The following is a 72089-nucleotide window of genomic DNA, read 5'->3' on the forward strand; positions in this document are numbered from 1 at the left end:
CAGATTTGAATGAATTAAAATATATTTTGCCTTGTGCAATTGAAGTGAGTGATTTCTCCTTCCCCAATCAAGCATTTGGCTTGATCGTGTGAGAGAATCCACGATTAGCGACGTGAGCGAGTTACGTTACCCTTGATTGAGTGAATCTCAGGTTATCTATCCCCCTCTTCTCGATACCCTCGGTTCTATCCTGCATCAATTTCAAACATCCCTACGAAATTGGGAATGAGTTGTTTGCTGATTTTAATCCGTTTTACCCGTCATAATTTTCCATACGAACTGTTTGCTAATTATGCAGTCCCATTATATAAGTTATGAGAAATTATTACGTCTGAAACTTGGATCGCTTGAAAAATACGACAACAGACAAAGAATCATGCCTCTTTTCCTCTAGTTTGTAGTCTGATTGTCAGATAACAGAATTTCTCATGAGTTAGACGACCATCTGTCGCCTAAAAGTGTTGAAGTGTTGAATTTTGGTATGCTTCGTGATGTCACGTACTTGTTTAACCAATTTGTGGAATCCACCAAGTTTTAGCATGGTGCTAAGAGTCAAATTTTGGGTTTTAGCATAACAGGTGGGAGATGGTCTTACTATTATCTACAATTTGAAATATAAATTATGGTTCGTATCAGGTGGGAGATGGTTTGTATCAAGTGAATCCTACAATGTAAACTAGAACATAAGTTCTCTAAGGAGATTCATATAATTATGAATATCTACAATTTTTGTTGAAGATTCAAGGATCAATATGGAATGGTGGTGGGATGCAACTTCATCCTATATTAACGAGAAAATCAATAAATATCAACGATATTACCGATTCATTATAGAAACTTTGCCAGAACCAAGTGCAGATTTCGAACATTTGAAATTTTGTTGAAATTTTTTTCTCTAATTTTGATTAAATCTAAATGAGTTGATATGCCCATCACATTGCACATTTCCATAATTTTCATCAAAGGCAATTGATATCAATATTTTCATAAATTTGTATATCGATTTTCCCACCTATCTATATTGATATTTTAAACACTGGTTAATACATAGTTATTCTTACCAATTACCAAAATTTTATATGGCACACCACGATACTAGTGTGAAATTCGGCTTTATAATATGCTGATTAACGACGAAAGCATAATGTTAACCTAAAAAGGGACAGACAAGGCAGTTGGTTTAGGTGTTAAAATTCCAACAAATTATAGTTTAGATACTAGTCTAAATTCAAGCACCAAAATGGAGAAAATTCAAAACTAAATTACAACGATCCTCCTAGATTTTCTCCCATAACTAAGAGGATAAATTACTTTTTTTGGAGTTCAATAAAAGGTACAGTAAATGTTGGCAAAGCCACATTGGTTGAAGTAGATGTATTTTTTTTTTTTAAGAACTCGAGTTGAATCTCACTTTTTAAAATGAATTTAAAGTATATTATCACTAATAACTTGTGGATTGGAGTACTAAATACTGGTTTGGTACTGAGGTGCTTTTATAAAAAGTGGGTATAAAAAAAAACTAAGCTAAAAAAAGGAGTTTGGTAAACACTTAAAAACAGCTTATTTTCACAGTTTTGGATGAAAAAAAAGCTGAAAACGTGAAGCAGCAAAAATGAGCTTATTCTCACAGCATAGCATAATCAGTTTTTTTTCCAAAGCACAGCAATACCAAACCAGTCCTAAGAAGTAGGAAATAGAGCATGTACATCTAGTCCTATCGGTAATTTGCTAGGCTGTCAAAAACTGTAAAAAGGGGGATTCCGAAAAAGAATGCAACGAGATAAAAATAAAAATAAAAAAAATTAAGAAAATGAGATTTATGAATAATGACGACCCGATGCATATTATTATGAAGGGAGGAGGATTCTCTCCCCTCCTATTCTCATCTCTTTCCCTCCCCTTCTTATATTGTTTTTTGTCTTATTATTTTTATAAAAAAATCAATATATGATGTTGACGTGGCTAAACCATAACCGTTCAAATAAGAGGAGAAAAATGAGAGAGAGATTAGGAAGGGAAAGAATCATTCTCCATTATGGAGTGGAGAGTGACAAAGTGTTAGGTACTCAAGCCCAAGGGAAGAGCCCAACCCAAAAGACTAGTCCAATAGGTGGGAGGACCCCAAGGACTTAAGTACCACTACACTATTTCTGATGTAGCTGATGTGGGATCATAACATTGCCCACCCCTTCAGAAGCCGACGTCCACGGTGGGCTTACTCTGGTGGCTTTCACTCTTAACGGCGGCGCACTCTGATCGTCCCATTAAGATAGGTTTAATTTATTTTTATTTTTTTTAGGGTACATAATATCAAATGTGACAAGTTTGACGTCCTTGACATGATTGATGACTAATAATATCACAAAAACTCAATTTTTGCTCCTTTGCTCCACAGCCCGTGCACCATGTATGTACTTGAGTCACTTGTTTGACTATCGTTTTTTCGATATCGCTTGTAAAAAAAAATAAAACACATAAACCTACCAATGCTGGATTATAGTTTGTAATATGGTTTTTTTTTTTTTTTTTTTTTTTTTTTTTTTTTGAGTTTAATGTAGGAGTAGGACATGCATGGAATGGCATTCTTGTGCAAGGTTTAGTATCAGATTAACACAGCCATCTAGAAGAGAGAGGACTTCATCAAACCAAACTTCATATTCTTACTTATTATTGTTATTATTATTTCAATTTTTTTTAACAAATGGTATCTACACTAAGGGGGAAGAAAAGAGGCTTAACCTCATAATGGGCTAGCAATAATGTGGTTCAAATTCACTTTTGGCGAGAATCGAACCTACAACATTTCACTTAATAGTGAAGATGAATACCACCAATGGTGTAATCAGGATTTTCAAATAATTGGGTCATAATATTTATAAAAAAAAAGCTTCATTGAGCCATTTCGTCGAGCACCTAGTAGGCACCTGCCAATTCCTGTCAACATATGCAGAAAGTTTATGCCAACATACGTCGACAACTACTATTATTTATAGAGGCTTGTCGAGGGTGAATGCAGGATATTGTGAAGTAATGTTAAAGCAACTAAGGTATTTCATACAAGAAGAGATAAAAGGAAAACAAATATTATATAAGAAAATAGAAGAAGTAGGAGGAGGATATTGTAATTTAGTGGGCCTTATATACAAACAAATATACATGGAGTTTCTGAAGTTGTTAAGGTCAAAAACAACCAATGACCCCATACTGGCTCCACCATTGAATACCACTAAACTATGGTAATAAGTGACATTATTTTGTCTTATTAAGTAATAAGGTAAATTACATAAAACAAAGCAAACCACAATTTCATACCTCATGTTTTAAACATTACAATGTCATACCTCCATTAAATTTTCTGTTAATTTGGCTATTAAATGATGACGTAGCAAGAGCAGAGCCCACTTCTTCACCAACTGAAATTAAAAAAAAAAATTTATTAATATAATTAATTTTTTGTTTAATAATTACAATTAATTAAAAAATAACTCTCTCCCTAAATGTCGATCCTATATTTCCCCTTTGTCTTCACCTTTCTCCCTTCTCCGTCCAAACCATCTTCCCCATCCATCTCTCCCACTCCACCCATTCCACTCCCACAGTAATCAACCCAACCATTAGAACCTTGTCCGTATCTCCTTTACTGCTCCCACCGCTATCTCCCTCTCTGTTGGCTTGCCGCCGCAACAAGCTTTCCTGGCTCTGCTTTTAAAAAACCCTCAACTCCAACTTTGTTTTTTAACCCACTCACATCCAAGTCCTATTGCGCAATCCCTTACTCCTCCTCCGTCTACCGGACCTGGACTTGTGACTTCCCCACGCCTATTTCTCGTGACCTGAAAAAGCTCTACCAAGCTAATCTCCTGTGCCGACTCTTCCTTCATCGAAGGCAACTCTCACCTTGAAAGCCAAAGAAGACACCTACACAACTAGGTTAATGGGCATGAACCGCAGACGATCTGTCACATCCCGGGCTCGACTCCACCGTAGCACGATATTATCCGCTTTGGGCCCTGACCACACCCTCACGATTTTGTTTTTGGGAACTCACACGAGAACTTCCCAGTGGGTCACCCATCCTAGGATTGCTCTTTTGCGAACTTGCTTAACTTCGGAGTTCCTACGGAACTTGAAACCATTGAGCTCCCAAAAGGCCTTGTGCTAGGTAGAGATGGGAATATACATATAAGGCTTATAGGATCCACTCCCCTGGGCGATGTGGGATGTTACAATCTACCCCCCTTAGGGGCCCGACGTCCTCGTCAGCACACATCTGGCAAAGGATTGGCTCTGATACAAAATTGTCACATCCCGGCTCGAGCCCCCACCACATCCCGAGCTCGACTCCACCGTAGCACGATATTGTCCGCTTTGGGCCCCAACCACGCCCTCACGGTTTTGTTTTTGGGAACTCACACGAGAACTTTCTAGTGGGTCATCGATCTTGGAATTGCTCTCGTGCGAACTCACTTAACTTCGGAGTTCCTACGGAACCTGAAGCCAGTGAGCTCCCAAAAGCCTCGTGCTAGGTAGAGATGTAAATATACATATAAGGCTTATAGCATCCACTCCCCTGGACGATGTGGGATGTTACACGAACGGTGGGTGGTGATTCGCTGGCAAGGTGGGGGATCAAATGAATCTTAGGGCATGATCAAATCTTGGGTCCAAACTTGAACTTGAATAGATTGGATACATGTGTAGCACTAGTAGGACAATGTGGCATGGAAACCATATGAAGGTATCAGAAACCTTAGAAATTGAAGAGAACTTCGAAGATGGATGGGAAAGATGGATAGGAAAGATGGCAGTGGGCGCGGCGGGGGATATGTGGACGAGGTTCTAATGGTTGGGTTAATTGCAGTGGGAGCGGAGGGGGTGGAGTGGGAGCGGAGGGGGTGGAGTGGGAGAGATGGACAGGAAGATGGTTTGGATAGAGAAGGGAGAAAGGTGAGGGCGACATGGAAATAGGACCCGCATTCGAGGAGAAAGTTATTTTTGAATTAATTTTAATTATTATATAAAAATAATAATTTATTATTAATTAATTAATTTTTTATTCCAGATGACGAAGGAGTGGGCTTTGCTTCTATCACGTTATCATTTAACAATCAAATTGATAGAAAATTTAACAGAGGTATGACATTGCAATGAATTTATAAGTTGATGTATGACATTACAATGTTTATAACATGAGGTATGAAATTATGGTTCGACTCATAATTGAGATAGTTTGTGTAATTTACCTTAAGTAATAATGTTGTTGTAGATTTGTTTATACCGTACCCGCTGGAAAGTTCTTTTCATGGAATCTCGTCAAGTCAAGGTTTATCCTAAACCTAATTAATCAACTTTATTTATAGCGCATTTACGGACTCTACAGCTTAATCAACATATACCACTCTTATTTAATAATTTAAATTGTGATTCTTTAACAATGACAGAATAATTAATATATACTTTACAACTTAGAAAAATAAGTGCAAAAGAACCAAAAGCTGTAGGCCTAAAAGTGATGATGACTTGTTCTTCCAAAAAAAAATAAATAAATAAATAAAGAAAAAGTGATGATGACTTTCTTTAAGGGCCATATATAGCTTAGATCCAACACCGATGACAATGAGACAAAATCCGTGCTATACACAATGGTGACGATATATATTATCTGCTGTTGTGTGGTACGCACTTCAATATTTAGTATTAGTATTTAATCATTATCAATTGCGAACTTCTTATCTTTTAATTAGGAAGGGTATCCACACTTTTTCGTTTTAAAATTCCTTCTATTCTTATCCTTTGTTTTTAATTTTTAATTTTTTTTAATTTTTTTTTTCTTTGTGAATGCTTTCATATTTTTCATTCCTTTAGCAACTCAATGTAAGTCTAGAGCTTATTTTACCTTTTCGCACTAAATCTATTATTATTATTATTACTACATATTTTTTAAGATCCTTTTCGACCATTGTAAATTATTATTATAGGATTTGGATCCTCTCCTGAGCCCAAGGAGAGGATCCTCCTAACCAAAGCACTTGGGCCGTTGGATGAAAATTCAACGGCTATAATTATTATAACTTTAAGGGGACCCCTCTGTTTGTAGTCGTTGGATTTTCAATCAAAGGCCCAAGTGCTTTGGTTAGGAGGATCCTCTCCTTGGGCTCAGGAGAGGATCCAAGTCCATTATTATATATCTCTACTACTTAATAAAATACTTATTGGCAATCAAAATCCTATGAAGTTACTAGTTTAACCCTCTAATTAAAACAGAACATGAATAAGAAATATGGGGCAAAAATGTAATTTCACACAACCAAATTTTGTTTTTTTGTTTTTCAAAGCATCACCTACATGTAATCCTAACATATCTCTAATTAAAAAAAAAAAAAAAAAAAAAACTTCACATTCCCACATTCTCTATCACTCTCTTCCTCTCCTTCTATTTCAAAAATAAAAATAAAAAAAATTTCTCACATACACTTTGTGTGTACCCATATGTTAGTATTTTTTAAGATCCTCATCCACGTTTTACAATTAGACAAACTTGTAAGTTAAAATTCAATTAAAAAGTGAGTGGGGATGGAAAAAGCATCACCCATATTGTTTTGTTTCCTTGCTCCACCTGCAACGTATCCAAACAAAGTTGTCATTGACTATGGAAGTTCCCACAACTTCAATGATTTATCTTTGGTTAGGAAATTAAGTGGGCATTTTGGATACTACACATATTTTTAAAAGAAAATTAATGAAAAGGATTTGAAAACTTTTAATTTTAACGATAAAAATTAAATAAAAGATAAAATGAATAGTAACAAATTTAATTTTTTAATGTAAAAATATAATTTTTTATTAAAATAAACAATAAAAATATATCGGGGTTTCGTTAAAACCCCTTATTTTTAATGTCAAGGTTGCAGATGAGGACACAGTAACAACTAAATGCAAACCAAACCAATTGCAATACCACGGATCGCCATCCCATTATCAAACCATCCAACAAGTTGACGTGGACCTACTATACCCTTCAGACTGCATCATCATCATCACCGTCCAAAAACCTACGTGCACCTTTTCAAAACAAAAGCGGATTGACACTTGGTTAAGCATAAGCCATGCAAACCCATTAGCATGATTAGGATATGCCATGATTAAAATCCATGGAAACTCTGTCGGTTCTTTGTTTGCATTAGCATGATTAGGATATGCCATGATTAAAATCCATGGAAACTCTGTCGGTTCTTTGAAAACAACGTGCCAGATGACTCCAATTCGGAAAGATATCATCTTCATATCTCTTCTTCTAAAGTTCGTAGATTAAGTGATCTGGGCTCTTAAAATTTAATCCTACAACAAAAACTTATTATAACTTTTAGGGTCCCAGATTTTAAGGACTATTGGATTAAATTTCAAGAGTTCGGATCACTTGATTCGTGGGCTTTGGAGGAAGAGATTCGAAGAGGATCTCTTTCTCCAATTCAATTTAATTTCTACATGGTCATAAATATTTTCAACATATAATTATTGCAAAAATTCAATAGTAATATCTAAAAAAAATATAAAATTTAATGACCTCTCTAAATACGCCGATAGTGCAAATTTGGGTACAAACACTTTAGTTAGAGGACCATTAGATACTACTCATACTTTTAATGTCTAGATAGCAGAGGGGGGCAGAGCGACAGATGCAGGCACTCTTGGGAAACTACCTCTTAAAATCCAAGATTACCAATGTGTCACAAACAACAAAATATTAAAATGATCCTAAACAATTCAAAAAGTCTAAAACATCCACTTATGGGATATGCTAGCATCAAATAACCTTTTTAACCTATGAATTCTCAATCCTCCAATCATTTTTGTTAATTAAATGTCACCTCCTTCATTTTATTTTCCCTTGCCTAAATTGACACCAATTTTGTCCAATTTAGCCGACTCAGAGCCTAAAGCAAGTTCCATGTTCTATTCATTTTTAAAACGGCCCAATCAAGTCCGGCATTGTGATCGGATTGGGAAGGCCGACAACCCTAAAAATAGAGCCGAACTCGAGTCACCCCCCAACGGTCCTTGGCCATTTTTTTAGCTTTTCAAGGATCGACTTAAGGTCATTTTCAATAAAGAGGGTTAAAGGTCAAAAAACCAAAACAAATAATCTGATTTGTCTAAAAATTCATCTTCAACCTATAGTTGTGCTATAATTCTATGGAGCCCACCAGACAATTATTTTGCCAAAGGGCATCTGGATGGCTGAACGTAGCAGCCTTTTAGCCTCTTTTTTGGGGCCTAGCTCATTTGTTGCAATAATTGATTCAAATTCAACGGCTAGATTTGAAAACATCTAAAAGTAATTTAATTGAAATAACCAATAGATTTATAGTATAAATTTAAAACTAATAAATTATTAAGGAGGCTATATTTAGCCCTTTTGGTTGGAGATAATTTATGAGTATGGCTTGATACTATTTATGTAAGAAATTTTTTTGCAAGGCAATAATTAATATCCTTGATGAAAAGGTGTTTTGCTTCAGCGGGTGTGGCCAATGAAAAATTACAAGTCATAAACCCACTTATATTGAATTCGACCTGGCTTGGCCCATCTTGTGCAACAAAGATTTGGCAAGCTAAGGCTTTTTGTTCATTCATACAGGTACGAAGAATTGCCGATGCGTCCAAATTTTGTAGTCTCCGAATGAGCCCGATACTGCAATTTGGGTTGTAGTTGTAGCCCAAATGGTAATTGGATCAACTGAGTTTGTTTTTAAATAAGTGTGAAGATGCAGAGTGCTGTCTTTTGTTAAAAATTTAGGAGATATTGCACTTGCTTATAAGAGTTGAGTTAAGCTACTCCTCCTATCGCCAATTGATTTTGAAATGTAATATCAACTTCTTTGTGTTTTCAAGATTTTTAGTTGATAACTTTTTTTTTCTTCTTTTAATTTTATATAAACACAAATTAGACAATATATTAGGCTGTCTCCGATGGAAGGGTGGGAAACAAAATAAACCCAAAATTTGGGTCCAAAACCTCTCCAAGGCATGTATTTTGGAGTGGGAAAAATGGGATTTTGGGATTAGGGGTGGGAATTTGGGATGACTTCCCACCCCACATGGATAAGTTTGCAAGTGGGCCAAGGGACCCGCGCCATGTGAGACTAGCAGCAGAGCCAGCCCACGTGAATGAGAGATTTTTCAGTGTGACTGATATACGGACTGGTACACCACGTGTCATTATATAAATTATGGGATATGTGTGATAAGAAGTTAATAACTTAAAAAATAAAATTTCTCACCACTCCTATTAAAACATGTGGTGTACCACTTATGTTCCCGTCACAACTAAAACTTTCTCCATGTGAAGACCATCAATGCACGAATAAGCAGACAAGGGGAGGGATCGATTGCAGGAGAGTGCACCAGCATCACACTTTCTACGACCTAGATTGGCGTGTTGTTGCCATCTAATGGTAGTAGTGCCTCCTGGATTTTGATACAGTGTGGCGCGTTCAGCTACATCTCTTTTAAATTCAACAACTCAAATTCAATTTTAACTGTAATAAAAAAGATCTAATGACTCAAATTTAATTCCAACGGTCAAAATGCTATTGTTAATTAATCCAAATTAGACCTGACACCAAAACTCCTCCACAAATCTATAAATACACATACATTTGTTCACTAATCCATAAAAATAAAAAATATCAATTTTCTCAACGATTTTTTCTTTGAAATTTGAATATTTTACATCAAAATGTTCGGAAAATAAAACAAGTACAAAAATTATTAGCAAAAAAACAAAAAAACAAAAGTTTTAACAAAATTATAAAATTAGGGGTAAGAATTATAGGTCCCTTAGTTGAAGAAAAAAAAAATACTTAACTTCATATGTATAGATAAATAGTTAAAAATACGTGACTAAATTTTAAAATTTTAACGTCTAATCTAGATTAGGAATAGCTTTACAGTCTGAAACTCCTATCTATCCAACAGAATCCTCTTCGGATCCTTTTGGTGAGGATCCTGGGGATTCGTAAATCGTATTTGTTCATCGTACATCGTGCAGTTAGTTTTTGTCAAGTATTGTTTGTATTTAATTTTAAATAAAAATATTTAAAATAATTTATAACCGCACAATATACGATGAACAAACAGATTAACAAATTTTCAAAATCCGCACAAAAAGAATCCAATGAGGATCCGGATTTCTTACCTATCACCACCTTCCAACGTCATGAACAAACTTCCAATGTTGTCAACATGCTGAGAATTGTACTAGATAGTAAATACAAATAAAGCAACCTAGGATTTTTATTGTGCCTGTACCTGTCAACCCCACTCTTTTTAATACCCTTTTCTCTCTCTAATAATACTCAACTCCTTGGAGTTTTTGTACAGGACAAGGCATCTCATAAAGCATGCTTGTTCAATAAGTACTCATGCACTTTCATTTTTATGACCATTAACAACCCCACCCCGAAACCCCGAAACCTTCCTTGAGGGCAGGTATCACATATTTATCAAATTATATATGGCCCGAGACAATGAATATATGTTGAATTTTTCAAGTCAGGGGTTGAAGGCCTCGGTGTTAGTTAGATGTGAGACTGCTGACTTCCAACACTCCCTTACACGTAAGATCCCATTTTTATGGGTCACACGTGGAGGGAGATCCACACATCAGCAATCATGTGGAGCCATGTCGGGGCTCACCTATCACGCGGGGCCAAATGGGGACCCACCTAATCATGTGGCAGTACGGGCTCGTCCCCTGGCTCTGATATCATGTTGAATTTTTCAAGTCGACGGGCCGATGGCCCACTCCAACAACACCGATACTGTCCCCATTTTACCACCTGCCTAATCTGTTAGATGTAGAGTTTTATCATAGAAGACCTCGGTGTTAGTTAGAATGTGGTAATCTATTTAAAGTACTCTTCTTTTCTCCCTCTCTCTGATGTGGGACTGCTAACTCCCAACATCAATATATATGCCTAGTGGGAGCGTTTTAACAATACATCGATGTTTATTATTCTAGTGACAACGAGATAATGATATATCAATGTATACAACTAATTAATGATAAAAACAATCTTTTTTTTTTTTATTATTTGAACAAACGATATTATTTACACTGAGGGAGGGAGTGGGCTAAGTCTCACAATGAGCTATCAATAATGTGGTTCAAATTCTCTTTTGGCGAGAATCAAACACAAGACTTCTCACTTACAAGTGAAGAGCAATAACACTAAATTGTAGTACTAAGTGACAAAGAGTTCGTTTCGGACTCAATTTTAGATGAGTAGTACTAAATGGATAAAAAAAATGTAATTCTAAAATTCCATATGTTTAAGGATCAAATGGTTTATTCTTCTCTTTAGTAGAGAAAATATATGGGTATTCACTAAAACGTAAGAACTATTACAATTTTTAAAATGACACATTTAAATTAGTGTATAGAGATCACTCAAGAGATAATACTTTGTTAACCGATGAGCCACGCATTATGTATTCAATAGATATAGTTAAGGCGAGAATTATGAGTAAATTGAGTGTCACTTTTAAATTAGATTAAAATATTGTAAATAATTACCAATTTTGCTTCAATATGAGTCTGACAATCTAACCCTTAAGATGTAATCTGGCTGGCCTAATCCTCTATGACACAGATCGAGTTTTATTCGTTTCGGTTTTAATCATTTTCATCAAATACTACCCATTTTACCTAGTACATCCAAACACCATCAAACACCCATCAAACCAACAGGCCTGCATTCATCAAAACTAAAAAAATGAATACCACCAAATTATATACATTTTTTTGTGTCGTTTACATAAACAATTTAGCCTTTCGGTGCAACCTTCTGCTTGTCACTTGACTGTTGAGCTCTCGAATGCCAAAATGCCACACCGACTTTGCCCTCACTTCCAATCATAATTTGCCACTCCAAACTCCAATCATGAAGGGTTTATAACAAAAATACTACTATTTGCCCAACTCTATAAATACCAAAGTTTTAGCATGTACTAGGCGTTAGTTGGATGGCGAGCAGAAGCCTAGCGTATAGATGGAGCTCAGGCGGAGGCTTAAGTAAGATGTTTTATGTTCGATTCTCACGAAAAATGAATTTGAAACATATTATTACTAATCCATTATGGGTTTAAAGCCATCACCATCCGCTTAATATAATATCATTTGTTCCAAAACCAAAAAAAAAAATCTTTATGTCATATTCAACAAGTGGCAGATAAAACCACATGCCAAAATAAGTATGTTTGGTTCCGATTAAAATTGTGAACATATTTTCCTTGAATTGGACAAATACTCAAATAGTGACTGCTTTTGCCAGGTCGTCTCCGTAAATTTGATCACAATTCAAGGGCATTTCCGTCTTCGCACACCCTTCCACTTCACTTTCACTGTGACTTCACAGCTGACGTTGCCGCGGCCAAACAAAAAACCGCCACCTTGTCTCTCTCTTTACTCCATCTTCCATTTCTAGAGAGAGAAACTTCGATTACAGTTGTAGGCTGAAAGAGAGAAGGAAGGTATATATTTGAGAGTGCTAGAGAGAGAGAGAGAGAGAGAGAGGGGGGACCGGTCGCCATGCCAGCTCTAGAAGCAGACCGGCACCGGGTCAGGGCTCGACCGGCGGTCAGAACCCGAATCCCACTCCGGCAGCTCCTCCGAGTGGCATCGGTCGCGTGTGGAATCCAATTCGGGTGGGCCCTACAGCTCTCGCTCTTGACTCCGTACGTCCAAGAGCTCGGAATCCCTCACGCTTGGGCCAGCATCATATGGCTCTGTGGACCGTTATCGGGCCTTGTGGTCCAGCCCCTTGTGGGACACATGAGCGACCGCTGCACAAGCCGATACGGTCGCCGGCGCCCCTTCATCGTCGTCGGAGCGGCCTGTATCGCCGTTTCCGTTCTAATAATCGGTTTCTCTGCCGATATCGGGTGGTTGCTCGGTGACAGAGGAGGCGGCATCAGGCCCAGAGCCATCGCCGTATTCGTGTTCGGGTTTTGGATTCTGGACGTGGCCAATAATGTGACTCAGGGTCCTTGTAGAGCTCTCCTCGCTGATCTCACTGGTATGAACCTTCCATTTATTAAATTTGCCAACTTTCCTTTTTTTGATAAAACAATATATTTACACTGTGTGCGGGAATAAATTGGTATCGAGGTTTAAATTGCTCAGGGATACCGTTAGACTGTAGTAAGAGACTATTCAATCCATTGACTTTAGTCAAATTTTAGTCAATTTTGGAATTATTTTTTAAGAATTTTGCGGTTGTTTATAACTTTAACTTCAAATATGTATTTATATTCTGTGAAAAAATGCTGTTGAAAACTCATCATAAATTAGGTCTCTTATGATCTGCTGGAGGCTGAAACTGTAAACATTTTCCTAATTTTGGAACTTTGGTATTGATAATCCACCCATTTTAGCCACTTTATATGCTGTGGTAATAAACGAGAAGCAGTCGTGTGTAATTTTTGATGCACGGCACGGATCATCTTATCCGTTTATGGCTCTACTTATTTGCTAATTATGTGTTTGATTGTTGGATGGCCTAGTTTCAAACCGGTTCCTAAACCTGAGAGTTTAGAACTCGAACTCGAGATCCTTGTTAAGTTTGGGGTTGGTACTTTGTATGCATATTTGAATGCAATACAGAATAATGGCTACTATTGTAGCAAGAAAGCTATTTATATTTTCCTATATGCGAGATGGACATTGAACAGACCTCCTGCACAAATATCGTGTAGAGACTATGTCTGCAAGTGCTAGAATTTTAATTTGTTGCAGTCTTGCAGAGGTTTCTAACAAAACCTAGAAATTATTGATGCATGGAGTGTGGTTGGTTCTTTTGAGGAACATCACTTAGCTGCCAATCTGCCGGATAATATCAAATGTGCTTGATGTTCAAAGTTTCAAAATAAAAACCAGTAACACTTTATTTTCCTTCTTAATTTCTCTCTTGTTAGAAAAGGATTATCGAAGAACTCGAGTGGCAAACGCTTATTTCTCTCTGTTTATGGCGGTTGGCAATGTTCTTGGCTATGCAATTGGATCACTCAGTTACTTGTTCAAGGTTTTTCCATTTTCAATTACCCCAGCATGCAATGTTAACTGTGCAAACCTCAAGTCTGCTTTCTTCATCGACACTGCCTTCATTGCAATTACTACGTGTATAAGCATATCAGCAGCTCAGGAAATACCTCTGGGTTCAAGTAACAGAACTACACCCTTTGCTGATGAAGGGCCAGGACAGTCAAGTCATATTGAAGAAGCTTTTCTCTGGGAGCTGTTTGGGGCTTTTAAATATTTCCCCGGGTCTGTATGGTTAATCCTACTTGTTATTGCTCTAAACTGGATTGGGTGGTTTCCATTTCTTCTTTTTGATACTGATTGGATGGGTCGAGAGATTTATGGTGGCAAGCCAAATGAAGGGATAAATTATAGTACGGGTGTTAGAATGGGCGCTCTTGGTCTGATGTTGAATTCGGTTGTTCTTGGTATAACCTCTGTGCTGATGGAGAAGCTTTGCAGGAAATGGGGGGCTGGTTTTGTGTGGGGGATTTCAAGCATTCTCATGACTCTTTGCTTTCTTGCGATGCTTGTTATTACATTTGTGAACAAAAGTATTGGCGTTGTGGGCCATGATTCACCTCCAGATGGCATTGTGATAGCTGCACTGGCTATTTTTGCAATTCTTGGTGTTCCATTGGCGGTAAGCTTATATCCCTGGTTGAGTGCAATGGATGCCTTCTATTTGGCAATGTATGTTTCACTGTTAGAAGGCAAACAGGGCTAAATTTTGTGAGCAGAGTGCTTACGATCAATCTTTTGCTTTTGGTAACCAATGATTGATCAAGCATACTATAATGGCAATTTTAGATCAAAAGAATATAAAAATTTGCTTCAGAATAAAATATGCTGCTGTCAGATGGGAGTGGGTGTCAAGTTGGGATCTTCTCTGTAAGAATTTGACCTATCTAGTAATAATTTTTCATTCAAAGAAAAGTCACTTCACTTTTCTCTTTTGTTTTTGAAACATTTTGGGTGGATTTGAAAGTGTTATTTATCACTCTCTCTTTTGTTTTTTTGAAAATTTTGTGTGGATTTGAAAGTTATCTATTGTTTTTGGACGTCTTTCACTGCACAATTATTATTGGATGGCTATGCTTTGTGCGTGAACTTGGTCTACGAATCGAATTTAAATTACCAGAATTTTTGTTGCAGATCACATACAGTGTTCCGTATGCTTTGGTTTCATCTCGAATTGAGTCTTTGGGACTTGGCCAAGGTGGGAATTTCTTTTACAGAAGGTGGTGTGGGTAAAAAGTTTTCGTTGGAGTTATAGCTGTAGGACTTCTTACATTGATGTTTGGTTCTTGTAGGTTTATCAATGGGCGTACTGAATCTGGCAATAGTAATCCCGCAGGTAAGAACACTCATTTTCCTTTTAGTAATGCATGTGTGCGCTTCTGTGTAGAAACTAAATTAACATGAAATGCGTTACTGGTATAAGGTTATATTTACACTTCTACAATCAGCAACCAAACGTGAAGCGATACATGCACATATGTTTCACCTGCACCTTGTCCCAACTTTGGGGTTGTCTATATGCATCCTAATTCTTTGTCATAACCTATCATTGGTTAAATTTTCATTTTAAGTCATATGTTTTGATATATTTCCTAATTACCACTAGCTAAGTTGTTGTTTGGTCTTCCTCTTCCCGTAGCACTACCTTCTATGTATTCTGTGTATACACACACGTATGAGTTTGCTTCTTCAAGCCTATTAGCTCTGAAAATAAGCACCACCTTTTCATGTTGAGCATCTCCTCACCTGGGACTTGCAGTCGCTAACCAATTGATTGATTACGAAAAATCGATTTTAAGCTCTGTACCTTTCCATTGTTATATTATGTGAAACATAGTCAGAATTGTTTTCTACTATCACATTTTTGGACGAATTAGTGACGCAACCCAAGAAGCAATACCCTGTTTCACAAAACCCCTTAAAACTGCTACTAGGATGTGATGGTTCAGCTGTTCAGGTATGGGTTGGTCCCTTATGCAAAGCATCGATGCTTGAGTTGAAGAGTATGCTTTGAAAAAAAATCGTATTTATTTTTTCTCTTATTATAACAATTACTCGATAATTGCAAGTGGGAGATTGCATTGTTGGTTAGGGCCTTCCTCTTCAACCCATTGCGTCTCGGGTTCAAACCCTCCTCCCTCCCCTTAGTATGGTAGATTAGTGTATAATATCACTTGTAATCATCTTTGTTATATTGATTGAGCTCCCATGAACTTCTCTGTGAATGACAGTTATCATCTTTGTTATATTGGTTTTGATCATGAATATTTGTTTTTTGAGAACAGGTGGTCGTATCACTAGGAAGTGGACCATGGGATCAGCTATTTGGTGGTGGAAACGCTCCAGCCTTTGCCGTGGCAGGAGTTGCATCCTTAGCGAGCGGCCTGGTGGCCATCTTGGCTATTCCACGTTCTACTGCTCAAAAGCCCAGAGCTGTCACATGAGGTATTCTGTTGTACCTACTTTTCACTCTACTTTTTTTCGTCACCGAGATGGTAAAATCTCAAATAGTTGGGGAAAATTTGAACATAGCTCAATTAGTTGAAGTTCCTTTTGCTCTGGAAATTTGCTGCTTTCCATTTTTCTCTCTTAGATATTCAAATAATTTAAAGGCCCGCCAGCGAATATATGGATATTGAACTCAATTACCATGTGAAGTGCTTCGGTTCAGCAAAATATACATCTGAGTTTCTACAATTTATTCAATTCCTGTTTAAAATTTATGATCATCTTCTGCTGGGCTCTTGGTGAAATCCCTATGTTAGAATCACACTAGCGATGAAGCCCGCGCGATGCTGTGGGTTTTTAAACCATATAAAACATGTCAAAAGTTCCATGTATATATACGATTTGCAATATTTACATACATGTGATTCATGTCTTCTTAACCATTAACAGAACAAACTGAAAAAATGAAAGGCAAAAGGAATAGGGCTTTACATTCCTTTTCAATTTCTTTACCAAAATAATTGCAAATGCATATTAAATATTCAGCGGTATTTAAATCACAAGTGTATACGTAATTCTAATGATCATAACAATACATCTTTGACCAAAACAATACATCATTTCGTTTCAGAAAAACAATACATTATTGATCATAACAAAGGTTCTAAATTCTAATGAAAACTTATATCAAAATTCGAATTAAACAGTGTATTAAACAATAACGATAGCACAGCAGTACGAAAATGCTCTCATAAATGAATTAAAGAATTATAGATGTTGTGATGCCTAGCTTAGGGTAAGGGATTGGCGTTAAGACTAATCAACAAAACAAATGATCAATGTTTAGAGGCGCTTACAGGGATCTCACATCACAAAAGTTAGAGCATGCACCAAAATACAGAGTCACAAAAATTAGAGAATGCCCCAAAATTTGAGGCCCAATTCTCTATTTCACAGAGGAGAAAAACTAAAAATAAGGGTAACAAAATCACAATTCTTTGATAATAAAAATTCAAAAATACAGTAACAAAATTACTGTAACTGAATATACCTCAAAAAGCCAACGGCCCAATTGCTCCCTCCAACGATCCAAATTTCTGAAATTCACAAACAAAGCAAATCCATAGCAATTTGACATGCTTAGTACAATCAAAATTCACAGGAACAAACAAAGGATTGAACAAACAAACTTTGCGAGCTAATTAAATATCCACACACACTGATTAGACACACTGAACAACATTCACACACACTGATTAGCTGCATAACATGGTTCTCTCTTTTTAAAGTACTTTGTATTAGTTCTTTTGTGGACAGTTCCTCAATAGCATCTGTCAATACTTAAAACAAAGAAAAAGTCACTCCATTTATCCTTCTAGATTGCATTTCAAGTTATACACTATACCTGAATGAATTTTCTAGATTGCATTTTCTATATGAATTCTCTGTTGGATGTAATCAATTGATCAAAGTGGCCAAGCAAATCTTCATTTTCACTCCCTAAGGGTTGGGCTTATATCAAGAAATGAACTAAGCCCACCGCACAAAATGTGACCGGCCCAAACCCCAACCCAGCCTTAATGTGATGGTAGTGCTGTGAATAAAGCAAAATCAAGGGTCAAACCTGTGACTGTAGCAGTTCTCAACTTTAGAATAGATCATGGGAAATCCATATAGAATGGGTGATGTTAATTAAAAAAAATTAAAAGATTTTAAAATCCATTCAAATTTAAATGTATTAAAAAAATTAAAATTTTGGAGGATTTCAATAAGTTGTGGATTTTGTGGGATTTGAGAGCTATAACCAAGACTAAAAAGAATCCAACCTCATCCTTTTAGGATTTCAAATCTTTCCACCACAATCCATTCAAATTCTTTAAAATCCATATGAATTTTGTTGGAGTCTTTAATCCTCTTTAATCTTATAGAATCTATCATTTTTAAAATCCTTTAAAATCTTAGTTTGACTACACTCTCCTTAGAACAGGTGAAGTTAGACATTGCTGTTTTTAGAAGTGTCGTGGGAAACAAGTTTGTCACAAAGCGATAGTTGTTCGGAGGTGGATTGTCTGCCCTCCCATTTCCATACTCTCCCCATGCCCTTCTGTTTATGTGGTCACGGTTAAGACACGTCAACATTTTATATTCGTATTACCTTTTGTCTTATTATTTCTATAAAAAATTAATATAAAATGTTGATATGGCTTAACCGCGACCACACAAGCATAAGGAAAGTATGGTGATGGGAGGGCAAACAATCCACCTCCTAGTTGTTCTAGTTGTTCGCGGACGCTGGCTGCGAAAATATGTTGATGTAATAGCTGATGTAATAGATGTCGATTCGTGCCCGGCGAGATAAGTTGTCTACAATTAGTGGAGAATTTCTTGAACGAAAATCAGTCCCATCTGCGGGATTGTGGCAAATTGCCATGGAAAAGTAGGTACAGCCTCTCTCAGCCGTAGATTCCGAAATTAATCCAACGCTAATTTGCTGCCAACCAAAGAAACATGTTTCGGCTGTTTAAGAATTATTCGTCACGAAAATATCATATTTTACTTTCGGTCGAAGCTTCGATTGGGCGACGGTGGTCCGATTACAAGGTATTGGAATCTCATGCGTTTTGTGCATGGACTTTGTTGTATGAATATGGGTAAAATGAAATGTACTGATTCAAACCTTGATGGAGACAATGCCTTTTTATTCTCTCTGATTTTATTTTATTTTATTTTTGTTGGAAGTTTTCTTTCTTGTGATGGGTTTGCTGTTTATTCTCTTTTTTCCTGTTCTTTTTGTTTAAATTCATTAATATTATTAATTAAATTAAAACTTATTTTCTTCTTTGTATCTGGACCTTGGAATAAATTCTTGCCTTCATTGCTTTTATCACTCTGTCTGCTTTTAATCATCCGGTGCATTGTTTGCTAGACAGGACAGGCTTTTACAAGTATTAGAAAGAAAAGAAAGAGGGAAAAAGTAAAGTAAATCTCTCGGGTGCCATCCATTTCACTATTGAAGAATATTTGGATTAGTTGCTCAGGCGTGAGTGTGTCAAACAGCCGGGAATCGCCCACTCGCGCGCTGACGACAAAATCCGTTCAGTTTTAGATGTAAGTGTTGTTATGGTCCAAAATGAAGGTAGATTAATGAGTGCAGAGTGGTATGGGGAACACAGTGGCTTCTGGAAATAAAAGATTTAAGCATGCAGAACACAAGGCCTTTACAGTATAGTGGTACATTGTTTTTGAGAGAGATTTAAGCGTGTCAGATTTTCCAGGAAAGGCAAGGGAAAAGCTCTCTTGAGAGGAGAATCTGTGAATTTGTTGGTGGTTTTTTTTAAGAGGAATATAATCTTTTTATTTCTAGTGTCAAATCCCAAGAAGTCCTATCATTGCATAAATCCTCTCCCCAAAAACTTGCATTGGAATTTGTATATTTATTTTGTTATGATATGGGTGAAGCAGAGTCATTTTTTTTTTATTTTTTTGTGATCACTAATCTTTTTATTTAATATTATAATGATGCGTTTGACAATTAGTATTACGTTCTAATAGTATTCTTCTTCATATTTAACGTCAAATCTATAACTACGAGTGAGTGACCATACATTTCTAGTCACTAAGTAACCAAAAGCGCACTTATGTGGTTGATGCCCCACCAAAATTTTGAAATTCCTTTTTTTTTTTTTTTTTTTTTTGTTGGTAACAAAAATTCTGAAATTCTTGATTGAGTGTAAGTATACAAGTATAAAACCCCACTATAACAACAACTTGGGTTGATACAAACTGGTGGAATTTGTATTTTGGGTGAGAGTGAATGAGACCACACTTCCCAATTAAGATGCTAAATTCGAAATGGGTTTGTTTTTTGCCAATTGGAAGGAAAACCATTTTTGTGTTTAAATTACCGTTCGTACATGAATAATACACCTAAAAAATGACCCGTGAATCCTTTACACTTTTCATATCAAAGATTACAAAATGTGTGACAGAAGAATGTGACAAAAATCTATATTTTGTAAGAAAAAAAATACACACACACAGATATATATATATATATATATATATATATATATATAATATTTGTATGCATGATTGATCGGTAAAGTTGCAGTTGAGCAACTCTATGCATACCTTTTGGATTTTAATTTGCAGTTTTTACTCATTTTGGTCCATTGGATTTGTTGCTTTTGACACGCACCTCTCAATTCTCATCCTTCTCTACAGGAAAAAAAAAAAAAAAAACTCATTGAGCTCGATACACATGGAGAATCTGACATGGGCGGGGGTTATGGGTTTCTGGGATGCAATAAAATCTCTACAATGCAAGCCAACAAATGAAATCTGATTCTTTCTTTCTTCAAGTTTCTCCGTCTCTTGGAGTCACTCAAAGAGGAGAGATGGACTTCCATGCGACGGAGTTGTCACTCTGTCATTGTATACACCAACACAATCATGCAATGTTAAATTAGAAAGTTAAATCGTGTGACAGTGCATAGTTAATTTGAGATACCAAAACAGTTACATTTATGTCAGTGCATGATTCCAACACAATCATGTAATGTTATATTAGAAAGTTAAATCGTGTGAACAGTGCATAGTTGATTTGAGATACCAAAATAGTTACATTTATGTCGGTGTATGATTGACTTGAGATACTGTTACGTGGCTTCTTGTTGTAAAGTAACTGTGTCTCAAAATGGGAGGTGGGAAAAAGTTTTACTTGCTCAGTATCGATCACTGCTTGTTTGGGCTGGTGGTAGCAGGCAGAGAGGCAGAGCAGGAAACAGACGCAGAGAGAGAGAGAGAGAGCCAAGGCTCTCTCCCACAGAGAGACAGACTCATCTCTGTTGTGAGAAGAGGATACAAATTAAACGGTCGTAAGTTGAGCACGTAATTGTCTCTCAGTGTTCCCTTTCTCCCATCTGCCTGCCTCTTCTCCAAACCCACACACAGAGCGATCTCTCTCTCTCTCTCTCTCTCTCTCTCTCTCTCTCTGTCTCTCATCCATTACAATCCATTTCAGTGGTCCATTCCATTCCATCACACAACACCAACCTCCAACATACCCATCAACATATATGATATATCCGCCTACATAATTATCCATCTATTTATTTGTTACATATAAAAATATAATGAAAAAGGTGCAACAGAAGATGAGTTTAGATTTGCCACACATTCTCCTCACTTGGACAAAACCCTTCCCCAAAACAAAAACCAAAATCCCGCTTGTTTAGTTAAATTAGGTTATGCCCCAATTTACCGGCAAACTAAGCAAATCTTGATGCTCAGTCTTTCTGGTGGTTGATACCTTTTATCCCGTCTCAAGTCTCTATTTCTTGTTTTCGTCCTAAACCAGCAACCTCATCTATGTGGCTTGAGTTTGAGTGCATGAAAAAAGTTCGAGCAACATCTCTCAATAGAGTGATAGCAAGGGCCCGTAAAGGCCCTACTCATCCAGGTCTTGTCTGGGAAGTGAAACTTAACCGCACATGATCAACTGAATAATTGTGTTGTCTCATGCTTGATGAACTTAACAATGATGAGACTAAGCTCCTTAAACGACATAATAGAGAAAACAAGTACACTTTATAAATGTGAGAATTTAAGGGACATAACTGTACTAGATACCAATCCTCGCACCAAACGAAGCCCTAATTAGCGTTGCACCAAAGAAGGACGACGATTTATCTTTTTTACCAAAGTGATTACTACTTTTCATATGCGATTGGGATCTTAAAAAATGGATCATGAAATCAAAGCCACTTTGAAGGGAAACAAACTCTACCACAAGTTATAATATTTGATTGACTTCAAAACCCATGTCTTTAAATCCTCCTGAGTGGGGTGGGAGGGCCTAGAACAGGTTTTGCATACAAGCTTTGGCACCTCTCAACTTGAGCTAACTAGTCAGAAGCTAGTTAGTCATGTGTCGATGTGTTCTAATCAAATAGTTGAAGACAGCAAAGAGTTTTGCTGATAATGGGTGTTGCTACATGTGTTTTGTTCCAATATGCAAAACATGCATGGCTAAAAGTTCAAACATGCAAACATGTTTGCTGCCCACAAGTTAGCTAGCAGTTGCAGTTGTTGCCCATATTCTCAAAGACAACAATACACAACCAACTTATAGGCTCTTGTCATTTCTCAAGCAAGCAACCAATAAATTAAAGGGAATTTTTTGCTACCAATCCCACTTGGCAATGGCATCCTAATTAAAGATAAACTTGTTTACTTTATTGGTAGAGAAAACCAGATCCCAATTCAAGTTAAAGATTGGGGGGAGGGGTTTAAAAAAGATTATCCACTTAAGCAAAAAGTTTAACCGTGTATGCATCAACACCAAGTTAATCCCACTATTGACAAAGTGCCAAAATGGGGGTACAATTATCATCAAAACTAAACAGAATATGTGTATGCATGGCGGTCAAAAGCAACCAATTACCTTTTCTGGGTTTTCACTTGCCTTATTTCTTTAAGTTTCTCCACCCAAACTTTTTCAAACTTCCATACAATAGCAAAACAAAATGAAGTGACTAACCTAATATTTTTAGAGAGAGAGAGAGAGAGAGGGAGGAGGGCTAAAAATTAGGGAAGAATGGAAATTCGGCCCCCACACAACCTCCCCATGAGCAATTTTCTTTCGATTTTTATCTTTTTTCCATTTTATCTTTTTGGCTGAATGAATCCTTTCAAAGCATTTTTGGGAGGACACTTTTTCCCTCTGCGTGTTCTCCTTGGATATATTGACACGTTCATGAAAGAAAAAATTGTGGCCAACTCCTTCCATGTGTATATAAAACCTCCTCCCCTACTTCCCCTTCTCACATTCAAATCCCTCCAACCAAAAACAAAATACAGGGTCCTTAGTACTATTTCTTCCCACACTTGCTCATTAAAATATTATCCAAAACATCATTAGCTTTATCTTAGCAAATTAAGGTAATCAATCATGTGCAACCCAAAGCCTTCTTCTTCCTCCCCACTTCTTTCTCCCAACAGAACCAATTTCATCGAAACCTCCAACAAAACCATCGACGACCTTCACTGTTCTGATGTTTTTGTTGAAGACGACGATAAAGCGCTCCGCAGATGGCCTACTCTCTCAGAGGTACATACAAACAAAAACCCTACAATCATTTTCATCGTACAACAAAACCAAAAACATTTAAAAGCAGTAACAATCATACAAAAAAAAGTTTATCTATACAGCTCTTGTTTTAAATTAATTAATAATGTTTGGACCTGCGCCAGCCTGACGGCGATTAGAGATAAAACAATTAATTAACATGTGTTAGTTCTTGCTTTCTTTCTTTTTGTTCATTTTTTCAGGCTGTACAAGAAATCAAGGCAATAGGGAAGATCTCAGGTCCATCAACCATGACAGGCCTACTTCTCTACTCAAGAGCCATGATCTCCATGCTTTTTCTAGGATATCTCGGTGAGCTTGAGCTCGCCGGCGGCTCTCTCTCAATTGGGTTTGCCAACATCACCGGCTACTCTGTCATCTCCGGCCTCGCCATGGGAATGGAACCCATCTGCGGGCAAGCTTACGGGGCCAAACAGATGAAGCTCCTTGGCCTAACCCTTCAGAGAACCGTCCTCCTTCTTCTCTCTACCTCCCTCCCCATCTCCTTGATGTGGTTCAACATGAAAAGAGTTCTCCTCTGGTTTGGCCAGGACGAAGAGATTTCCTCCGTCGCCCACACTTTCATCCTCTTTTCCACTCCTGACCTCTTCTTTCTCTCTCTTCTCCACCCCCTCAGAATTTATCTCCGCACCCAAAACATCACATTGCCAGTGACCTACTGCTCCGCCATCTCTGTCCTCCTCCACATCCCTCTAAACTTCCTCCTAGTCGTTAAATTCCAAATGGGGATTTCCGGAGTGGCCATAGCCATGGTTTGGACTAATCTCAACCTCTTCATCCTGCTCTTCTCCTTCACGTACTTCTCCAATGTTTATAAGGACTCGTGGGTTTGTCCCAGCGCTGATTGCCTCCGCGGCTGGTCATATTTGCTTGCGCTCGCTATCCCGACCTGCATCTCCGTTTGCCTCGAATGGTGGTGGTATGAGTTCATGATAATGCTGTGCGGACTGTTAGCCAACCCGAAAGCCACCATTTCTTCAATGGGAATACTTATCCAGACCACCTCTCTTGTCTACGTGTTCCCTTCGTCGCTTAGCCTCGGCGTCTCCACGAGAGTTGGGAATGAGTTGGGCGCTAATCGACCCTCACGAGCGCGCATTTCCATGATCGTCTCGCTCGGTTGTTCAGTGGCTTTAGGCCTTTTAGCCATGCTGTTCACAACATTGATGAGGCACCAATGGGGGAGATTCTTCACTAATGACGCCGAGATACTCAAGCTCACGGCGACTGCATTGCCGATAGCAGGGCTGTGCGAGCTCGGAAACTGCCCGCAAACCACCGGCTGCGGTGTTCTGAGGGGAAGTGCGAGACCTACGATTGGAGCCAACATAAACTTGGGGTCATTTTACTTGGTGGGAATGCCGGTGGCGATGCTGATGGGGTTCGTGATGAAAATGGGGTTTGCAGGGCTGTGGCTTGGATTGCTTGCAGCTCAAGGCTCTTGTGCTTTGCTCATGTTTTATGTCCTTTGCACAACAGATTGGAATCTTCAGGTCAAAAGAGCAAATGATCTCACCCAAGCTTCTTCTGCTTCTACAACTTCTTCAATATTACCAATATCATCACCACGGCCATCACCAAGTTCAGATCACCAGGATCCCAACTTGGAAGATGATGAGGTTGTCAAGTCATCAGAAGCGCTTGAAACAGACCCTCTTATTGTATGATCATCATATCATATCACCAGCTACTACAAAATTAACACTAGTAATGTGAGTTAGTAATATATAATTAATCATCAAAGTTAATTTAGTTTCACCCTAGCTAGTTAGCTTCCCATTTTTTATTTCCCTTCTTGAGCAACTTTATGTGAAAACTTATGTATCAGAGTTCCCCCCAACATGAGCTACTGTATAAGAATCTTCTTTTATATTTTCTCTCTTGAATATAATGTCCATTTTTTTTTTTTGTATTTTACTTCTCCGAGTTGTATTAATCAAACATTGTATGATAGACTGAAACTACTTTAAATTATTAATCAGTTTTCCATGTGTTGATCTTGTGGATGCGTGTGTTGAGAGAGAGAGAGAGAGAGAGAGAGAGAGAGAGTAGTCCGGTTGTCGGTTGATTTTGAGCCGTGGTAAAGAGGATATGTGCCTACCTTTCTTCTTGGTCTATTCCAAATTAGGCGACAACCTTGCTGTCTAAAAAGGAAAATTAGACATTATTATTTATAATTTTATGCAAGATGCCATACCTTTTACAAAGATATATTCAGAAAGATGTAATTAAATAGGTAGATGACGCTGCATAAAGTAATAATGTATATACATTGTGGTGTGGATTTGATCCTTACTAATCTTTATTTATTTATTTTTTTTAACATTTAACAATTTAACCTACTTTGTTAAAAAAAAAAACAATTCAACCTACTAACGCTATTGTTTGTAAGGAAAAAAAAAATCTTTTACAAAGATATATTCAGAAAGATGTAATTAAATAGGTAGATGACGCTGCATAAAGTAATAATGTATATACATTGTGGTGTGGATTTGATCCTTACTTATCTTTATTTATTTATTTTTTTTAACATTTAACAATTTAACCTACTTTGTTAAAAAAAAACAATTCAACCTACTAACGCTATTGTTTGTAAGGAAAAAAAAAATAGAATAGACAGATTGTTTGGTTCATAAATATAAGGGACACTTTGAATGCAGTCCCTAACTACTAATGTTCTTTGACTAAAATCTTAGTGGTTTTTAGTTTTTTATCGAAGTCTCTGACATTAATGTAATAATGTCTTTCTATATAGGGATTAAATTAAAGATGAAATTTGTAGTTATTTATATAATGAGATTTTAAATAAAACCCATAATTTATGGGATTAAAATTTAAAGATGAAATACTCTCTAATATATTGTGTGTGTGTGTGTAAACACACACACGGGTACATTCATCTAACCTAACCAAAAAATTATTGTACCAAAACATGGGTACATTCTTCAAAAACAATAATAAAAAAAAGAAGATATTAGGCTTAATAACATTATTAAATTTCTTCTGTTAAACTTGACATGCATACATTCTGAAATAAACGAAATAGAATGTACCCATATAAGTTTAAAAATAGATAAGAGAAAAGATTGAATGAGTTTTATATAAAAAAAAAATGGGTACATTTTATATTAAAAAAAGGGTACATTTTTCATATAACAAATTGGTATATTTAAGAATGGATACATATAAGATTGAAAATTTGAAAATTTGAAAATTTAATTTAATGGGTTCAAAACTTATTATAATTTATTTTTTATATTTTGAAAAATGTTTGAATTGAAAATTAATTAGGAGTTTAATAAGGGTGTTAGTATTAAAACTCTAAATCAATTACTAATTTTTATTATAAAAATTATGTAACTTACATGTAATTTATTAATATATTAATGCTAGGGACTTTGATCAAAATCTAAAAACTGATAAGATCTTAGTCAATAAATATTAGAACCTAGTGACCGGATACTAATTTTTCCAAAATATAACTATCTGCTCCTTCTTCTATACCTAATTTCAAATTCACCTTCTTGCATATAAAAAAAGAATACACATACATTCATAATGTGAGTTAAACTAGTTGTCCATAATAATATACTCGTTCATTTGCAGCCTAGTTCGAATTCTCGTCTTGGGATACAAAATTCCTCTTGTTATAGTGCTTGGAGTTTCAAGCATGCAAAAATCTTTCTCACATGCATGCATCTGGTTTGTTTGATATTATTTTATGTGCTTATGACAAGCTTCTTTTGTTGATTTTTTGAAAGGGTTTCACTTTGAAATTCTCCATATATAATAAGTGATTGTCCTTCTAGGATTCAACTCAGCACACTTTGCTAGCATCGTGAAGCAATTATACCAAGTTGAAAAGTAAACAAAAGCCAAACCTAAAAACACAGAAGTTAACACCATGAGAGAGAGAGAGAGAGAGAGAGAGAGTAAAATGATGACAGTAACTGGCGGTAGAGAAGTATCCATAGAAGGAGAGACTTTCAATGTGCCCAAACCCGAAACAATGAGCGGTATGACATATGTTTATTATATAAGTGGAAATAATTTTTTTGACAAGTGTTTCTCTCTCTTTGTATGATAATATATAACATACGTATCTGTGTTCTAAATACACTAAAAAAATCTCTTCCTAATACATTGGATGGGGTGTGAGTGGCCCCAGATTCTAATTGAAGAAAAAGAATACATCTATTATTGCTTCTGTACTTCCATGGAGTAATGCTAGGGAAACTAAATTTGTAAATTAAATTTTGTAAACTAAATGAAATGGAAGTTGGTGATTGGATTATTACTTAATCGTTGATAAACGTGCTCATTTTCTATTGGTGACACCTCATTTGATTTGCTAATTTAATCTACAAATGACAAAAATTGCAGCAGTGGCTCTGCGACGAGAGATTTTTCAGTGTGACCGGTACACGGGATGATACATCACGTGTCACTAAACAAATGGTGGGATATGTGTGCAAAAAGGTTAATAACTTAAAAAATAAAATTTCCCACAATTTCTATTAATTAAAACACGTAGTGTACCACTTTTATTCCCGTCACAACTAAAAATTTCTCCTCTACGGCAGTTTCCACTCCCCACAACCTATCTTAACCCTGCCTAGCAACTTCCCTCCATTTTTCACATGAAAAATTTTCTCTTTCGTATATTCCATAATTTAATTCATGTCTTGTAAATATATAATGTCTTCAACTTAGAAATAATATAGGGAAAGGCCATTTCGGCATTTCCCAATTTTCTTATTATTATTTTTTATACAATAGACGACTGTTAATTGATTAATTGGAATTGGATTGAAACAAACATTTCGATGAAATCAGGGAACCATAAGATGCCAGGCAAAGGGAGCTAATATAATTAGCAACAAAATTAGTTTCACAGCAAGCACCACGAGCATATATAACATATCCAGTAGTGATCTCTTTGAGCAACTCTCTTCATTGCCACCATTTGATGCTTATTTTAAGTAGTGATATACTGTAGGAAATTTTACAGTACCCTTTAAAAAAGAGTACCGTTACCTTTTAATTAAATGTTGTCAACATATGCAATCACGTCCAAATATAATATTTTACATTTACAATGTAATGTGACTATAGTATGGTTATAATTTAAAATACAAATGATGTTGTTATTACTATAACATGTCGGTATTTGCGATTACAAGTTATCACTTAGTATTAAAGCCTAATGATATTTCTCTTCACTTATAAGGAAGAGTGTCTCAGATTCGATTTCCGTTGAGGAAGAGTGTCTCAGATTCGATTTCCGCCAACGGAAAATTCGAACCAAATTATTATGGCTAGTCCATTGTAAGGTTTAACCCGCTCTCCTATCTCTTAATGTACATAATACCGAATATATTATAAAAAATAAAAAAAAGGTTAGCAGATACGTTGTAGACGTCCTATTACATTGTCAAGGTAAATTATTATACTTAGACATGATTACTTACATTATGAACATTAATGATTACATCATAGACGTATTAATATTACAACATACTCTAAAACATGAATTATATTACGTGTTACTTTTTTTTATTTTTTTGAACAAACGATATTTCTACATTAAAGGGGTGAGGATGAGCTTAGCCTCAAAATGGGCTAGCAATAACATGGTTCAAATTTGTTTGGACGAGAATCGAACCTAAAACCTCTCACTTACAAGTGAAGAGTAATATCACTAGACAATAGTAAGTGACATATTATGTGTTACTTAAGTGTTAAATAAATGATGTCCCATATTTCCTTTTTATATTTACTCTTTTAACTTTTGCATATTCAAATTTCCAGCACGTAGCGCTTGAAACCCACTTCTCCTCTCATCAGCTTTCCTTATCTTCTTTGTGATCGGATTGATATAATAATATAGCCATCCTAGTATTACTCCATGAACACCATGCATTTGTGGCAAAGAATTACAGGTTGTATTGTGTTGCAAGCTCAAAATTATTTAATTCTGTCTTTTTCTTTATTTTAAACGCAATACGAATTTAAAAAAAGTTAAGTACATATAAATACTTTTTTTTTTTTTGTGATTTCAAATTAGTCTCAGTTTTTTAAAACATTCCAAATAACTACCTAACGTTTTAAAAATTAGACATTGAGTCAGGTCACATACGTTAAATAAGGACTTTACCAACATTAAATGATGATGTTTCTAATATTAAATGATAAGGTGGACTAAAGTTGCTCTCTATAATTCCTCAAATAGACTCCTTTTAGTCAAGTTAAGTCACAAATTTGCTTAACTAAACTGCGTTAATATGAAGATTGAAAGCACCAAAAATGACTTGAGGATAAAAAACTACTTTAATAATTGTCCCCAACATCACTTAACGCAAGTGAGCCTAACAAATGTCTATTTTTGAAAATGTTATATAAATATTTGGAATATTTTAAAAGGTTATAACCAATCTAAAATCACTCCCAAAGATTGGATAGTTCTCTGGATTTTAAAAAAATATGCCAATTAAACTTTAATTTTTGAGTTTTTTGGTGGAAGACACCTACGTAAACTTGGTAAAGTTTTTAAAAGTGTTCTATCTATATTTGGTAGCCAACAACCATGATTTTATTAAAACATTATTTTTGTAAGTATTTAAATAAAAGAGAGTAGCAACAGGTTTCGAACTCAAGTGATTAATGAAGAAACATTCACCCGATTTGCATCATCTTACTACGACTTTGTTTTCAAATAAGACAATACTTGAATATTGAAATCAATCTCAATGAATATTTCGAGCCTTTGATCTTTAATTTGGTGGGACTTGATCGTCATACGATAATTAATCTCAATAAAATATGGGGGTGTTTCGTTTTTCTTGTGCTAAGTCGAACTACGAGTACTTGAAAGTATACAAACCGAAAGTCGAATTCACGTTCATCCTTCTAATGTTAATGTTAATATATGGGATAAGATAATATAAACAAAGCATGGTCAGGATGGCCGAGTGGTCTAAGGCGCCAGACTCAAGTTCTGGTCCTCTAACGAGGGCGTGGGTTCAAATCCCACTTCTGACATTTGCTGTTTTAATTTTTTTAATTTCATTTCTTTATATCCAGATCCCAAAGACATAAATGACTAATTTGTTGATTGTGAGTTGAGGTTGTGATTTTTTTTGTTTTTTTTGTTTTAAACAAACGATATTATCTACTTTAAGGAGAGGTGATGAGCTAAATCTTATAATGGACTAGCATAATGAGATTCAAATTAATCCGTGGCAAGAGGTGAACTTAAGACCTCTCACTTAGAAGTGAAGTGGAATACTACTAGACCATAGTACTAAGTGGCAGCTGAGGTTATGATTAGTAAAACCTACACAGTACAAACCCTACTCGCTTTCCTTTTTCTTTCTCACACAGAAACTAAACCAAAATTCCTGCTCTTCGCGGCCAACTCCTCATTTTAGTTGGCTTAATGACAACTCCTTTTTTCATTACTCTTCCTCCTTTGGAGAGAATGGAGAGCTATTTATAGGGATATGGCCGACCCTATCGCACTGGAGAGCAATTAGTTTATCCTCTCGCACTGGAGAGTATGGAAATCATTGTCGTGAGTGCAGCTGAGGAAAAATGGATTGCTGGGAAAATCGAAATAATCCTTAGCATGTCATCGGTTCTTGGTAATTGGGTTGGAGTGTCCTTCTGGTACTCGTTTACCCCTGCGTGCTATTAGGCTGAGTTGCTACATTTGTTGGAACAGAAGTAGTCTTTATATTCAGCAATCTATATAAGGTAGTCTCGTCTGCTCGATCTTGTCATTGAAAGATGACTCGCTTATGTTGGTTATGTCTCATCGGAGCGCCTTGTCAATGGCTTCATTGAGTGGGAAATTGTGCAATCGCTCAGTCATGAGCCTTTCTACTTCTTCCTGAATTTGCTTTTGTTAGGGGTGGCAGAGCTTTCGGCTGCCCCCGGTCTAGGCTGCTCTTCCATGTGTTTGGCTCGTCTATTCCACAGCTGCGGTGGGTGTGGTATGTTCCTAGCAGGCAAGCGGGTAACCCCCAAGCTGCTGGTTGAACTTGAGCTGGATTGAGTGACTGCTTCTCTCTGTCCACTGTGTTGCCTACTCTGATGTGAGGTGAATAATGCTCCTTGTGGGCCTTGATGTGAATGAACACTTCGTCTGGAAGGTTGCTCATGTTGATTATCGGAGTGTGGTCTTAACCGTGAGTGTATGTTTATCCGTGGGCCTAACTAAGAGTGCACGCTCCTCCACGTGCTAAAACGAGAGTATACGCTATTTCGGGGGTCTAGTCGGGAGTGTACTCCGTTAGAAAGCTCGGTTCATGACTAGTCAAGTGGCTGCTTACCGGGACGCTGGTAGAGAGATTCATCTACCCTTATCTTTCTTCGGGACACCTCGTCCAGTGCACGTTGGATCTTGGTGTGTTGTAAGAGTTAATTCACCAAGGTTGTCTGTTGTGCAAGGGCACTCGTCAACTCTATGACTTGTCGAGACAAGTGTTGTTCGCTGTTTGGATTAGAAGAGCTTGGAAGGAATATGCCTCCTTGAGCAGTGGAAGTATGGTAGGCTCCAGGCACGAGATTTAAATTGGGAAATGTCAAATCTGTGAAGAAACATGGTGAAAATGCCCCCGACTCAATGGTTAGTCCGGATGGTTGAGATAGTCTTGGGGCGATTTGGGCTGCTTGGAATGCCGCGGGAGCAGGTTGGGCCACGGGAGCAGGCTACTCGGTTAGAGTAGGCTGGGCCACAAGAGTGGGCTGCTCGGCTGGAGCAGGATAGGCCACGGGAGTGGGCTGCTCGGCGTATGATGCACGCGGGTGCGAGGCTTGGGCTCAGCTTGGCAACGCGTTGGGCGTGGAGTGACATAGCTTGGGCCTTGGCCTTAATGCCATGAGCCGCCTTGGATGACACGACTCGAGCCATGGTGGTGACCCCATGGACCTCGTCGTGGGTGGCTACAGTGGTAGCCACCGCGGTGGTTCCCGTGGTGGTGGTGCCGCTCCACCTATTGTGACATTTAACCTCATGGATCGCCATGGTCCTATCTCTTAAGTGTTGAAATTTTCATTTGTTGAAATTTCTAAATTTCTAACCATTATACTTCTCTTTTACGTTTTATCAAAGAATTTTTGCAAATAAAAAATTCTAATAATAAGAACGTACGAGAAATCTACAAATGGACAAGAAAATAGAAAACCTTGGATGCGAGAGTCTTCTACGAGTATGAGACTCAACTCTCAATGAAAGCACCAATTTGTGGATCCAAATTTCCGCCTTCTCCTTCTTGGACAAAATTGCACCTACAAAACAAATCACATCTTTGGTCCTGGCCAAAAAGCCTCACGCGCCCACGATAAACTATAGGGGCTTTGGCTGAAGGACCTCTGATGCCAAAGTTAGAAATTTGAGGGAAGAGTGTTTGGAGAATTTTGTAGAGTTTTGCATGAGACTTGGAATCGTTTTTGGAGAGAATGGAGAACTATTTATAGGGATATGGCCGGCCCTATTAGGAGAATATGGACCGGCCATTTGTGGTATTTTTTTGGTGTAATTTGTAGTTAATTAGCCATTAATAGATTAATTAGGTAATAAATCCATTAATTAACTAATTAACATAATTTAAAAGAAATGTTTTGGGAGTTATGGAATAATTACCTTGTGGAGAATATAGGATGAGGGTGGATGAAATAGTTTTGAATTTGTTACCTATTTTAGGCACTTTTGACTTGGTTGAGGGATGATTGCCCGCTGCTCGCGCGTAGGAATCCCGGTATGCCTCAAGGGTATTTTGGCCCTCTTCTATCCAAAATTCCACATGTCGCCTTGTGATTATTTTTGGCTCCACAGATTTCGCTGATTCTTCTTTCGTGCCTCCAAACCAATACTTCCTTCTCATTCAGTACAAAACTATAAAATAGTACCTTTATAAAAACATAAAATAAAAAATAGGTATAAAGTAACATAACTCCAAAATATGTATATAATAATGTAAAATTAAAATTGTTATACTAAAATCAAAACTGAACATGGAAAAATTTCACCTAGGTACTCGTAACGTCATGTACTCCAATAATAAGTGTGCAGTACCTTCAGGTTAAGCCTAAACCATAAATAAATAACTAAATGATTAAATAAAAATACTAACGTAGATGGGCCTACTTGTCCACTTGCTTAACGAATCTGACGAATAAGTTATCGACACTACAATCTGGAGCCCGTAATATCGATAACTCACTGTTGTCCCGATAAGCGAGTAAAAAATTCCTGAGGGTGCAATATTACCATCTTGCCCCTCATTAGGAAACACATATACATCGTCTGATCAAAGCCTTGATTGTGCTCACGTATTACCCACTCAAGCGACAACGCCAATAGCATACAATTTCCTAAATTGTAATCTTAATCATTCGAACACCTGTTCGCAATACTATTATTTCAATTATATACTGTGCATAGACTCTAAACAATGTCTCAAACGGTGCCATTCCCAAAACTGAAAGTTGTAAATGTAGTTACATGCAACTCTAATAGGGATATGTGTCAGTCATAATCATGCTAAACTTACCAAACGAATAAAACACAACATGTCCACAAAAATCTAGATAGTTCGTTCAGACTGGCCATTAGTCTGAGGGTAAATGTGGTATTAGATAACAACTTAGTACCCATGGCTTTCAAGAAGACTTCCTAAGACTTGGAAGTGAAACGCGCATCACAGTGATATACGGTAGTGACATACTATTGACTCTAAAAATTACAAAACCTACGTGGCGCGCAGGCCAAGTAACTAGTAAGCTAACTACGTCATTCGATCGAATGCGGGGCGTGCCAACTGGTCGGCCGAGCTTGGCCGAGCAGTAAAATTTGTTGATGTCGCGTTGAGCGCGTTGTTGACTTCTCTATCTTGCGATTGCGACCGAGGAAGGAACACTCTTGGTCTCTGGGTTCTACAGCCTGAAGACAAGGCTACTAATTCTGCGGAGTTCACAAATCGTCGGAGCCCGATTCGGTCACTGTGATTATATTCGTAAGAGTATAAGCACGTCGAATCGAGACCAAACTATATGGGCACAGGTACTCAAACGTGATGTATGTCTTGATGGTAAATGTAGTTCGGCCGTCGGAATGCCGAACCCTGAAACTTACCTGCGAGTATCCAATCATAAAACCACTCGGCGTCCAGTACGCCGAGTAATACAATTCGTAACACCTGACTATGCCGAGGAGGCTAGTAAGGTGACCTCTGCCAACAAAGGTTCGAAAACCCTTCTCGGCCGAAACTTAGATAGATAACCGGTCGACCTCGACGCAGTGCTGTTTATCCAAACTGAAGGTGCTTCTCGGTCGGCTGATTCTGCGGCAGCATTGCTGTTTATCCAAACTGAAGATGCTCGTCGGGTGCTTCCACAGTGCTGTTTATCCAAACTGAAGGGTGTCGGCAGGAAAAGAAAAGGAAAAATCTCAAGGTGTTTAAGAGGTTTTGCGCAGGGCAATTGTATGCTGATTTGAAGGGGTTTTTTCTGTTGCATGATTTCTTGTATTTATAGCACCCCATTCCTTGAGACCAACTCTGATTTGGATTGGGAGTCATTGTCCCATTTCGACTCTAACTCGATCAAACCTACTCCCACTGGGATTCTGAATTTTCCTTCTTTTCGACGCTTTATTCCTTACCGGTCGAGAATCCTGGTCGCACCAGGACTTCCTCGACCTTTTCTATTTATCCGGACTACTTAGGATAGGATTTGGCCGACCCTGCCAACTGGCCCGGGATTTATTATTCGGCCCATATTATTTGTCATTACCTTGGGCCGAGCCCATCCTGCTGCTCGGCCCAACAATAATATTTTGGGCCCAAACATTGCCCCCTCGCTTCTGAGGTCGCCGACTGCTAACTCTTGGTCGGGCCTCGGCCTTGAAGAAGCGAAAACGCCTATTGCTTTTTTGGACTTTACTTCCTTAATGACTATTACTCCTGCACATTTATGAGACATGATTGCACTCTCTTCGTTGCCCCCAACGTATAGCCACGTGTCGATTCTCCGCCGCTCTTAAAAGCTTTCAATCATGGCCCTCGAAACCATGCACTAACTGAAGCGTCTTATCCTCATTAATGCATTAAAACTGACGCCGCACGCAATCGTGCGTCCTGGATTTTCGACTCCTCGATCCCATCTTCGCAGGTTCCCAAAATATCCGAAATGATTGGAACCTTTCCCGGTTAAATTTCCCCCCAATTTGAACCAGTGCTTTTCGAATTCTAGTGCTTTTCGAATTCCAGACATTTGATCTTCATTCTGAAAAGCCTATAAATACCCACACTTCTGTCATTCGCATCTTACGCCTTCAGAAATTCCAAAATCCCAATTTTATCATTCCTGTTCGTTCAAGCAAAAACCTTCCAGTTCTTCCTTCTACAATATCTTCTTCTTCCAAACCATATTCTCTCATCTCTACTAATGGCCTCCTTTATTTCGAAGCTTTCTGACGAGGTTAATAAGTGCAAGGATTTCATTGATCGGAGCGCCGTCAAGACGCTGCGGTTTGAAAATGACATGGCCACCACCTACCAGATTCTGGGTCCCCTCTTCAGAGACGCAGTGCCGTCGTCTGTCACTAATCTGCTCAAGGAGCAATGTTTAATACCCCTGCTGTAGGGGTTCGACTGGTCGAAGTGGATTCTGGCGCGGCCTCAGGGAGCCTGGCCCTCGACCACCACGGCCTGGGTTGACCAAATGAGCACATTCTTTGGCAAGGAATGGAAAGCTCTCGACATTTATGATGCCATTATTCTGTCGACCATGGAGATTGCCATGGATAAGGAACTACTCATGGCGGCCCTGAGTTTATGGTGTTCGGCCACCAACACCATGATCCTGCCCTTCGGCCCTCTCGGCCCCACAGTCCTCGACATCTCAGCCATCCTTGGGACTTCTCCAACCGGCCTTCTTATTGATGCCGCCCTTTCCGGATACCCTTCTCCTCTCGACCTGAAGGCACTATTTGACAAAAGGGCCGTCGAGACGCTAAGCCGAGGCGATCGGGAGCCCTCAAGGGAAGAAGTTCAGAAGCTCCACAAGAACTTCTTCAACTATAACACTCTCATCCTTCACTTCGCCGGCCGAGGCGAGGAAGGCCTTAGGAAAGGAGAGCACGGGGCATTCCTCTTCTACTGGTACAACAAATTCATCTGTTGTACCAGGTCAAACAAATGCCTGGTCGAGAACATGCCGGTGGCCCAGGCACTGGCTAATGGTCGCTCACTGGCGCTCAGTCCAACCATACTCGCCAACCTCTACCGTTGCCTGGCCGAGGCGACCATTAGCAAGATTGACCCGTACCAGAACGGACCCCTCTGGGTGTTCCAACTCTGGTTGCAGGTTTACTTCTCCACCCTTCGACCGGAGGTTCCTGCCTTCCAACGAACGGCCGCCCTTGGCCTTCAACTGGCCTCTCGACCGGCGCCACCTCACCGAGCCGACGAGGTCTTCAAACACTTCTTTAGCCTCGACGTCCTCTCGGATGACGAGTTCCTGGTATGCCGGCGGCAGGAGTACCCTTCCTCGCTCAGGCTCCCTACGGCAGCATGGGCCGAGTCCGAGGATGCGGACATCCGTCAATGCTGGGGGTCGTTCGTTCTGGCTCGCGATCTTCCTCTTGGTTGCGATGCCTGCCGAGCCAGCTGGGAGGTCTACCACCCCCATTTTGTCGCCCGGCAGCTCGGTTATCTTCAAGGCTGCCCCGTCCCCCTGCTTGCCTCTCGGTCTCTCCTGAGTCGAGGGCGTCTTTCCGGTACCTCTGAAAAGGAATGCAAGACGTCGGAGCAGGAGTTTCAAGAGAAGTGCAGGAAATTCTGGCTCCGGCCGACGGTTCCTGAATATTTGGGAACCGACACCTTCGGGGACTGGTGCGAGGGGTATACCGGCGACTTCTTCGGCGCCCCGGCCGAAGATCTGGTGAGCAAGATCTTCGGCGACCGTCCCAGGCCAGCGTCCTCGGCCCAACCTAAGGAATCGGTCCAAGGTATAGTCTTTCCGCTCATTTTTATATATATTTATTCATCGATTTTTATCTTTTCCTTGTTATTAATTACTTTGCTATTTCAGGGGGTCGTGGGTCGAGGAAGGTTGAAGTGGTCGCCGCGGTGGCGAGGGCGAAGAAGTTGGTGCCCATGAAAATGACCCTCGCCACCGAGCGGACGGTCCCTGCCAAACGCCCCCACCGAGAGGCCGAGCAAGAGGATGATGCCCCTCGCCCTTCTAAACGCGTCAAGAAATTGGCGAAGAAGGGCGATCAGGAGATTCATGTCGTCCCTAGTGACACTACAGGGACGCCTGCTTCTGCCGGCTCTCCTTCTGTACCGACTGCCCCGGCTTCTCCAAACCCGACTCCTCCAGCCGTCTCCCTTCCTTAGACCACGACCGATCCAATCGTCACATCAGCTCCAGCTTCGGAGCCGGTCGTGGCGCCTGCCATGGGGGAGTCGGCTGCACCTGTCGAGGCACCCTTTACTCCAACGGTCATTCTGGAAGAGGTATAATTCCACTTCCCCTCTTGTTTCTTTAGGTTTCTGGCCGTAATGCAAAATGTTTGTTTCTTTTTGTTTAGGATGTCGAGAGCGAGAGCGACGAAGTCCCGCTGGAACGCCGTCGTCGACCAGTCAACTATCCTCCCGTCCATCCTCCTCCGGTAGTCGAGGCGACCGCTCGACCGTGTCCTCCTGCGGCGGATCGCGGCAAGAGACCTATGGCCGAACCTGAGGCCACGGTCGAAACGCCCATCCATCCGCAGGATGAAGATCTCCCCATTCCTCCGCAGGAAGTCTCTTCGGCCTTTGTAAGTCTTGTTTCTTTTGCGTTGTTTTTCTCATGACACATGTTCTTAAAAGACTATTAAATGTCAGGTGCCCGAACGTTCATTTCACCGACAATGTTATGCGCCGACGGGCGTTGTCTATATTTCCTGGCCACCGTCGTGGCCATCAAATGTAGATGACCTCCATCGGCCGCGTGAATTGCGTAGCGGTCTAAGGCACTGGGCTCGGCCATTAAGTTCCCTGGGTTCGAGCAATGACCCAGAGGGCATGGCCGAAGTCTCTTCTAGGCAGGTCTAAAACAATCCCTTTTTTTTTTTTTTTTATGCACTATATCACGTTTTGCTTTCCTTCACAAAGTTTTCCTTTTATGTGCAGCCATCGTGGGAAATGGAGCTTGACGCTCTTCTTCAGAGCACGACCGGTGAGGCTGGCTACTCTGCTGCTCTTGCCGAACCAGCGGGAGTCATGCCCGAGGCCGAAGCCTTCGTGAAGCTGCACGAACTCCTGTCTCTTACTGCCTCCCAAGTTCTCCGATGCAAGGGCCTTGACTCCGTTGGAGAGTGTCTTAATGACCTCGCCAACGGTGGTCACCTGAGCACGGAGAGTATCTCTTTCCTCACCGACCTCCTGGAGCGGACTCGGCAACACTTTCTCATCTTCGAGGGAGCCCTACAAGCCGATGACGACTTGAAGGTGGCCAAGGTCGCGCAAGAGGCTGGCCGAGTCGAGATGGAGGCAATCAAAGCAAAGAAAGCGAAGCTGATCGAGTTTGATCGCCAGATTTCTGACCTCCAGCGTCAAATCTCTGACCTTCAACGGCGGCTGCTGCTTCCGAGCTTGAGAAGGATTTTGAGGCCAACAAGGCTCGGCTGACGGCCTTCGCTGCCGGCGCACGGCGTATCCAGCAACTGCAGTGCAACAAGAATACGAGGCAGGCTGAGATAATTTTGAGCGAAGCGAAGTGGCTGGAGCTAAAAGCTGCCCTCGAGACTTTCCTCCCCTCGACCCCCTAGGAAATTATCTTTGTATTTGTTCTTTGCTATAAATACAATGGTTCTTTTGCTATTAGTACACTGGTCGTTTTGCTATCAATACAATGGTCTTACTCTTGCATTTCCCATGTAATTGGGTAGTACTTTTTTAAAAACTTTCCATTAATTGGCAATTTGTGAACTGAACCCGCCCGATCTCTTAGATGATATGCGCCCTTGCCGAGGACTTTGTGAACGATGAATGGCCCTTCCCAATTCGGCGACCATTTACCAAATCGGGGGTCTTTAATCCCGACAGGCAACACAATTTGCCACACCAATTCTCCTTCGCCGAACATTTTTTGTCTTACACGCTGGTTATACGCTCGTTCGGCAATTTTCTTTTGTGCTATCAATAAATTACCCGCGTCGATTCGACTTTCCTCTAAGTCTTCTAATTCCTGTCGCATCGCTTGACTATATTCAACACTGAACAAATTACTCTGCTCGATCACTCGTAACGAGCTTATACTTAACTCGACCGGTAACATAGCGTGTTGTCCATAAGTTAACGCGTAAGGAGTGGTTCCAGTGGCTGACCGGGGTGAAGTTCGGTATGCCCATAATGCTTCATTTAACTTCAAATGCCACAACCCAGGTTTCTCTTTTACCATTTTTTCAAGGATGCCGATCAACACTTTATTGCTTGCCTCGGCCTGCCCATTTGCCTGTGGGTAGTACGGTGTAGATTGCTCGAGTCGGATATTCAAACTTGCCGCGTATTCCTTAAACCTATCGGCTGTGAATATAGTGCCATTATCAGTTATGATCGTTTCTGGCACGCCGAATCTGGTCACAATATTCTCCTCTACAAAATTGCATACCTCTTTGGCCGTTAATTCGGCGTATGATCTTGCCTCGACCCACTTAGTGAAATAGTCAGTTGCTACAATTATCCACGCGTGTTTCGCTGCCCCCGATGATGGCATGATTTTGCCAATTACGTCCATTGCCCAACCCCTGAACGGCCATGGTTTAGTAACCGAGTGTAGTAATTCGGCCGGGGCTCTCTGCACGGGTCCATGAATTTGGCATGGTACGCATCTCCGGGCATATTCGATGCAATCCTTTAATATCTTGGGCCAAAAATAACCGTGCCGTCGAAGCAACCAGCGCATCTTTCGTCCAGATTGGTGTGCCCCACAAATTCCTTCATGTACCTCGGTCATTGCTTGGGCGGCCTCATGTGGGCCGAGGCACAATAGTAGTAACCCGTCCTCGCCTTTGCGGTATAATTCATTTTGGTACGACACGTAATTCGTGGCGAGGACCTTCGTTCTTCGGTCGTGTTTCCCATTGGGGTTATCGAGGTACCGTAACATTGTCTTTCTCCAATCATCTGGTTCTACCTCGACGACACATACTTCTACGGGGTCTCCTCGTTCCAGTAGGGATGGAAGTGACATTACTCTTGTGCGTATTACGTGTGCGCGCTGGAGAATTTGCCGATTGATCAAGGCTGGGTACGAGCGCAGACTTGTGGCTGCAATTCGACCTAGCTTGCCCCTCGTGAGTTGTGCTCTGGAGGCGATTTGGGCGAGTTCGTCGGCGTCTGTGTTGTGGATACGTGAAATGTGTTCAAATGTGATCCGTTTGAACGACTCGGCCAGGTAGGTGGCGACCATGTGATAGGGCGCTAAAGTACAACTCATGCAACGAAACAGGCCGTTTAGTTGGTTAATCACAAGTTCGGAATCACCGAGGACGAGAACGCGGGAGGCCCGTAGATCGTGTAAAACGTGGAGGCCGATAATGAGGGCTTCATATTCGGCCTGATTATTGGTGCAGCTGAAATCCAACTTGAGAGAAAAATACCATCGGCAGTGGTCAGGCGATTGAATTGCAATACCGACACCCGCCGAGGTCGAAGTACTGGAACCATCAAAATGCATAGTCCAATGGCTATTGCGTGTGGTGACTAAACCGATGTCGACGTCGCCTCCCTCAGAACCATAAGGGGAAGGGTGTTGGGCCAAGAAATCGGCGAGAGCTTGTCCCTTAACCATTATAGCTTGGGCCTTGGCCTTAATGCCATGAGCCGCCTTGGATGACACGACTCGAGCCGTGGTGGTGACACCATGGACCTCGCCGCGGGTGTCTACAGTGGTAGCCACTGCGATGGTTCTCGTGGTGGTGGTGCCGCTCCACCTATTGTGACATTTAACCTCATGGATCGCCATGGTCCTATCTCTTAAGTGTTGAAATTTTCATTTGTTGAATTTTCTAAATTTCTAACCATTATACTTCTCTTTTACGTTTTATCAAAGAATTTTTGCAAATAAAAAATTCTAATAATAAGAACGTACAAGAAATCTACAAATGGACAAGAAAATAGAAAACCTTGGATGCGAGAGTCTTCTACGAGTATGAGACTCAACTCTCAATGAAAGCACCAATTTGTGGATGCAAATTTCCGCCTTCTCCTTCTTGGACAAAATTGCACCTACAAAACAAATCACATCTTTGGTCCTGGCCAAAAAGCCTCACGCGCCCACGATAAACTAGGGGGGCTTTGGCTGAAGGACCTCTGATGCCAAAGTTAGAATTTTGAGGGAAGAGTGTTTGGAGAATTTTGTAGAGTTTTGCATGAGACTTGGAATCGTTTTTGGAGAGAATGGAGAACTATTTATAGGGATATGGCCGGCCCTATTAGGAGAATATGGACCGGCCATTTGTGGTATTTTTTGGGTGTAATTTGTAGTTAATTAGCCATTAATAGATTAATTAGGTAATAAATCCATTAATTAACTAATTAACATAATTTAAAAGAAATGTTTTGGGAGTTATGGAATAATTACCTTGTGGAGAATATAGGATGAGGGTGGATGAAATAGTTTTGAATTTGTTACCTATTTTAGGCACTTTTGACTTGGTTGAGGGATGATTGCCCGCTGCTCGCGCGTAGGAATCCCGGTATGCCTCAAGGGTATTTTGGCCCTCTTCTATCCAAAATTCCACATGTCGCCTTGTGATTATTTTTGGCTCCACAGATTTCGCTGATTCTTCTTTCGTGCCTCCAAACCAATACTTCCTTCTCATTCAGTACAAAACTATAAAATAGTACCTTTATAAAAACATAAAATAAAAAATAGGTATAAAGTAACATAACTCCAAAATATGTATATAATAATGTAAAATTAAAATGGTTATACTAAAATCAAAACTGAACATGGAAAAATTTCACCTAGGTACTCGTAACGTCATGTACTCCAAGAATAAGTGTGCAGTACCTTCAGGTTAAGCCTAAACCATAAATAAATAACTAAATGATTAAATAAAAATACTAACGTAGATGGGCCTACTTGTCCACTTGCTTAACGAATCTGACGAATAAGTTATCGACACTACAATCTGGAGCCCGTAATATCGATAACTCACTGTTGTCCCGATAAGTGAGTAAAAAATTCCTGAGGGTGCAATATTACCATCTTACCCCTCATTAGGAAACACATATACATCGTCTGGTCAAAGCCTTGATTGCGCTCATGTATTACCCACTCAAGCGACAACGCCAATAGCATACAATTTCCTAAATTGTAATCTTAATCATTCGAACACCTGTTCGCAATACTATTATTTCAATCATATACTGTGCATAGACTCTATACAATGTCTCAAACGGTGCCATTCCCAAAACTGAAAGTTGTAAACGTAGTTACATGCAACTCTAATAGGGATATGTGTCAGTCATAATCATGCTAAACTTACCAAACGAATAAAACACAACATGTCCACAGAAATCTAGATAGTTCGTTCAGACTGGCCATTAGTCTGAGGGTAAATGTGGTATTAGATAACAACTTAGTACCCATGGCTTTCAAGAAGACTTCCTAAGACTTGGAAGTGAAACGCGCATCACAGTGAGATACGGTAGTGACATACACACCATGTAGTCGAACAATATGGTTCACATATGCCTCAACAAGCAGATCATTATGAATTTATCTCGGATTTAGCGAAAAACTATGACGAGAAGGCTAAAAAACACTCAAGAATTTGAAGGTCAAAACTAGTCCATCAAATCTAGAGTACAAGATAACTGGATTGCATTAACATCTCGTTATAACGGTAACTTTCAGAATATTCAGTCACCAACAGTAAAGATTCGTTTAGCAGAGTATTGTTAGGTGATTGAGGAATTGATGGTCTTAACTAAAATTTCAAGGTCCGAGCAATTTTCCTAGACAGTCTGTCTTCTAGGGAAATAATACAAAAAATCCAGTAAGGTAGACACGTGCCTAAAGTTGATTGGAATATCTTCCAACACAAGAGGTGAATATGGGATAACGGTCAAAGTAGATGTCGATCGAAACGCCAGAAAATCTGAAAAATTAAAGAATGAGGAATTTCACCAAATGGTCTAAAATGTAGTCCCCCTGGACCAACGGAAAGTAAGATGACTTGTCAAGTTGGTCGATAATCATTGAAACATCATCATGATCTCCACATTTACAAGGTACCTCGTACTGGGAGCTTATGGTGATATTTCCCATTTCTATTCAAATACAGTAAGTGATTATAACCACTCGAACGATTTCTTGAGGATTTGTAAGTAACATCATAATAATACTCGTGAATTCTAGCTAAAATGGGATAGGACAGGTTAAAATGTTCAATAGTAGGTATGTCTTTTGTTGCGGTAATCAGTAATTACGCTTGCACAATTGGGGTGGTACATGATGGTGCAATCATAGACGTTGATCTAGTTCTTCTATCATTGCTGTCAGAAATTTAGTTTCTTTCAAAGGAAGATGTATTTGAGAAGTTTGCAAGGTTGGTAAAGATTTTGGACTTGTTTCTCCACAGAGAAATGTCATCCGGTTTTCAAGTAAAGATGATAACTGTTGACTCTATGTCATGAGTAAGATGGTTCATTTCGTACCATTTCAACCGTTGGGAAGCATAAGCGATACTTCGTCATGCTGCATTGGTACGCAGCCAAATCATTCAAAGAAATGTCATCATGGATTTTGAAATTATCGATGTTATTGAAAAGTGTACGAACAAGGGTAGAAAATAGACAACACCTCAGTTGTCACAACTTTAATCATATTCCACGTCTCAACTAAACTGATTTTTCTTGGCCAACATGGAAGGAAAAATGCCACCGTTGAAAAGTCACTAACAAACTGCTGATAAAATCAACAAGGCCAAGAATGTCTTATATTTCACAACGATTTGTGAGAATATCTAATTTTCTACATTTGCAACCTTTTTGGAAATTGACAAGAAGGTCGTCTGCTGAGATCACGTCTCCTAAGAAGAATACCAATCTAAACAAAGCTACCATTTGAGGAATTTGGTATAAAGCTGATTGTCGATGTTTAGAAAATTTGATCTCGTTGCTCGAGTAGTTGAGAAAGTCGTCGACAAGACTACTACAAATTTGTCAGGTTATGGTAGAAACTCAGCTCTAAAAGTTGGTTAGAGAGACCATTAATTCGAAGTATGGGTTAACGGTTTTAATAGCCACCCAACTAAGTTGCTAAAATCTAGGTTTGATCCTAAGGTTCAATCTTTTGCCTTTACGGTTAGATTTGAGGTTCCCTAGATAAAGTGTTTGGTTTGGTAAATTCCTAGTCAATAAGCTTTTACAACTAGGTTCCTCAAGGTTGAAGAAGTCGTTCGATAAAATGAAAGAAGAATAGATGTGATATTAGAAAAATGAATCGATTGTGTACTTCACTTCACAATTTAGTGATATCTTAGGTAATTTTGGAAATGACGTCAGAGGTATACATCCTCGAAACATACTATACTACTTTCTTTCTCCACAACACACACTAATAAGTCACACAACTTTCTCAAAACTTAAATCGCACTAACAGTGGGAAATTTAGCTTGTGCGTCAATTCTAATGTTTGTCTATGGAAGTGATTGGTCGAAGAGGTGTTGGGTTACCTAAATGGGTGATTGGTCGAAGAGGTGTTGGGTTACCTAAGTTTCCATGATTGTGGTTCCGTTGGCCCTACTTGTTTTGATAAGTGTGTATATCGGTTGTGCCATTACCTAATGTCTCTATGGTATTCTAGTAATGTTTGTCTCCATGGAATCGTGAACCGGTGTCCTGGCAATGGTATGATACTCATATACCACATTGTATTTTTAATATAAAGAAACCATACTGCCTGGATACTAGTTCACAACTCCCAGATACAAGACAATCTTGTTCTGGTGGCAATTAACATCACCTAGGTTGGCTACTACCTAGGGCATGGTCGGAAAAGTAAGTAAGATTTCTAGGAAGGCTGCCTGTAAGGTGATTTTGTCACTTTTGGGAACACTGACTACTGCCTTTGGTATGTAATTATGGAAACTAGTGTTTGTGAAACTACCTTAAGCTCGAGAATGGGAATTATCGAAATTTGATCTTCCTCATGAAGATCCGAAATCATAACTGATATGTTTGAAAAATTGACGTTGTTGAGGACCAAATGTGGTTGTCCCCCAGATGTTCTTCCATTGAGTACAGCCCCTTCAGCACTAACATAGTCACTTAGGACAGTTTTAGAAACTTCGAGGTGAAGCAAAACCTCGAGGAAATTTTAGGAGGTGGCATGAAAAATAAAGATTGCCAAGGATGAAAGCACTTGTGGTTTCCCAACAAATAAAGGTTGGTAACGATGGTTGGATTGTAGTTGTGATTGATCGATAAATTTTCAGTGGTACACAATTATCGATACCTCTACCCTGCTTCAGGGTAAAAAAAAAACATCTTCATTTTAGGTATTTCTTTAGCAAAGAGGTTCTTCATGTAAAGTCTAGTGGTGGTCACCAAAGTGTTCTTCTAGAAGGTCAATAAGTCGTCAGAAAAATGTCAGCGATAGTCATTCCAAGTTGGCCCAAAGGCATGAAAACCTGTTACATTTCGTGTTCGATGAGCTGACATAATTATAAGGTCAGAATTCAAGAACCGAGATTGCTTACATCACATGTGTGATGATTGCGATGCTGTCTAACCTATGCTTTGATACCAAACTGACACACCCTAATCCGGAATGTCCACGTAGACACCCGAATCACGATATCCTGGCCGACACTTGGAAGGTGACGAAGCCATAAAATGTAGTGATGTGAAAAATGTGAATAAATTAAAACCTAAAAGTAACTAATTTAGAGTGGGCATGTGAGCGGGATTGAATCCATATCACACAAGTGATGTCAGAGCATAGATAAATTGCAGTAAAAGAAGAGTAAAGAGATTTATACTGAGAGAAGTCTCTTGCATAACAAATTTTACCAACAATCCTCATCGTTAAGAAACCTCTGCTACTAAAATCCTGAAGGGGCGAAAAATAAGGGGTGAGTGGACTTGAAAAAATAAAGTTTTGTTGAAACATTTTCGAAAAGTGTAACCTCTCGCGGTAAAACAAGTATATGGTTTCCCAAAAATATAATAATAATAATATGTAATAGGTACCCTGCAACACAAGTGAGCTAAAGGATGCAGGCACAACAACAAGGTATCTCAGCATCAAGTCTCAATTCATTATTATAAGAAATCAATGCTCATTAATTTATGTAGGCACACAAGTCCATTGCAGATATATTCAAACTATGGAACAAGCTGCGTGTAGGTTTTACATTCTAGTACTACATCACATGAGCCGTGCTAGTCGCATCATTTACGAGTCCAAAACATCACACAAAAAGACAGGCTGACACCTAACTCTAGATCCAAAGCGAATGTAAACGGTGCATGTGAACTACACGCGAAGCTAGTCCTTGGCCGAGGACAGTACAAATAACTAAGAGACACTGTGCAAACATGTAATAATGAGCAGATAAAACGCAAGGATGTCATGCCATAAGTTTATGCTCACAAATAATATTATATATATAAAGTATACACAAAGTTTATTTGTAAAGCTAAACATGGCATATCACATCATAATATATATAAAAGCAGTTGTTGGGAAAAATCACATATACACGCATATACTTAAAAACGAAAAGACCCACTCATAGGTACATTCGATGTCACATCCATTCAAGCTGGGAAAGCCGGAGTCTCCAATAGTAATCGCACCTAAGCATAATATTGGGACCCATTAGTAAAACTTAACTTAAATGACTAAATTTGGGAAAACGGAGTGCAAATTCGAAATAAGAGTGTTTAAATACATTAAGAGGGGTATTGGGCAATTTTTGTAAAAGGTCAACGAAAAGTAAACAGTCAACCCTAAAAAAGTCAAGCCAAACGGCCTGGCGGTCAACTACATCAAAACCTAGTAATTTCACTAAATGGATTTCAAAAACGGACTCGGGACGTTGAAATTAGCCTAGGAGGGTTTCTGAGAAAATTTCGAAAAAGTCAACAAAAGTCAACTAATAGTCACAGTTAACTTAACGAAATATTCCATTCTCATATGAAATATGAAATATTCTGTTAAAGTTAACTAGGAGGTTAACAGAATATTCCCTCCAAAATCTTAAATGGACACGGGTCGGATCCGGGTTAGGTTAAATAGGTTGTGGGCTTGGGCCAGTTCCCGGTTTGGGCTTTCTTCTCTTCTTTTTTTTCTCTATTCCGGTCGATTGGTCCCTGTCACAGGTTCAGTTGCCGAAATCTAGCAATTCCAAAGCTCCAAACGAGCTCAAAACTCAACCATTTTTCATACTTTTCCTACCAAATTAAATGAAGATAAATGAGAGTAGTTTAGGATTATACCTTTCCCTGAGTCAGCCATGGTCGGAATTGGCCTGAACAGGTCTGTAACTTGTGGCATACACCATTGGAAAAACTGGGGAAGACTCCTTGAGGTATTTCTCTATTCATATGTCACCAAAATCCTTAAGAAACACTAGAAACGTATGGTAAAATACGATCCACGAAAATTTGGGCGGTTTTCAAAACTTACCTTCATCGAAAACGATGAGGAGTTGCCGGAGGACATGACGTCGACGATGATTTCGGTGCTTTACACCATGAGCACATAGAAAGTGAGGAGGACAAAAGATTGAGATAGAGGGAGAGTGACAGAGGAGAGGGACGTGGTGGTTGGAGACAAGGACGATGGTGGTCGTGAAACAGGGCGTCAGCGATCGCCATGGCTACTTCTATGTAGTGAGCACATAGTGAGTGAAAGAGGTAAGGAGTCCAAGGGAGATGTGAGGGAATTTGATCCCTTTCAATTTGAGTTTTGAAAATGATGACAAGTAATGGCCTTAAGGTGGTGGTTCAGTGAAGCTCGCCAGAGGTGTAGTGGTGATGGCGGGTCTTTGTATTTACAGAGAGAGAATGAAAAGAGAGAAAGTACGGGAGTTAGAGTGTTGAGGCAAATGAGTGATAATGACAGAGATTGAGTGAGGGATAGTGCCTGAAAGAGAGAAGAGAATAGAAAAGATGGGGAAAGTGGAGATTAAAGAAAACAAAAGAAATGGATGTGATGGTTAAAATAACAAAAGAAATGAATATGATGATTAAAAAAACAAGAAAAGTCTGCAACATTCAGAGAGGGAAATCACAATTTGGATTTCCAATCCCATATAAAAATTAAAAGTAGGGCCCACCACTCAATTATAGCAATAGGTAGAAAAATGCAAATTTCAAATTTATTTCTTCTAAAAGGAAGTGTAACTAAGACTCTGAATTTGGTTCTACTTGAGTCCATGAGATTGTGCCGTCAAGTACTACAAAGATATGCTAAAAGAATGTTTCATACGTCTCACTATACATTACTGGTCAAAAAAGGTCAACAATCTTGCCTCTAGGGGTATTTTTGTCAATTCACTCTTTTAAAATTAATAATATCGTAAAATTAAAGATGGGTTGTTACATATTTTCTCAAAGAAAAAAAAAACTAATTTGTCATGCAAAAATAATGCTTGATGACATTTTTTGAAGAGCCGATAATTGCAGCAAGAAAGAAGTTTTTCGTTAATGTATAAAAACTACCACTTATTTTAATTTTTTTTCTAAAATAATGCTCCAAATAATTAAGCAACACTCATATTTATTGTAGACTATATATTAAAATTTTATCATTTTATCATATTCCTATTATCTCATGTTGGTTGCATTAAAGTTGTAACCTATATAATGAATAAGGAGATGCTGAGGAATCTAGTTTAAACATTTTTATTTTAGGTATAACACTGAAGTTAAAGGATGAATCCACACATTAGAAGCTACAAAAATTATATTTTATTCTAAAATTGATTTAATCCCACCTCCTTGATGCGTGAGTGTAAAAGTGAAAATTCAATATATATCCCTCCTCGTAGGATTATACAATATAAATAACAAATAAGAAGGATAACATCTTAAACGGAAAAAACTTAATCCCCTAAAAATAAAAAATTGGGGCGAAGAAAGATTAAGATTATGATGATACACAGCAATAGCATAAGAAGGACAAGAGTCCCACCAATAAAATTCAAGATGGTCCACTACAAGTTTGCCAAACAATAAACCACATGATTACCTTGGCAAAAAATATGTGTAGCTCTGATGTACATAGAAGAGAGCAAAGCTTGACAATTCAGCTAATGAACCTTCAAACGAAAAGGAACACGATAATAAGAAGCAAAAATAAATAGAACAACCAAGGATGAGTAACTCTCAATCCAAATGGAACGCAGACCCTTCTCTCGAGTTAAGTTTACCGCATAAATTATAAGTTAGCAATGGACACAACAGAAGGATTAAGTTGGTGGTTTAATAATATTTGTGCTTTCCTTAAACTATTATTTATCTTCAATGAAGCTTTTATGGTGTTCCTCAATAAAATCAACACTCGAACAAATTCATGCCACGTGTCGTCCACCGTTGCACATTTGACACGTGTGTGGCATCTGTGACTACTTTAGTTAACTTAAGTACGTCGTCCACCACCAATGGCATCACATTACGTGCCAAAAGAAGTTTTAAAAAGACTTGACAAACATGCCAAAATCAAACCGCCCCAATTGGTGAATTAGTGGTAGGGTTTTCGTTACACCAAAAGAATTAATCTAACAAAAAATAACACCAAAAAGTTGGTATAAAAAAAGATTAATTAAAGAAATATAATTCGCTTAAGTTTCCAGCCATAGAGGGCAGAAGCATGACTAAATGTGGCAAATTGGCCGATGCCATATTTTGCATCGAACCTTTTCCCTTCCCTATAAACGTCTTGTCAAAACCACACTAGCTCCCATAAACAGAAAGATAGAAGAGAGAGAGAGAGAGAGAGAGAGAGAGAGAGAGAGGGAGAGAAAAAGGGGGGGGGGGGGGGGGGGGGGGGGCGCAATGCATTGCAGTTGGTATTTGGTAATGGTGGCCCTTATCTCTTCCATGGTGACAGACGAGTGAATATATGATGCAGTTGGTGGCCACTACGTGCATTGATTCATGCCTTTGTCATAACGAGTATTGAGGAATGAAGACCTTCTGCTCTAGCCAAAGCAAGGCATGCAAAAGAATGGCTTTAATGTCTGTCAAACAACAACTCGTCATACAATATATTTGATTCCATTTTCCTCCTTTTTATGTTTTTTATATTTGTTTAACATTGAGAATAAATGACAACGATAATTCTCGAGGTATCCTATTTCCAGAGGGTCAACCTTTAACCTATATCATATTACAAAAAGGAAAATCGAAATACATAAGTGGTCATATTATGTTCTAATGAAACTCAGCCATCATCAACCGAATTTTTCTCTCGAAATTTATGTCGGGTTGAGAGTGTTGATATCTAATGACGGATTCAGGATTTGAACTTTGGAGCTCCCAATGTAAATTGTATTTTTTATTTTATTTTTTAAGAATTGAACAGAGCGCGAAGTGTGTTAGAAAAAAAAAAAGGTTTATTCACTTGGTGAGCTTGTTGTGCACAAGTCAACCGATATTGGCGTATGCTAAAGCAATCTGATGAGCGATATGGAGAAAATTTGTCAAGTGTTGTTGACACAACATGTCGAGATATGTGCCTAGCATGCATTACATCGTACATTTAACAAGCACAAAAGAGGTTTGTACCAAATATTCAGAAGATCCTCATAAGACATTCACATGCATACTTTCCGGACTCGGGTAGTCTTGGGATCACCTTGGTCCCTATTTCCATCCGTCCCTGCTGATATCTGATCCATCAAGTGCCAAGCATCATGGACAATTGATCAAACATTCCTAGGCACATTGATTGCCTTTTTTAAAACTTAAATCAAAATTTTAGTCTCCTTCAGTTTCTGCTCGTAATAATTGAAGCCTATATGCCCATATGAGCGCCTGTCGAACAATGAAAGCTTTAGCCTACAACACAGAAGTGATTACATATAGGATCAAAATATAGGGTGTGTTGTATTATGTGATCCCCATGCATCGATGAGGACGACCCACATCGACCCCGCAGTTTATGTCTCCACCCGGAAAAAACTTCCTGAAATTCATGATTTACAGAACTTTGTGTACCTATAAAAATTGTAGATGCATGCATTGCCATTGTTGTTGTCTTTTTTTGATAAGTTACTTAGCTTGTTCTCTGTGAACTAGATCAATTAACGTTTCCCTTAATCATAATAGGCAAGCACTAATTAAACCATAAGCTGGTCGGGAGCTAATATCCAGTACATGGAGAGACGGACCAACATATAGGAGCAGCTTCACTCCGTACTCTGTAAACCAAAAAAGAAAAAAGAAAAGTGGAGAATGAGTATCAAATCTCTTGCAAAGAAGATATGAAACCATGTTAGAATAGGGAATGTATATCAAACTTATAAAGAATTGGTTAATGTTTTTTATATTGGTAAATCTTAGAAAAGACTAAATTCATGAAGAAAAAAAATCTGCCAATTATCGATTCAAGTTTCCTATAAAATTCATGTACTTTGTTTGATCACGACTAAACGTCAGTACCACCACGTACTAGTTGCCAAACATCCACATGGGATCGATCGTAATAGGAACATTCAACCTTATACCTAAGATCACGAGTTTGGTTACTCCCACGCTAAAAGTAATACTAGCTAGGTAGACTAAATTTACAAACTAAATTATGTGTCACCAATAAAAAATAAGCACGTTTATCAACACTTAAGTAATAATCTGATCATCAACTTCCATGTCATTTAGTTTATAAATTTAGTCTCCTAGTGTTACCTCCTCGCTAATAGTGTTATGTAGAAAATAGTGCACGTACTATCTCATGCAGTAATTACAACACTTCCAAGTGGGAAATTAAACCCTAATAGTATCAAGCATGCTTATTAACATATAGTTAATATCAAAACAAAGGAGAAGAGAATGCTACATATTCAAATGATGATTGGTGAGAAAACTATATATATTATTCGGAGGTGATGATATATATCTCTGCAAAAGGAAATATGTTCATTGTTACCATGTTATTCCAATTCAATAAAACAAGGATGTGCATGTGTAATTTTTTTTCTCTATATGACATTATATTATACCAGAACACCATGATAATTGTGAATCCATTCCAACTATGTTTTGCATCTCACATCTCACAAAATAACAAAATAAAAAAGGACTTTCATATAATGAATTTACTAATATCCCTATTAAACCAAAAACCCCAAACTACCCTAAACCAACCAACTATATTATGCATCTTACATCTCGCAAAATGAAAAAGGACTCATGACATCAATATAAGATAATTACATGTATAAGTTTTTCTCGTTAAAACAACATTACATTAGATCGAAAAGCCACACTGATTGTGAACTCACCTTATACAAATTAGCTCTTCGCAAAATAACATCATGTTCTCATCGTGGCCTATATATCTCACTATTTGAAAAGTGAAAAGTTATGAAAAATTACAATACATAAAGGGATGAAGATTATTGGAGATCCACCCGTGCACTCCCCACTATCTTCTTGTAGAGGGACTGCAAATAACACCCACAACCATAATCCCTATATAAATACGACACATGGCTTTTGACAGACTATAGCACAATATATAGCATTGCCGTGCTGACCAGAAGTACCCTACTAGTGTATAAGGAGGGAAAAAATGGATCCTGCAACCATTCAAAGATGCCAATCGTGTGTCGTTCATACAGTCTCTCGCAAGGATAGCCTGCAGTGCCGTAATGGCTTTTCCATAGGGGTCCCCTGCATGGTGCTCTGCATGGACCATTTTTATTTTATATTTTTCACTACAACATCCACTAGGGGACCGACACGTTTTGGGGTTTTGTTCTAGTGGGGTATGGTACCACTTAAAGGGAACAAATCATTTGTAGGGCAAATACTGTGACCTAAGGGGTGAGGGAGGGTCTTTGCCTCTTATACATGATGATGTTTTTCCAGTTTCTAATATAAAAAACCGACCCATTACTTTGGAATGTTACAATAACTCCAAAAATTGTTGGCCTACTTTATGTTCTTCCCTCTTTCTTAAAGAAAAAAAATTTGTTTTTCACCCTAGTTTGGCAAGTTGCTGGGTGAATAAAATCCAATTCAGTAGGGAAATTTTTCGAGGTCTGTGTGAGCAGTTGCCACTCTTGTCATTGAATGGTCTATAGCTGATTGTCGGTACTATTCACAATACGAGATATTAACACGGTATAATGAAATTATTAGCTAACCATTGTCGACAATGTATCAAATATAGTAAAATAGTACCTGCTACTTAAAAAAATCGTTTATTTTTCTTTACATGAATAATATGTGTATGAAATGAAGACACAACAATCCTGTTGCTTTTACGCAGAACACGTGGATGATAAGGGGCTATAGAAAGCACACGAACCCTCACAATGCTTCATTGCAGAGCATCTTTGATCTTGAAGTGAAGGCAAAGCAAATAATAGATGCTACTTTTCTATTAGTGGGTTGACATTTGTTTTTTACTGTTTTAGACTATAATTGCGGTTTGACTATGAGGTTTAGTTGGGTCTCTCCTCCGATTAAAAGTGATTTGTTCTTAATTGAACAACCAGCTAATCATGAGACGGGGAGGTGGAAAAGAAGTCCAACAAGCTATGATATCTTATTTGGAGTAGAGAAAATGATAATTACATTCTTTGTATTATTTTGGAGGGTTGACTAGGTCAAAGACTCAATGTACATCAATGGATAGGGAAATGAACATTCGACATTAATACGACGACAGCGACGACGAACCTAGTGCTTGAGTCAACAAGGTATTTGTTCAAAAACGCTAACAATATTGGGCAAGTACAACTAAGACAATGACATGGATTTGAACCTACAGAAACATGTATCGATCAGTCTAAGCAATTTGTAGCACGGAAGCATGCGCATTGGCAGTGTTCTAGCAAAACCGAGAGGTTGAATGGTAAAAGCCAACAACAGATATGGATATGAAAATATCTATGTGCATATTAAGTTGCACACGAACGTAACTCTCCAATCATATTGTGAACAAGGGAATATGATAGTTGGGCCTAGGATAGGATATTTGAACAATTGTACTCGGAATGAGTGTCAAATTGACAGAGAGATGGGCTAAAGACCCACTTCTAATAATACCGATATTATTCTCAACTTGTTAATCACATTTGTACAATTGTACTTGCAATGGATGTCAAATTAAAGAGACAGGCCAAATCACTTCCAACAATACTGATATTGTCCTCAACTTATTAATTGCCACATGTACAATCCAACATGTGTGAGGTTTTAACGCAAAATGTCTTGGTATTAGTTAGAGTAGGGTTGAGATTTTTTTTTTTTTTTTTTCTCAGAGGGGCCAAAGTCCCACTTCCAACAACATCAATATTGTCCCTAACCTGTTAATTACCACATGCACAGTTCGACATGTGTGAGGTTTTATAAAGGCCTCAGTATTAGTTAGAGTGATGATAGGATATACAAACTCTTCTATTTTATTCGTCTCTGCCACAATGTGGGATATTTCAACAATGAGTACCAAAGTTGCAAAAAACTTACGAATTCACAACAGTGAGTAATCGAGGGCACAAGATAAGAAACAATAATAAAAGTTCCTCACCATACAATACTATGGTCTAATGATATACTTTTTACGTGTAAGTGGAATACCTCAAGTTCGACATGGATGACACTAGCGCTCGATATTTGTATTGGGTTAGACACTTCATTATGTTTTGGCCATTGTGTCAGCCAAACAAATCTTACATTCCCATATAGTAGAAAATCTCCTTTTCTGGTGGCATCTCATCATGCACTCGAAGGCTCACATCTTGGAGTGGGATGTCATTTGAGAAGGAGAGAGCAATTGATATTAAATCGAGGTTTCGGCCTACACAAAAGGGTTGGGTTTTAAGGTTGGGCTTCAGGTAAGGTCCAATAATACATACAAAAATAAACTTAATTTTTGTAGGCAAATTAGTCCGGTTCAGTTTGGTTTAGTTTTTTTTTTAAGAAAAAAACAAAAATCAAAACTGATTTAGATTGGTGAAATTTGATTTTTCATCTGAAGTAATGTTAGGAAAATTAAATTTGTAAGCAAAATTTATAAATCAAATGATGTATCATCAATACGAAATTAGCACATTTATCAACTCTTAAGTTATAATCCAATCAACCTCCATGTCATTTAGTTTACAAATTTTGTCTACAAATTTAGCCTCCCTAGCATTATTCTTTTGATACGGGCTTTTTTATTAATTTTTTTTTATTTTATTTTTGGGTTCGGTCAATTTTCTCCCCACCATTAACACATATTGTATGTATTTATTTATTTTATTTTTTTATCGAGTGTGGAGGCTGTCTTACGTTGATTCAAGCAGTCTTAAGTAGCCAACCAACTCCTTGTCAAAAGAAAAAAGAAAAAGAAAAAAAAAAAAACAAGGGTTCAATATGGGATTCTAAATCAAAATGGGATCTCGAATACCAAACCGAAAATTTTCGGGACAAAAATTTGAAGACCAGTTCCAAACCAAAATTTTAGTATTCCCAATTTTTGGGATTCCTGAAATTTTTTCGGTATTTCAGTATGAATCGGGACTAAATTTTGGGTTTTTGTGTAGAAATTTAAGATTTTTGGGTTGTGGGCTAAATTTGGCTTTTGGCTTGAAAATTTGGTGACCAATTTCATATTAATTGAAATTTAGACTTTTTACCTATTTTTGATCTGAAACTGGGATTCATTACCAAAGCACGAAGGCCAGCAAAGTACATAGAAAGCCAATAAATGGTTGACTGGCAGAGATTAAGAACAATTAATAACCACTAACTAAGGGGTTACTTAAGGACGCTGCCACAGATGGCTAAAGTGTCGTACCAGAAACAAAAGAGGAACTAATTAATCAGAAGGCAAGGTAGGCCATCCTTGTTCAAGATTCTCACAAGTGAAGATGAGGGCCTATTAACCCAAACTAAGTCGCATATCTCCCGAGTGTGCTTCGACACAACGAAGTCTGCTGCAACATTTGTTGATCTTGGAACCCAAGACCAGGAGCAAGCTTGGAAAGGTTTCCTGATCACACGAATACGACTAAGGATTGGGAAGATTTCCCAAGCGATGTTCACAGTACAATCGTTCAAACAGGTGATAACTTGTTTCGAATCAGACTCGATCATCACCCGAGGTAGATTCAATTGTCATGCCTGACACGCCCAGAACCCGATATCCCCATATACCAGAATAAGCACATGCTGGCTGACACCCGAGGGTGACGAAGCCATTTTAACATGCATGTAAGTGGTATCGAGAAACGATAGTAAATAAAATACATAAATATAAAGAAATACGCAAATGCAGAAACGTGATCAGAGCATTCAACTACTTAAGAATAATGTGAAAGAATTACTATAAAAAAATATGAACAAAAGGATGAATCCTACATTGAGAAGACTTGAAGATACCTATGCTGAAGTTCCCTGACGCCGGGATCGTATGCCTCAAATCTAACTCCTGAAAGGGGCACTAAACAAAGGGTGAGTGGACCAAAGTTTATAATACTAATACTAATAATAAGAAAACTATTTTCTTTCTGAACATACTAACCCCCTGTTTTGAAAACTCATATAGTACTACATAATAGGTTTTCTGAAAACTCTAGCATGCCATGAAAAACATTTGAAAAACATGTACTTGTAAACCAATGCTCAGTAATGGTAATATAGTCGCCCGAAGGTAAATCCGTAAAACCTCTGTAAATCACATCAATGATGTACTCAACTACGGGTATCATAGGCCCGAAGGCATAACCATCATTCAAAGGTGAAGCTGTACAACACTGGGTTACGCCAATGAAGAAATATGGTAGGTCCCATTACTCGAAGGTGAAGCTGTACGACTCTGGGTTATGCCAGAGAAGAACCATATACATAACATAACACAACGACACTACCCGTAACTAGTGAAGTTGGGAGTATGTCATAAATATCCTTAACTGTATCATATGGCCATAGACGTCTACATACCTGTGTTATGTGTATGTGTTGTATGATAACCCACTAGATAAGCACCGAAAACGTATCTCAAAACTCATACCAAGTTTAGCATTTAAAATCTCGTTATCCGAAATCATAAACAAGCCATAAATGTGGTTCCTCTAAATATGCCATTTAATAAACTGTAGATGGGTAAGCCATAAACATTTCGTAAAAATAATTTAAATAATCATAAGTTCTCCGTAACCATAATTATAGAAATCAGTAAAACATATTATAAAACATAATCAATTCATGAATATATGAAATGCATGCAAGCCTAATATTTTATAAAAACATGCAATTTAAAAAGGGGTCCACTCATAGATACTCTGCTACCGGGGAACCGCTCAAATTAGAGAGGATGGAGTCACTTCCAACCGATGCACCTGAACATAAATAGAGACCATTGAATAAAACTTTATTAAAACAATTGAATTTGGGAAAACGAACATCAGATATGGATTCAACAAGTCCAAAAATCTGAGGAGGGACCTCGGGTGCCCCTATGCACCACGTGCCAAGATAAGTCACTGGAAAAGTCACCGGCACTACTGTGAACGGCGGTGGAGGTGCGTGCACTTCACACACCGCCCCAAGATAACCCATGCACAGGCTCACGTGTCGTGAGTACAAGATGAATGAGGATGAGTAGGCAGTGGCAATCTGAACTTGTCGTCAGATTCCTTTATGTGATTTTCCCATTTCCCCATTTCTTGATCTAGGTCTTGGATCCCCACCTGCAATCGCACATGTTGAACAAGAGCTTGTCGTCAGATTTGCAGAGGGAAACAAAGCGTTTTGATGTGTAGGCGAAGCTGGCGACCTCAGGAGGCGTGAGGAAGGAAATGATGCAGAGCTGTACGTCCTCGGGGAAGTCGGAGAAGTGAATGACGCAAGCCGATTTGTCAATTGCAAGACTTGGGTCTTTGATTGTCTTCATTTTCAGATTTGGGAACTTGGAGTTGGTTTTGTTGGGAAAGTTGTGATTTTCTAGGAAAATAGTTGGGAATTTTCAGGGGAGAATTGGTGGAAACTATGTGTTTTAGGACAAGGAAATGAGAAAGCGTTGCGGTGGATTTTGTTGTTGGGGGTTGCAGGGGAGAATAGCAAAGGAAAAAAAAGGAAGGTGGTCTGGAAAGGTAGGGGACATATGGAGAAGGGAAAAGGTGGGGATGGGGTGGGCCACATAATTTTTTTAAATGATTTTCTATATTTATTATTATTATTTTTTGAAATATATTTATTAGTATTTAATTAATTTTTTAATTTAGTTGGGTAAGGATTTGGGTCCCACGCTTGCCAGCTCATAACTTAACGGTCAAACTTAACAGAAAAACTGACGGAGGTATGATATTGAAATGAATTCGTAAGATGAGGTATGACATTGTTATTTTTCAAACATGAGGTATGAGATTGTCGTTAGAGCCATAGTTGAGCTAGTTTTTTGTAATTTACCCTTTTTTTTTTTTTTTTATATTTTAAAAAAGTAGACTAGCAAACTGTACACACCCCTACAAGTGTGTTTGAGAGAGGAGTGTTACATTTGCACCATGGCTACAAACCCAGTCAGCTTCCTAATCTAGCATCTAATCTAATAAATCTATTGTTTAACAAAAAAAAAAAAAAAAAAAAAAAAACCCAATTAGTAGCTCAATTTCGTTGTAATGTTTTCAATAGTCTTCGTCTGTCTTGCATTTTAATTAATTAATTCCCATAACTGCTTTTCTTGCTTCTAAGCTCATGTTGTCTGAGTTGCATAGCGTGAAAGCCATGCTTAAGAACTGCGTACCCAGAAAAGCAGTCCGGCCAGTTCAGAAAATGATAATCTGAAACTAGACTAACATTCACCTTGTTTTAGGTTTTTAAAATATTTAAATGGCTGAAAAATTATGGAAGTATATGTGTATCAGAAGTTAATAAGATTACAAGCCTTTTCTTGTCTAACTATTTCAACTCCACAAAATTCATCGACTCCAAATTGTTCAATTTGCTTACTAGAACAAATCTCACAATCATCTTCGAGGCAATTATCAAATATTGGTGGTAGATTCACCACAACTTGAACTGAAGAAGTCAACCTCGTCAATTGAGTAACCTGGGCTTAACTCTCTAAATTTTTTGCCAGCATTTTTTTGTTGCTCAATTTGCATGGTTAGGAGTTTGACTTATCGTGGCAGATCTTGAATTTCATTATCTCCACCACAAGGATTCACCTCCCCATCATCGAATACATCATTCTTTGTTTCATGATTGGGATTATCACGTTCCAGAGGTTTGTAGTGCTCAAGACACTGCTGGAGCTGTTGCACTTGTCTTCTTAGGTCGTCTATTTCAATGTCATGTAGATCTCTCACACTGTGTTGAGTCCCGTTGAGCTTGTCGGCCTTCACGACGCCCACGCCTCCCAACTATGATCGTATAGAGCTCTGCTTGATGCAGGGAGAACCAAAGGGTCTTAAAGAGACGGGAATAAAACCTTTGGAATCACTCAACCATGGGCAACAGATTTGCTCGACGTTGCTAATACTGGATTCGCTCACACGATCAAGCCAAACGCTGGATTTTAGAAGGAGGAAATACTCACTCACTTCAATAGCACACAACAAATGTATTTTCTAATTCATTAAATCTACCTTAAACATACATATGGAGTCCTTTAAATAGAAAATAGAAATATTAAAATACATTAGTAGGATAAAATACTTAAACTAGAATTATAGTTCCTGCCACTTAGTACTATGGTCTAATGGTATTCCTATGCACTTGTAAGTGAGAGGGCCTTAGGTTTGATTCTTGCCAAAAGTGAATTTGAACCACATTATTGCTAGTCTATTATGAGGCTTAGCTCACTCCCCACCCCCTCAATGTAGATAATATCGTTTGTTAAAAAAAAAAAAAAATTATAGTTACTAGCCACCTAATAATACATAATTTTGAGATATGAGAAGCCACAAACAATTAAATTTTAGGTTAATCTTAGTTTACTACCCTGAAGTTTCTTGGTTTTCATCATTTGGTACATCAAGTTTTTTTTTCATCCCAGAGTAGTATTTGAAGTCATAATTTTGGTACACTTTCATACATCCGTTAAGGTTGTTGTGTAAATCAGTTGTTAACAGGTGACGTGGAATCCATGTGGACAATGATTGGGCGCCACGTGGATATTAAAATTTAAAATGTTTAAAAATAATAAAATTATGACTTCAGGTATGCCACGTCACCAGTTAATAGCTAATTTAATAGCAACCTTAACGAATGTATGAAAGTGTCCCAAAATTATGACTTCAAGTACCACTCTAGGATTAAAAAAAATTTGTACCAAATGTTGAAAATTAAGAAACTTCATAATAGTAAATTGAGATTAATCCTTAAATTTAATATAGGAACTATACTTATGGTCGTGCACTGCATCAACTACAGTGAAGATGTTATTATAACAATATTCCGAACTATTATTCAATGTAATGCATTTTAATTTCTTAAAAAAAAAGTGATTAGTTTGAAATACGAGTATACGCAAGCGACTCTTTATCACAATGGTAGAAAGGAAATTAGTCATTACATAAAGGCGTGAGTTCGATTTCCAGAAATAACTAATATAACATCTAATCTACCAAAATCTATAGGTTAAAAATAAATAAATATGCCACCAACTACTATGGATAAATAGTAAACAATATCAAACCAAAATACATTTTTTTGGATAAAAAATAAAAACTAAAAAACTAAAAAAAATTTACGTAATAATTACCACATGATTAATTGATTATTCCGACAACAATTCAGTAAATAAGGTAAAATACGCATTTGCAGAAACATTTGACCCCAGCTGGCACGTGTTGAATCCTCAATGGCAGACCGACGCATACTGCTCAAAAGTGCTTAACAGCAGCCCACTTCCCATTTCTGCGAAAAAAAGTACTTCCCAGGTCCAAATTAATTCAAAATCCTTGCATTTACACCTTTGACATTCCGATCCTCACCCCTCCGTATTTACACCTTTGACATTCCGATCCTCCCCCGTCCGTACACTCCCTCAGTCCACTGCAAATTACCCGATTACCATTTCCGGTCAAAGTCTGACCCGAATTCACTTTCCCCAATTTTTCAATTTTTTTGTAAAAATTTTGGAGTTTCGAATCGGATTCTGTGGATTTGGGGAAAGGATTATATTTCGATCATGTAGTGGAGATCTTGAGGGATTCTTATAGGAGATCGATCAATGGCGTCGATCCGGAGAACTCTATCGCCGGCGTTCCGAGACCGGCCGTACGTGAACGGCGCCGGCTCTCCATTTTCAGTGCCGTCGCCGTCGCAGAAGCTTCTCTCCAGCTCTAGATACTCTCCGCCTTTCCCGTCGGTGATCCTCGCCTTCGCCGTCAACGTCCGGCGCTTCGTTGCCGGAGTTCTCTTTCACCTGCCTAATCGCAAGGGCCAGCAATGGCGTCGAGGTTTCTACAGGTGCTTGCTCTTCTTCTTCTTAGGGTTTTTACTCGGCCTATTACCGTTCGGCCACGTTGACGACGACGAGATTCGAGGTCGCAGCAATTTCGACATCGAGCCGCCCCACGTCAATGTCCAGTTCGACACCGACAACGCGGATCCGGCCGTGAAACGGCGGGAAGATCTCGTCGTCGACGTGAGCCTCGGCGTCGTGGAGAGGAGTGTGGATTTGGTGCCGAGGAAGCAGCTGATTATTGTGACACCTACGTACAACCACGCACTGCAGGCCTATTTCTTAAACAGGTTGGGGCAGCTGCTCGGGCTTGTACCTCCGCCACTGCTATGGATTGTGGTGGAAACCAACACCGCATCGATGGAGACGGCGGAGATTTTGAGGAAGAGCGGCGTGATGTATCGGCATTTGGTGTGTGGCAACAATTCGACTAGCGCCAAGGACCGAGGTGTTTATCAGAGGAACACTGCGTTGGAGCACATTGAGCGGCATAGGCTTGATGGCATTGTTTACTTCGCCGACGACGATAATATATACTCCCTCGACTTGTTTGATCGCTTGAGAGACATTAGGTATCTACCTATCTTCGAAATTGAGCTTCATTTCGATCATTTTCAGTCACAATTTACCGTTGGTGGTGTTTGTTTTTGGTTCATACGCTTGTTTTCGAATGACGGTTTTCTTGGGTTTTCGGTTCCAAATTTGGCTGTTATTGCAATTTTAACAATTGGAGCTACATGGGTCTGCTTACATTTTAGATGTCATGTCTTCCTTGTTGATCCTCGCGCCCAAATAGTTTCAATACATAGAAATGCAGAGCTTGGCCACTCTTTCACTTCACTAAACTGCATTTGGTTTGAATTCTCATTTTTTGATACATTTACATAATCAAATGGCTTCGGAATAATTGTTTCGCAGTTTTTTTTTTTTTCTTTTGTCAAATTGTTTCGCAGCTTAAACTCGGTTCTTCTCATCTTCAAACAAAGATGTGCAATTTGCCAGTATTACTAACTTTAGGTAGTGGAACATATACAGCTTACCAGTCTCATGTACATTTTTTCGTTTTTGTTTTTCTCCAAGTCTACGAGTTGGCATCTCTATGTGCTATTGTGCTGTTATTGACTTGATCTGTTTGTAGAGTTTCATAAATGTCTACTTTTTTCGTTATAGATTCTATGCTACCCTGCCCACCCTTTCTTCTCTGCAGCTGATTTGTGTTTCGATTTGATTTGAAGCCGGTTTGGAACTTGGCCTGTTGCTATGTTATGGCAAAGCAAAAACAAGGCTATATTGGAAGGTCCAGTATGCAATGGGAGCCAAGTAGTTGGATGGCACACAAATGAGAAAAGCAAGAGGCTTCGTAGGTTTCATGTTGATATGTCAGGGTTTGCTTTTAATAGCACAATATTGTGGGATCCAAAGCGATGGCACCGCCCCACTTCTGCTTCAATTCGACAATTAGATACAGTGAAGGAGGGTTTCCAAGTACGGGTCATATCATCTGAAAGTTTCTCCTACTTATCATTTGCAATGACACATTGTATTCTTCAAGCACTGACATTTCTCTCCCCTTTCATCTTCAGGAGACCACTTTTATAGAACAAGTTGTGGAAGATGAGAGTCAAATGGAAGGTACCCCAGCCGGCTGTTCAAAAGTAATGAACTGGCATCTACATTTGGAAGCTCATACTCTTGTTTATCCCAAAGGCTGGCAACTTCCGCAGAACCTTGATGTTGTTCTCCCCATTGAACGATAGAACTCACTAGCCCTGCAATTTTGATGCCTATAGCTGGAGAAAGGTACGAAACTATTCTCTTGAATAGATTGTCACGCTTTCCTCTATCTCGTATGTTGTATCTGTCAGCAATTATCTGTAAACGAAAAATATCAAAATGTTCAACCCTTCGTTTTGGCAGAGGGCATGTACTAGAACCTCTTAGGGCACTTGAAGACCGCTTCTAATGCCGTAGTTTACAACATAAACACCGTTTTAACCTTGTAGTGAAAATGATCTAATATATATATACACATCCTTGTTTTATGGCAGTTCTTGAATTTCATGTTGGTGCTTCTCCGCCCGCTGAACGGATCGTTGCTTGATTTTGGTAGAGTCGAAGCACTAACAAGCCTTAAAAAACTCGGCTGGCGATGGCAAACAAACCGAAGATTCATGGTTGTTGATTTTTTTTTTTTTTTTTTCCTGTGCATGATATTCTTTGACAGAAACGAAATTTCGTTTTTGTTGAAGATCTCCCGGTGTTTGGTGTCGTTTCATTTTCCTTTGAAATTTGTTTAATATTCGACAGTTAGTACAGCTCGCCGAAATAGGTGGGAGTTAGTTAGGTTTGTTAAGGATTCCATACTCTGTGATGTAGACCGCCGTGTATTGTACCCAAATTTTAATCAAGCAAAGCAAAAGTGCAATTTCTCCTGAAATACTTGACGCATTCAAATTCAACAACCATTGAAGGCCATGTGGCTTTCTTATATTACCAGTTAATAAGACACGAAATGACGTGAAGAAAAGGTTGGTATTCTGTCATGTTAAGATAACGACGAGTTGGTTCAGTGTCACCCTTACGCAACACATATCAATATGTCCAGAGATATTATTTTGATAATTTTAACGGCTAAAAGAAGGCCATAGCATCGTGAGTCATGTACAAATCACATGACTTAAGTTAACGGAGAATTGATTGGAAAATTTTGAAATCTGAGGCCATCTTCAAATAAGATGCCAAAAGTGCCAAATAGGATTAAAAAAAACAACAAATTTTTTCCAACCGATGTGTTTTATCTGATGTGGATATGATGCCTCCCATCCTAGGCGTTAACGTCAAATCCTTTCCAATTGAATTATTTAGGGTAAATTACATTTTACCACCTCAGGTTTTGGGTCGATTTTAATTTCTTACAATATCTTTAAAACATTTCACTTTCATACCTCAAGTACTATTTTATTTCAATATCATACATCTGTTGTATTTTCCATCCATTGATTTGTTAAAAGCTAAGGTGGCTGCCATATTTGTGCCACGTGGCTGCCAAATTTATACCATATGGCAAAAAAATAATTTTTTATTACCCTATTGGGAAAAATAAAAATAAAAATAAAAAAACACTTGAAAACCCAGAACCCCACCCCTCTTCTCCCTCCCAGGCTCAATGCCACAAATCCCACCAACCCTCAAATCCTCCCTCCCAAAAATCATGTGGTTGAGGCCATTCTGGAGAACTTCCGACATGCAGTCGAGCTGGAACTGCCATTCGGCCGGTAGCTTGACGCCAGAGTACTTGATTTCTTGGATTATGGGGAGGAGCTACTTGACTGAGGTTTTGAGTTCCTTGGCGATTCCTATGTTGTGGCATAACTTGCAGGAAATGGCGAATAAACTTTTCAGGTGCTCTGTCGTGATCTCGCCGACGACGAAGTCCGTCACTGCCATTGTTGGTGGTGGTGGGAGCTGTGAGACTATGGCGAGTGAAATGTTTTTTGGATATGGGGGGTTTGGGGTTCGAGAAAGAGAGTGAGGAGAGTGGAGGAGGGTCGGGGGAATGGGTTTCTAGGTTTCAACTTTTTTTATTTTTTATTTTTTTAATGGGTTTTTGGATTTGGATTTGCTGGGTTTTGTTTCAAGCCATGGCACGTGGAATTGTAGGGATTTGCAATGTTTGGTCCATGGCGAGGAAGGGATGAAGGGTGCAGGGAGGGAAGAAGGGGCGTGGACAGGGAGGGAAGAAAGGTGAAAGGTGCAGGGAGGGAAGAAGGGGTGTGGACAGGGAGGGATGAAAGGTGCAAGGCAGGGGATGACGATTATGGGTTTCTGGGTTTTCAATTAATTTTTTTTATTTTTTTTATTTTTTCCAATAGGGTAATAAAAAATTATTTTTTTCCATGTGGCATAAATTTGGCAATAACGTGGCACAAATGTGATAGCTACGTCAACTTTTAACAGATTAATAGATGGAAAATGTAACAGATGTATTATATTGAAATAAAATAGTACTTGAGGTATGAAAGTGAAATGTTTTAAAGATGTTGTAAGGAATTGAAATCGACCCCAAACATGAGGTGGTAAAATGTAATTTAACCAATTATTTAATAAATGGCTCTCACATCCACCAATCACATGAGACCAATTTGCACAATTTTTTACAATTTTTATAACAATATGACCTAGAATATATAATAAAAAAAATAATTTGACTCATCATTTGGACAAATGAAAATTTAGCATATGCATTCAAAGTGTCATGTCAGCTCTTAATTGAAATTTGACAATTTAAATTTAACATCTCCATTGAAGATGCTCTAATGACAATGGTAAAATTGGTAGTTTCTAATGATTTTGGGGACTCATTTTTTCAAAAAATAATATAAAGACTTAATTTTCAATTGGTTGATAAGTCAATTATTAAACCAACAAGTTTATTATTATTAAAGTAAAGGAGATGATTTGACACGTCCGACCCTGATATTCACCAAACACCAGGGTAGGCACGTGCTGCGCGCGACACCCAAAGGTGATGAAGCCATGTTAGGATGCATGAGAACTAAGAGAATTAACCAATATAATAAGACTTGTACATTTTAAATATAAAGAATATGCAACTTAGGAACTTATTTAGAACATACAACTAACTAGAACACTAAAAAGAAATAATATAAAATTGAATGAACAAGAGATGGGTCCTACACCGAGAGGACTCAAAGATGCTTATGCGGGAATGCCTTGACGCGGGGATTGTACGTATCGATTCTAAGTCGTGAGGGGGCGCAAAACAAACATGAGTAGACCAAGTTGATATATATATATATATATACATATATATATATATATATATAATACTGAAACAATTATCAACATACTAACCCTCAAAGTTTTATGAAAAATCAATAGAATAATATGTAATAGGTTTTCCGAAAACCCTAGCATGCCATAAAACCTTCATATATCATATATAGTGTGCTAAGTAGTGGTATCATAATTGCCCATAGTACTAATATCTCCCAGGCCGAAGCCAATATCTATATCTCTCGGCCTAAAGCCAACAACTATATCTCCCGACCCAAAGCCAACAACTATATCTCCTGGCCCGAAGCCAAAATACAAGTATCTTCGCCCGTAGGCAGAACAGTGACCACTAGATAAGCACAAAAATATAGAATATACTCTTTCCAAACATAAATACATATATCTCAAAAACATCTTCATAGCATATAGTCATCCATTATATATACTATAAAGAAGTGTATAAACATGTTCATAAATAGTATATAGTCATCCATCATATATACCATAAAGAACACAAATTCGATAAAGTATGATATCCCAAAATATTCTCACTAAAGCATGATAATCATAAAGTGTAAATCTAATTTACTCATAAAATGTAACCATTAAATCATGTTTTTCATGTATGCATTTCTACTATCAAAACATGCATTTTAGAAAGGGTCCAGTCACAAATACTCCGTCGTCGAAGAGCTGTACGAAATAGGAATGATGGGATCGCCGCTAATAAATGCATCTAAGCACATAAAGGATCCAATTAATAAACTTATATCAAACGATTGAATTTCAAAAAATGGACGTCAAAAACAGATCCAGGACGTCGAAATTAGCCTAGGAAGGGTCCCGACTGAAACATGAAAAGGTCAACAAAAAGTTAATGTTGATGGGTCAACGGTTAGATCGGGTCAAGTCAACTGAGTCGGGTCAGGTCAACTGGGTCAAGTCACAAGGGTTTGGGTTGGTTCCAAGTTGGGCCTAAATGAGTGGGCTCAGGCTTGGGCTGGTTATATGGCCCAAGAGTGGGCATGTTCTACATTGGGTCTTAGGTTCAGCTTAAAGGGCTTTGGGTTTGGGCCTGAAAGCCCGGCCCAAAGGTTTGGGCCAAGGGTTCAATGGGTTAAAGGGGTTAACAGGCCTAACGCCTAAGTTCTACACGGCCCAAGGCCTAAGTCCAAAAGGGTTTTGGGTTAAAGGCTAATTGGGTTAAGCTTGTAATTCAAAGGGCCAAAGGCCCTAGTTTGCTCGGCCCAAAAGGCCTGGACTATGTGGGTTTAGGTGAGCCGGCCCATTTCTCGCCAAGGAAGAAACGTACATGTGACACACCATGGACACTGTCTTATTGTTCTACCCTACGATCCTCCTACTAAAATGAAGATACAAGAGAGGGGAAAAGATTCATACATGTGACACACCGTGGGGTGGCCGGAGTCGGCCGGACTTCGACTCGAAAGTAGTCGGGTTTCCATCGAAAACTGGGAAGGGGGAAGAGCATGCACAAACGAGTTAGATACATTCGGTATTCAACTCAAAAACACAACATCAACCCTAGAATAACTCGAACGAACGAAATAGAGCAATAACCTTACCTGGGTTTGAGAAATGGAAACTTGAAGCTCTCGACTTCAATGGCGGATCACTCAAATGGTGCTCTGATGATGCGAACGAGGATGTAGTCGTGTTCCCTATGTCCCAAAGGTTCGAAATAAAGATTCATGGGACTGGCTTGGTTGGAATCAAGAGGAATGATGGTGGTTCCTTCTCAGAGATAAAGGGGGAGAAAGTGCAGAGTGATGGAGAGAACCGGGAGAGGTGAGGGAGAGGGAGAGAGATTTTGGGGGGGGGGGGAAGAAGTGGGATGCCACGTGGCAGGCAAGGAGAGGGGAGAGCCAGGGGACCAAAATCAGGGGTGGGCCCCATGGGCACACCATTTAACACCAAAAAGCAATATTTTAAAACAAATAAAATCCAACCAAAGTGAAAATACGAAGATACCCTACCGTTACATAAATTCTGGGACGTTTTGTTACATGATTTCCACAAACCTTTTCGACTTCTTCCATTTTTTGGCATTGAATAAATCAAACGAAAACAACGATCAAGATTAAACAGAAAAAAATTAAAGGGCAAATAAGGAAGTAGAATGACGTTTTTTTTGGGTGAACTTAAAAGTTTGGTACCCAGAATTTGGTTTACATGTTCAGGAGTCTCTATACATAAGGTGACGGCAACGACGTCGCCGACGAAGTTGTAGGTGAAAACTAGGGACGGTTTGTTTGATGATTTTCAGTTTCTTTCAACCAAACATGGTTAATGTTACATCAAAACTCGAAGAAATAATTATAATTCTGGAGAAATAAAGGAACAAAATACCAAAAGAATATGAACTAAACTAAAAAAATTAAAAACAACTACAATTTACAGGAGCCTATTATTTAATGACCCAAAATTTATACCTGTCCTCGTATTAGATTGGAGAATCAAAATTTACAAGGATAAATCATAAAATACAGATGCATACATTCTTTTTTTTTTTTTCCCTTCCTTTTTCTTTCTTGCCTGTATTTCTGAAGAACTGATATTTCCTATGCAGCCGGACTGATTCATCGTTAGGTTCCACCAATCGGCGATCAAATACCCGAAAGCAATCAGACGCCATATACGTGGTCAATCTACATCTTCCTTCCCACATTTGTGGCTCTCAAATATCAGATGTCCCAATTTGTACCGTACATAGCCGGTCACTTCTGAGCGTCCAAACGCTTTCTAATTACCACGTAGGAGTTACTCCATGAATTGATGAGCTTGTGTTGCTTTGTAATTATCACGTTGGAGTCCGCTCCATGAACTGATGAGCTTGTGTCTGTAGGGTAAAACGATGGTGGCACATGCGGTTGCTGCAAATGTGTTTCATTTTCTAGACCAAGGTCGGCAAGTGTTGGTCCACCAAAATACATGCAGTAAGTTTAAATAGAAGTTGCTCTGCCAAAACACATTGTAATCTCCATGAAATAGAGTTGACAGTCAACCAGATGCGCAATAGTATACCTATGGAGTGAAGCTTTTCCGCTATAGGCTGGCTAGCATAAGCGGCAGGGGGACCTCTGAGGTTCACATATTTGTTCAGAGCGCTTTCAAGTTGCGGGGGTGGTAGCTGCAAGGAAATGAGATAGGAATTAGGAAACTGAGCTGTAAACTAAAATCACCAGTTGAAAGAAAGGGGGAGTTCTCTATATAAAAGACAATGATGTGATACCTGTAACAATACATCGAAAGAATGTGGCTGTGTCTGTGACGCGCATTTCAGGAATCCAAACCATAGGTTTGGCATTCTCCACAGTCAATACATATAGAATATCACTTGTCCCCTAGCCATGTTAACAACCAATACAGACACGTCAACCTGAAAGGGTACACAGCACCAAATAACAGGCGCAGATGACACACGTACCTGTTTTCTCACAAGTTTGGAAAGTATTTCCATAACAAAATCAACCTGAATCATGAAACCATATACAACATGAATAACGAAATCAGGGCGTTGGAAAAGAAAAGGATAATAAAAGGAAAAGGAAAAGGAATTAGAGCGGTTACCAGTGAAGGAAAATCATCTATTGCCTGAATAACTGTTCTCATAAAGAGAAGAGGAAGAGGAGTTTGATCAACCTGAAAAACAAAAAAGTTACTTAAAACAACTAAATAATATGATAAACGTAATGGACAAAGATTTATAGAAAACACGTACAGACCATCTGATTCAGGGCCTTTTGCCAAGACCTGTGTGAAAACTGTGCGTTGCTCAAAACAGGCTGAGCAAGCATCTGTTATCTGCAAACAAGAGAAGCAAACAAAGCTGTTAATAATGATAAAAGGAGCATGTTATAAAAGGAGAAACTATACGATTACCATATAAAGTGCATCAAGAAATTAAGGGTAGCCTCCATTTATTACTGCCACGGGAAGGGATGCACCTTGGCAAGGCAAAATATCTAACCCAACAAGTGGATGCACCTTGCCAAGACAAATTGATAAGAAATAGGCATTGGCAAGAGCAAGTCAAAATTAGTTGAAACCTCAGACGATCTGATCATCCCAATATGTTTCAGGGTTTAATCAGTCCGAGTTGTATTTCATAAAAAAGCATATCCCCCGTATACATTGTAAAGATGATTAAATCATCTAACCATCTAATCGATAAGGCTTATATAAAAGAATCATATTCAGTAAGTACGTGCCTTCTTAAGTGCGAGTCCATCTTTCTCAGGAACAATACCATGAATGGAAACCAACACTTCTAGCGGGTGTTAAAGCTGGGCCTGTATGAGCTGAGCCCTGCGATTGAAAGGATATGAATCTTAACAAATCATTGACTCAGGTTTTGTCAAACTTTGTGTCATATCTTTGTCCAACATGAATTGTTTTTCTTTAAGAACGTGCCTTCATATTGGTGATTCTCGTTAATGGAACTTAGAAGGTAAATAATGGATAAAAAAGGAAATCACAATATTTCTAGACACTAATTTTTTGCTTTAGCAAGGAAAACCATAACCATATGGCTCCATACACAAGGAGCTATATGAAAACCACATGTACCTGCAGTAAGTGGGCAAGTGCTGTCTGGAACTTTTCCAATGGAAGAGAGACAAGCCGAGGGAATATAGGTATAAAACCTGGACCCATAAAATGGTTACACAGAATTAGAGAAAAATCAATGTGAAACTAAAAGCATCAGAATTTCTACTTTCCATTAACACAAAATAATATACTGTTTCTTAGGTATTATTTAATGAAGATAATCTTGCTCATGTGCAAGGCCAAATTCGTTGCCTGTACTCCACACCATCAACCTAAGTGATCCATTTGTTGGCCTCAGCAGGCCTGCAGTGGATGTGCTATGTTGATACTTTCACAGTTGGTATTCCAAACCATGCAGCTAAACATATAAAATCCCACCTG

The 72089-nt window shown here is 38.6% G+C and overlaps 3 protein-coding genes, 1 long non-coding RNA gene and 1 other non-coding gene across 9 annotated transcripts; 4 read left to right on the forward strand and 1 right to left on the reverse strand.

Moving 5' to 3' along the window:
- Positions 1 to 12263: 12263 nt before the first annotated feature.
- On the forward strand, positions 12264 to 20027 carry LOC137718304 (sucrose transport protein SUC4). Of its 4 annotated transcripts, none has more exons than XM_068457823.2 (6): positions 12270 to 13079; positions 13978 to 14723; positions 15236 to 15299; positions 15394 to 15437; positions 16387 to 16546; positions 19476 to 20027. In XM_068457823.2, exons 1-5 carry the CDS (start codon positions 12593 to 12595, stop codon positions 16543 to 16545), a joined length of 1500 nt encoding a protein of 499 aa, XP_068313924.2. In that variant the 5' UTR covers positions 12270 to 12592; the 3' UTR covers position 16546; positions 19476 to 20027. The 4 variants fall into 4 exon arrangements, with proteins under 4 accessions (XP_068313925.2, XP_068313924.2, XP_068313927.2 ...); XM_068457826.2 differs by having other exon boundaries at positions 19480 to 20027; XM_068457825.2 differs by having other exon boundaries at positions 19485 to 20027.
- Positions 20028 to 23323: 3296 nt separating this feature from the next.
- On the forward strand, positions 23324 to 25571 carry LOC137718548 (protein DETOXIFICATION 48). The gene is made up of 2 exons (XM_068458100.2): positions 23324 to 23660; positions 23882 to 25571. Exons 1-2 carry the CDS (start codon positions 23502 to 23504, stop codon positions 25364 to 25366), a joined length of 1644 nt encoding a protein of 547 aa, XP_068314201.2. The 5' UTR covers positions 23324 to 23501; the 3' UTR covers positions 25367 to 25571.
- A 5085-nt stretch (positions 25572 to 30656) lies between these two features.
- Positions 30657 to 30740, forward strand: TRNAL-CAA (transfer RNA leucine (anticodon CAA)). The gene has a single exon. It is a non-coding gene; the product is annotated as a tRNA-Leu (tRNA).
- A 25828-nt stretch (positions 30741 to 56568) lies between these two features.
- Positions 56569 to 58989, reverse strand: LOC148694606 (uncharacterized). The gene is made up of 2 exons (XR_015965248.1): positions 57311 to 58989; positions 56569 to 56921 (listed from the first exon to the last, which is right to left on the reverse strand). It is a non-coding gene; the product is annotated as an uncharacterized LOC148694606 (long non-coding RNA).
- A 2789-nt stretch (positions 58990 to 61778) lies between these two features.
- On the forward strand, positions 61779 to 64776 carry LOC137718234 (putative beta-1,4-xylosyltransferase IRX9H). Of its 2 annotated transcripts, none has more exons than XM_068457748.2 (4): positions 61779 to 62911; positions 63575 to 63824; positions 63923 to 64139; positions 64388 to 64776. In XM_068457748.2, exons 1-3 carry the CDS (start codon positions 62106 to 62108, stop codon positions 64094 to 64096), a joined length of 1230 nt encoding a protein of 409 aa, XP_068313849.1. In that variant the 5' UTR covers positions 61779 to 62105; the 3' UTR covers positions 64097 to 64139; positions 64388 to 64776. The 2 variants fall into 2 exon arrangements, with proteins under 2 accessions (XP_068313849.1, XP_068313850.1); XM_068457749.2 differs by having other exon boundaries at positions 61786 to 62911; positions 64450 to 64776.
- Positions 64777 to 72089: the final 7313 nt, after the last annotated feature.

This window comes from Pyrus communis, chromosome 8, assembly GCF_041283825.1.
Source record: "Pyrus communis isolate YQ-2024b chromosome 8, ASM4128382v1, whole genome shotgun sequence".
Taxonomy (NCBI): domain Eukaryota; kingdom Viridiplantae; phylum Streptophyta; class Magnoliopsida; order Rosales; family Rosaceae; genus Pyrus; species Pyrus communis.

Excerpts from the sequence above, each read along its gene's own strand:
- LOC137718234 (XM_068457748.2), top strand. The coding sequence starts at position 62,106 with ATGGCGTCGATCCGGAGAACTCTATCGCCGGCGTTCCGAGACCGGCCG. Across the intron at positions 62,912-63,574 it reads GATCGCTTGAGAGACATTAG|CCGGTTTGGAACTTGGCCTG; the intron begins GTATCTACCTAT and ends TTTGATTTGAAG. Across the intron at positions 63,825-63,922 it reads CAGTGAAGGAGGGTTTCCAA|GAGACCACTTTTATAGAACA; the intron begins GTACGGGTCATA and ends TTTCATCTTCAG.
- LOC137718304 (XM_068457824.2), top strand. The coding sequence starts at position 12,593 with ATGCCAGCTCTAGAAGCAGACCGGCACCGGGTCAGGGCTCGACCGGCG. Across the intron at positions 13,080-13,977 it reads TCTCCTCGCTGATCTCACTG|AAAAGGATTATCGAAGAACT; the intron begins GTATGAACCTTC and ends CTCTCTTGTTAG. Across the intron at positions 15,438-16,386 it reads TGGCAATAGTAATCCCGCAG|GTGGTCGTATCACTAGGAAG; the intron begins GTAAGAACACTC and ends TTTTGAGAACAG.
- LOC137718548 (XM_068458100.2), top strand. The coding sequence starts at position 23,502 with ATGTGCAACCCAAAGCCTTCTTCTTCCTCCCCACTTCTTTCTCCCAAC. Across the intron at positions 23,661-23,881 it reads GATGGCCTACTCTCTCAGAG|GCTGTACAAGAAATCAAGGC; the intron begins GTACATACAAAC and ends TCATTTTTTCAG.